This window comes from Chlamydotis macqueenii, chromosome 2 (genome assembly GCF_036417535.1).
Source record: "Chlamydotis macqueenii isolate bChlMac1 chromosome 2, bChlMac1.mat, whole genome shotgun sequence".
Lineage (NCBI taxonomy): Eukaryota > Metazoa > Chordata > Aves > Otidiformes > Otididae > Chlamydotis > Chlamydotis macqueenii.
Genome location: NC_141557.1, coordinates 50,085,431 through 50,157,445, shown reverse-complemented (window position 1 = coordinate 50,157,445; position 72,015 = coordinate 50,085,431). Strand labels below are relative to the sequence as shown.

The window sequence follows — 72,015 nt, the reverse complement described above, 5'->3', positions numbered from 1 at the left end:
AATTTTGGAAACAGTGAGGCATATGACTGAATTGAACTGTTTGTGACAGAGAAAATAGAAAGAAAAGTAGTCTTTATTGTTTAATATCCTCTGTTCCTTTCCGTTCCTAAGACGTAGGGTGGAGATGATCAGCAGTGAACACCATGTGGGATTTTATAGCAGCTTTTTAGTCAGCACCTAATAAAGTGTGCTGTAGAAGCCTCTTCTTACACAGAGTGTTAGCTAAGAAGCAATGTCATATTTCAAAATGAAGCACTTGGGCAGTGGGTGTGTGTGGAGGAGAGAGTGGGATCATGCTGTAAAAAGTGCTCACATTTTTAGCCAGACAGCACTTCTACAGCAAATAAAATCTCTCTCTCCAACAGATGGAGGAGAGGTGAGTGGGAGGGAAGTTTGGAAGCGCACTTTGTCATTTCTATTCGCTCACTGCTTCGGCTGCAAGGGAGGGTGCATGAAATAGCAGTCGATAAAAGGGTGGATTAAAAAGTGCAGCAGCATCAAGGAGGTAGAGGTAACTCTCCATAATTATGGAGCAGCTTCCATCTGGGACTGTCAAAATGCTTTACAAACATTAGGCAGCTGAGCTTTATGATATCCCAGTGGATATGTATCGATCATTCCTATTTACAGATGGAAAAATGTGAGCATAGAGCATATGTGACATGCTTTAGGTGCACAAGAACATTGATTTGTACGGTTGGACTTTGTGCTACTAGCATTTTCTGCTCCCAGTCCCTATATGTGTTGTTCAGACTCAAACTAGCTGCCTGGCACGAACATGGACAGTTCTGTATGTGCCTGACCAGCCTTTCCCTGGAATATAGTCATTTACTTTCCTTGATCAGGCTTAATTTACTTGTCACTTTCATTAGAGTTGATGACTTTAAAACTCTCCTGGAAAATGAATTTTCTCATTTGAGAACGGCAGAGAGCGAATCACTAAGTGAGAGTATCTGTACTGTTTCCATCTGCAAAATCTTACTTTTCCCCCCTCAACAGTTGTTTTAAATGGGGAAAAAAGCATTTCTGATAATTTGTTGCAATAGAAATTAATTAGCTCTTTCCAGATTTCCTCAAAAAAGGACTGTCATTTTAAAGCAAAGTCAAAATCATGGCTACATGAAGATAAGTATTTGGGTGAAAATGTTTAAACATGAGCTCAGAGAGATCTGTAAGTTCTGCCGCCCAAGCACTGGAAGTAACTGCAAGTATACTTGCACCCAGCATAAACCCTTCCAGACACATTTTAATCTCATACTTGTGGGAAAGTGGAGTAAACAGGTAAAAACCAGATTTATTTCACTGGTATAAAAGAAAAACAAGCCAAACCAGAGTCAGATTCCTCAAGTTTTACTGCAGGGCAGTCAGGTCTCAATGTACAAGCTGAGGTGGACTTTCTGAACCACTCTGACCTGTTCATCCAGACAGAAATCAGAAATGGATGTTCTCTTGGCAGTTTGACTAGAGGTCAATAGTTCTGAACCGCGGGTGAAGGCTTCAGGGCAATGAACCTCTTACTTTCTTTCTCAGGTTGTAGAAAGTGTTTATTTCTGTGGCTAGGAGACTGCCTCTGTGCATATGAAGATTTCTTACGCTAAGCTTCTGAAGCATTAGTCCTCTTGGCTGTTTTTCTTTGTGAGGTGATTCTACCTCTGTCACGCAAGGCCTGGTGTTCTGGCTGCTTGATTAGGTATCCAAAACATGGATACAGCTCCTGGGTTTATGCTTTTTAACTGTGATATCTCAGACCAATCAGTCCTGTTTGTTCCTGCCTTGCTAAACTGCCTAGCAAAATACATTCTGCAAATGTCTGGTGTTCATCATCTTCCTATTTTTATAATTGTAAACAGTTTGTGTCTTCGATGCTGACTCAAAAAGTAAGGTATTTCACTGAAGCTAAAAGGGAAATGACCCTGCATCTTTTCCAGCTTATTTGTCATCTCATTTTTTTTGGTCCCTGTTTGGGGATCTCTGTCCTACTTTCTGTCACACATATTAGTCTTGGCTGATTGATATGAAGAGATAAAGAGCCTTGAGCAAAAACAGTTTCATAAACAAAGACAGAGAATTCTTTTGCTTCATTTATAAGAAAAATATCTTAGGTAGAATAAAAGAGCATTAACTGACCCATTTCCAGACTAATTTAGGAGTAGATTAACAGAGAAACTAAAATATAAGGTTGAGGGTTTATTTTTCTGCCTTGGTGTGAAAAAGACATAATAAAACCATGGTGGCTTCAAAAGAAGACATGCAACTGGCCCATTGTCATGCATATTTTCTACTAAAATATATTTACAGCTTATGACCTGAATATGGCCACAAAAATGTACTGCAGATTAGATTTATTTATTAAATTATTGTAAATGACACCTATAGAAACATCAGTGGGTGATGTATTTGTTGTCAATCACAACATGAATGTGAAATAGGCTGAAATCACCTTTAGTGACATTGTGCATAGAATTTACAGAAGTAATAAATTGCAAGCAGATACTCTTACTTATTGCTGCATGAAAAACTAAATTCAATGCAAGGACGATTAGAACTTGACAAGTTGATTTGGAGTTGAAACTTGCTTAAGGAGAACTAACAACCTAATGACAAAACCTAGTAGAGGAGGAGTTAACCTTCATCTTGAAGGACAGATGGCCAAGAAGAATTCCTTATTTAAGTAGTTTTAATTTCAAATATAATTCAATAAATGTTTTATTATTGCTCATAGTATTTCTAATTATATTTAATTGATTAAAGCATATAAATTTTTCACCTTTTATATGTAAGTTAAATTTATATCCAGATTAGCTTAACCCAAATAATGAATAAGAAGGAATCCCCTTAGAACTAAGAAGCATTATCTGCTTTTTTCTAATATAACACAGTCTAAAAATTAAGTTACCTAATTATATATTCTTCTAGTTACCAAAATACTGGATTTAGTAAGAATACCTCACTTACTTGCAAAACAGCATGTCTTAATAATTGCTAAAAGTGAGAAGCAATCTTCAGAAAAATAACTAAGTATAACAAATACGAGATAAGAATAAAGGCACATTTTGAATCAGGATGTGTTCTTTGCTGAACTAAATAATGTTAAAATTAGCTTTTTCAGCCTTACCCATATGTTACCTTTCTATTTGAGCTCTTGTAGGCTTTGTGCGCACTTGATGATAGCTGTGTTTTTTAATTCTTTTTTTTTTTTAAGTTTTCTTTCTGCTATCAGCTGAGTAAAGAACAATTAGTATATGACCTCAAATGATGTGAAGACCTCAAACATGCATCTTTCTGTCTCCCTCTTTTCTCTTTCAAGGCCAGGTTGGACACGGCTCTGAGCAACCTGATCTAGTTGAAGATGTCCCTGCTCCTTGCAGGGGGTGTTGGACTAGATGACCTTTAAAGGTCCCTTCTACCCCAAATCGTTCTATGATTCTATGATTCTATTTAGTGAAAGCACACTGAAGCGCATATGTCCAGTGAATGTGTTAGGCACTCAAATACTAAGTGCTTGCTTCCACAATGAAATCTGAAATCCTCTGTTCAGAAATATATGCAGTTCATGTAAAGAATAAGACTCTTTAGGATGCAATCCAGTGCAGCCATTACACTGATTTGTGAGATCAGCTAAAACATACAGCTGCCTCAAGCTAGGCATGTGTCAATAATGGAGAGAAGGATGAAGCTCTGTCTGAGGTGCCCTGGTGTTTACCAGGGATCCATCTCTCTAAAGCATCCCCTGAAGCTCCATCCTGAAGACAACGCTGAAATGGTGCGAGCATTTGAAAACAAAATGGGAGCACAGTCAGCCTCTTCCTCACCCAGACTATTCAGACCAAGATCTCCTGCCTTGAGATCATGACACAAAGCCAAGCTGGAGGCAAGGTTCACTCTTGGACCTGGCCCTTTCATGTAAACAGTCATTAAGAGATCTGCTGGGTGAGAAAGGGAGGGGGAACAGGGACCAAGACTTTGCAGCCTAGTGCTGGGGTCACTTGGTGATGAAGCCTGCTCACCTCAATGGTTCTGCATTTCACAGCTTCTGGATAAAATGAATGTGCTGAGAGCATTTAGAGATGGGTAAGGGGAAGGGAAGATGCTCAAGAATGAACTTAAGTCTCAGTTCTGTGATTTTTACCTCTTTCTTAAATTTAGCTCTTGGTCACTCCTCTGAGAGTTTAGGAGTGAAAGAGACAGCACTGTTTTTTTTTCTCTCTGCACTAATACTAATTGTTTCCCTTTGGATTTATGCCATGTCATTTAAAAAATATGCAATGAACAAACAAAGCTGTAAGTCATGTGCAATCATCCCCAACCTACTGAAGTTATTAACAACACCCACTCATTGACTTTATAACAGAGATTCAGCTTTCCTCTAAATTCTCACCTGGAAAAATAGCCAGAAAAACCATCAGACTCAGGTAGACCCTATTCCTAAAGAATTCTTATTGCAAACTTTCAGTATTTGCCGCAGCACAATTCTCTCTAAACTGTCCTCCTTTGGAGCACTCACTGAACATTCAAAACTGATAAGCTGGTAATCTTGCCTCCAGGTATTTTCTGTGCCCTTGCAATATAGCTGCATGTATTACTGTAACACAGAAATTTGATTGAAACTTTTTTTCTACATGTCTAAAATAAACTAATTGCTATTCCTACCTTAAAAAAAAAAAGAAAAAAGTTTAAAACATAAAGCAAGAATTTGTTCACATGGTGCTGCTCTTTCCCTTATCTACTTGCTGGAGAGGCAATTTTTTCTTGCAGTCTTGATTTTAAAGTGCAGTTCACATTCGGTACAGGACATGAAGCACTGAGTAGACTGAAATAATGGGTGCAGCCCCCTTAAATCTCCCAGCAGAAAGGGCATGGGAACAGCTAGCCTGCACTCTTTTTAGAACATAATGTTAAAGACAGCTCTACACAGATTGAATTCATTTCCTCAGCTCTAATTCTTGGGAATTTGTCGCCCACACTGGACAGTATTGACGTATGACCAATGTGTGCATTGGCACATGTATGATGTTTGTATTTAATACATTCAGTATTTTAAAATAACTGAAACTCCAGGTAACCTTAGTCAATTACTTGAAGTAGGTAAAATTTATACAAGGAACGCCTGTTTTCTCTTTAAAGAGTAATGTCACTAGGTTTGTCCCTAAAATGAATAATATTATCCATAAAAGCATCTCATCTGCTTGGTTCCAGCAAACAGACTGGGAGCTTTTACATTTTTGGTTAAGGCTGACTTGTTCTTTTATTCATCTTTGATGGCAAAACTCTACAGATAATTCTAATTACTCCTTGATACAAAGATGGTGTTTTGAATCACACCTTCAGTTTCACACAAAGGCCCAAGATATGCCACTTTTCAACATCAGCTTCATGTAAGGGAAATGCATCCTTGGAGTGCATTTGACAGTCATGGTGATCTTCAGCACAGGTATGGGAGGATAAAGCACTGGCTAAGAAGTTTTCATTGGAAAATCCACTCATTTCTTTACAAAAACCATCAGACAGATACTGTATTTGTATCTTGTTAAGTAAATAAATGATGTAGCTGGTGAGATGCAGGGTTTTTCATTCAGGTTAGTTTGCAGATACTGTCCATGGGGCTTTACTGATGATGTGAGTAAGTTGCCCGGGTAGCAAAATATTGTCCCCAGGCTCCCAGGCTGTGAGCAAATACTCCACTGCAGGCCTGTTCCTAACAAGTGTAGAGGGAATAGAAACCGTTTGCTTACTTTGAATTGTTTCATTCCTGCTTCCTTACCTGAGAGAGATTTATGGATTATTTAAGGGAGGGAAAAGTGGTATTTGCAGGAGACATTTTTTGAAGCGAACTTAAATTTTGGGGTGACATAGCGTGTTTTCCAGGCAAACTACTGCTTGACTAGATGAAGTGACACAGGCAGCTACTTCTTTGTAGTGTCTTTATGTGAAATGAGGTGCCACATGGGTTTCTGTGAAGTGATCTGCAATGGATTTAAGAAGGCTTTGAAGAGACTGTCTGAATTTTCTCAGAGGAAGGAAATTGACACCTGTTCTTCTTTTCTCACCTTTCCACCATTGAAAAATCAATTCTAGTGTTCCTTGGTTTAGACAGAGACTGTGAGGAACACTGGCAAATGAGAAAAGTATAAATGAAAGATTGTAGCCGTAACAATAAATAGCATTGTCTGTAAACTCAGTACTTCATCCATGTCCTCTACCTGAGGAGACTGAAAAAGTGTTCACATCAATGTGCTAGTCCTTATTATTCAGCCTCTGTAGAAAAATGTCATCCCTTTCAGCAGGAGCAAAATTGGTGTAGTCTTAGGTCTCTTAATTCAAAGCAGTTTAAAAGCTTAGTCTAGCTGTTCAGGAACAAAATTTGAGTGGAGGTCTGGTAGAAAGGTGTTCGTCTTTTGCAGAAAGTCTAATTTAACCCAGTAACAGGTCATCTCTGCAATGGTGCACCTGCATTAACTATTTGCATTTGAACCTCCTGTGGAAACAGGACCTTACAAATAGCATTGAATAGAGAACTAGAGAACAGGCTGGAACCACAAATCTGTGCCAGGGAAGGAGGGACAGAATACTTCTTATCCAGAAGATCTTATGCCAAGTTCTCTTTGAACAAGATGTCTTTGAGATAGGGGCAGCTCTGATCTGACAGAGCTGGGATGGCGGACAAGGGATTGTGCCCAAACCATTTGATGTGTAACATATGTGGGTAGGACCAGGGAAAGGCAATTGTTTCCCTTTCCCTCTAAAGGAGCTTATTACCATGTCTGAAGGATACATGGCAGAAGAAAGGCACAGTCCTCTTGGCTGACTAGCCATGATTTGGGAGGCCCCTCAGCTTTTTCTCCACTTTCTTTGACTGCATCACAAGGGCAAAACCAGAAAAAAATTGGCTTGCTGCCATGTGGCTCTGCGCTAAAACACCATCTCCATCAAAATCCTGATAAAGCACTTAACTGCCTGCTCTTGCCTTTGACATCTTTCTCCTTTACTTGGGTATGGGTAGATTGGCAGCTATATAGAAGCACTTTCAGTACCTCAGCTTCTGCTGTGTTCTCTAGGGTAGAGCGAAGTTCATTAGGGCCAGTGGAAAACCACACACTTTCTCATGATTTTTCACCTTGTCCAGTTATGTGCATCTCTTGCACTCTTCTTTTGCAAGGCTAAGGCAGGAAAGCAATTAAATTTATGCATAAAGAGCCCAAAAGCTTGTAAATAATGTAAGACTGCATATTGGCAAGAATACAAAGGAAAGTGCCGTCAAAAAAGTTGGCAAGACTTTAAAGTGACTCTCTGAGGGGTCAAAATTAATGCCATGTGCTCACTTTACTGTGTTCTAAAAGGGACAGAGTGTCTCTGCTGTGGTGTAGCCCCTGTCCTAAAATCAGTGAGATTTAAGAAAGTTGTTCTATGAGCAGTGGGACTAAGCAATCCTGGTTTCCTATGAATTGTCCTTTGCCTCCAATCTTTTACCTCCTCCTTTATCCTTTCCTCCAATTTGAATAATGTCACCTCTCCACCATGTGCTGTTGATTCAGCAGCTGTCGATGCTTGCCCTGAAAAACAGGGCCAGGGCTAATGTGAAGCTATCCACGGATGATTACTCATGTTCAACTGCCAGTTGGTTGTCAGTAGTTGCACATGTGAAGAGCTGCTACATCCTAGTTGTTTAGTCCCCGTGAGAGAAAGCAATTTGGTTTGTTGTGTGCTAGCCAGCTTTCAATTTTAACAAAATGTATACAAGACAGTTATATTTCAAATGTCTACCCTCTTGTCAATTTTGGTAGAAATTAGACAGTGGTTTCAAAATTTTATTGGGCAAGGAGAGGGAAAGTGACAAATAAGAAATTGGAGAGAAAATCACAGCCTCAAATGTCTTTCTTCCTTGGGAAGTCAGGCTTGAAACAGTTAATGCCAGTATTGCGTATCTATCTGCTCCTTCTTCAACCTGTAAAGAGTATCTTGATATTTTCAAGACACTCTTTCTCAATCAGGAGAGCTAAGCATTTTTTTTTATGGTAATACAAATTCTCATATAACTGTAGCTGAGGCTTCAAAAATCATTGTTATGTTGTGAGATTAATTTAAAAAAAAAAACAGTTGCTAGAACAGGTTCTCCAGTTTTGGTTCTCTTGCTGATTTGGTGTCTCGTCCATCAAAGTCCAGTATAAATAGCTAATTCTAACCAGGGCTCCTAAAAGTTATGGAGTGGCACCAGTTATCCTAAGCATGCAGAAAAGAACAGCTGGTGACTGTTTTTACACACTATCTTCCTTTAAGTATTAGAGGGTGCTTTGCAATGTAATATTATTATTATTTATACTTCAGTAATACCAAGAGGTCCTAGCTGAAAGTGGAGCCTGAAGGTACTATTTTTTGTATCTACGTGCTGTAGGAGATAATCCTGTCCCCAGTTCCCCTCTGTGCCTTTCCCCCAAAATATCATAGCTAATTAGGCAAAGAGTGGAAAAGGAAAGACAGGCGCCACAAAGTGAGGTGACTTCTGCCTGGCTCCAGTGCAGATCAGTGTCTGAGCTGAGAATAGAGCTCAGTCTCCTGCCTCCCTATTGGAATGTCTTCCCTGGACTCCTCTGCTGCATCACAAGGTCCCAAATAAAATGTTGCATTTTTAGTATGGTGTTAGGAAACTCAAAGTTTTAAGAAAACATTATAAATACTTAATAAATATAGAAAACTGTGCAAAACACTTGAAATACACTGTGTCTTGGGATATGGTTGAGCAATATTAAGCCATTTTTATGTAAGATTATTAAAATCTTTGTTAAGACAAGGAAATAAAAGGGGAGAAAAAAGTAATTTATTTCAAGGATTCTGCTTCATCATATGCTTTTCAGATACTCATTAATTGTCATGCTGCTGTGACCTCTCATGAGAGTTGTATTCTCTTTGTGTTTACCCTGTCTTTAGCATAAATGGTGAACCATGCACAGGCTTGTCTTGTCTCTTGGCCTTGTCAAAGTGATACAATTTTTCCCCACCACATTATTTTCTTTAATACACTTTTCTCTCTTGTAGGATTTTTCTTTCTTTGTTACTGACTTGGATCACAAATGGTCTTTATTTCCCTATTCTTCTGAACTAAATAGCTTAAATGCAGGTTCCTGTGCATATTAAAGGGGTTATGAGTCACACAAACAAAAAACATGTTAACTTCTCCTTGTGTGGGTTGTAATCCATTAGAAACATTCTTATTCCATGTGGTTTAACCTTGTCCTTTTTACCTATTATAACTGATAAACCACAATTAATTAAAGTATAATTTTGGACCCAGTTCATCAGACTGTTAGACCTGTTGGTCGTAATGTATTTGCACAATTCCATGTGCAAAGTTACGCCACTTTACATCATCGCCTCTTAGTAGTACTGTACTGTGATGATAATGGATTGAATAATTGGGATTGCAAAACAATTTTTTGGGGGTTAAGGAAGTGCAAGAGAAGGCAAATTACATGTTCCGAATTCACCTCCCTATTGGTACAAAGCAACAGATCACTTCCTGTGTAGGGGCTTTATATGTCGCTATAGAAGTCTGGCTCTTCTCAGCTCTCATGAGGACACAGTAAGAGCAGGCTGGCCGCATGGCCATGGTTTGACCTTGTCTAACGTGATTGCTGAGGAGTCCCACTGAGGTCTGTGTCCATGAGACCACAGCCTGTGCAGGCTTACCCCATGAATTCTTCTTGGGGAAGGGTGGCGAAACACTGAATCCCTGTGTGCCTGAGTTCCCTCCATGTCATGCATGCTTCTTATGGAGAGACTGAGAAGGCCACCAGGAACTCCACTGTGGCTGGCCTTGCAAAAGCATGGGGAAGCAACAAATTCTGTCCTGGGGAAGAAAGGGAAAAGTGGCATTGCAAGCAAGCAGAAGGTAACAGTGATAGTACCCTGTTTGCTGTCTGAATTTTAACTGCAGTGGAATGTATTCAAGAGTCAGGAGGAAAATAGCGATTCCTTATCCATCTTTCCTAAGCATCGTAAGCACTATTATTTAGACTGGACATTGCGCAAGAGACAGTTTTCAAGTGTTCTTAATGAAGGCACAGAAGACAGGATGTTTCTTATAATGATGCAAAAGCCCACATTTTGTATTATTTTGGAGGTTTCTCAGGGTAAATCTGCAGTTTTCAAATTCTTGCTTTTCCCACCAACCATAGGCCAGGGCATTGTTTATGTGACAAGTCCTTATTTCAAAAGATAAGCTTTAATTTAAGTGAGAATTAATTTAAGAAAGATCTACAGCTGTATTACATAGAAGACTGATGACAGTGTCTCACTAAGTCCCTCCCTTTTGCACATATGAACACGACAGGCTGTGGCCACATTTCCCGAAGATGCATAGAGGTTGAGCAATTTGAATCCAGTCCACCTACACCTGGAAAAAGAAATACTTTCACTGTTCCAGCCTTTGCATTAAATACGGAAGTGAGGAATTGAATTTACTTATCAGGACCAGCTGATGAACATGGGGGGAGAAACATACATTGTCCATCAAATTACCTGAAGAAGTGCCCAGAAAATCAGTGATGCCTTTCTTGCCTTGTCAGAAGCAGCTGCTTTCCTCCGGTGGTACTCAGAAGTTAGACATGTTCATCAGTACTGACCTGTGTTAGATTAAATGACCTTGAGGTAAAAGATGGTGTCAGACTGGCACTGTTATTTCTGGTTTATTGATCTGTTTTTCCCATCCACCTTTATTTTTTTCTGTAAGTATTCCACTTCTACAATAAGAATATAGACATGATTAGTAAGTAGAAACTGGCTGCTTCCAAACACTATGAATCGTGTCATTTAAAAATATATCTGTACAAACACTGTCTCACGCTGTGTGCAGCTAAACTCTCTGTTGCCTGAGCCATTAGTGGCAACGAAAATTGTGTCTCACATAAGCTAAGCTTCCTCTTCACTTTACATGAGGGCATGAAATAAGCTGATATGTAACAGTAGAGATATTCACAGCAGGGAGAATGTTCAAAACTTCTGACCAAGGAAGGGAGCATATATTTAAAGCTATGTTGTCAACCATGGAATTTGACTTCTTAAATATCTGCAACGAGCTTTTATGTGTATGTAGGTGTCTAATACCAAGGGTACTTTCAAGAAATGCATCTAGCACCAAATATTGTAATAATAATGGTAAATATTGAGGCATAGAAAGTCAGGCAGTTTGGGTTCTGTTTCTATTTCTATTTCTATGACTTGCTATGTGTCCCTCATTGAGTTTCTTTGTGCCTAAATCTTCTCACTTCTAATATTCATTTAAGATAATAAAATAAAGTTTATGCACCTTACCTGTTTTTCTCTCTCTCTAGGTTTTGATCAAGTCACTTATTAATGATGTTCCTCCATGCCTTACATCATTGTGAGAGATTTCACTGAATGTTGATGAGCTTTGAGATACTTGAATGAAAGGCATTATTAGTATATAAAATGTCTCCCTTGAGAAGTGTCTTAATGATGAACGTGCCATTCTGTGACTCTTCCTAGAAGGCAAGAGTCATAATCCTGTATGTATTAGCTTAGCACAGGTAAAGCACAAATCCTGAGTGTCAGGGGATGTCAGGCGGTCACGATTTCTACTCATTTGATACCAATGAGTCCCTTTTAAAATAATACATTAACAGTTTCTAAAACAAGTCATTGAGAATTATCCCACATCATTAAAACGTTGCCATTTATAATACACCTATTATCAATGCCCTTTACCACTGCAGCTTCTAATTATCTGAATTTGACACTGATTAAGTATATTCACAGCTTAGAAACTGAAATAAGGCAGTATGTTAGAGGAAGATAACACAACTTACTTTGGTGAAACTACAGTGCTTTTTTTCTAAATATGCCCTTTAAAGAAAAAGTTAATTCTGGAAAGAAGTACAGAATTATGCTCATTATCATGGTTCTTGGTTAGATAATAAGAAGTTGCAAAGTCTGGTTTTTGCTCTGAGTATCTGCTGGTCTGCAGACTGAGGTTTGAGGAAGTTTTGGATCTTGATAGTTTTTCTTGATCTTGTGAATTTCTTCAGTGCTACTGTTTTGTAAATGAGTGTAATATCACTATTCTGGCAAAATGATACATTGTCTTGGTTCCAGTCAGGTATTAGGACTTGGTTTCTATTGGGAGCTATTTTCTTCATTACATTTAGCATACATCCAAGGACTAGCATGGATGCAAGTTCTTTGATTTTTACTCTTTTAAAATTTATTTTTGAGGATGGAGGGTAAAACTTGTATTGTTCGCATATAGTTTGGCATTTGGTTTTTTTGTGGTTTGAATAATGGTTGTCATTTTTGTAATTTTACTGGTGGCTTTTGATTTCTTATTGACAAGGTCTGAAATACTTGCTTCTGGAGTTCTAACAGCAGCTGACTGTTAGCTACTATCACCTTCACTAAGATTAATTCCTTCATCTTTGCCCCTTATATTTCATATACTCAAGCCATAGAACATTAGACAGAAATGTGGTTTGGAGAGAACTCAGTCTTATTTTTAGTCTTCTGTAAAGGTCAGGTTTTTTGTCTTTATTTTTATATTTAAATGCATTAGGTTTCTTTTTTTAAAGGAAGCCATACTAACTGCTGTCTTATTTACAACACAGATACTTCTGCAAATGCTAAATAATCTCTGTTAGTTCTGCCAGTAGCAGCCGTGTCAACATGCCTGTCACACATGTCTGTATTTCAAGCTCTGCGTCGGTGAGAGCTACTCTACGCCACATGATGTGACAAAGCAGCCCATCGGCTCCTGGGTGTCTGGAATATCCCAGTGCCATAGGGTGCTCAGATTCATCTGGAAAGGATACACACACTTTTCTTTATAGAGGAAGGGCAGATTATGTTCTAGCGCTGGGCTTCAAGACTTCAAACCTAATTTGCCTCCTCAAGGACTAAGAGCAAGCTGGAAAAACACTGTGTATGGATGACTTTCACATGCAAATGACAAGCTAACATTTTTATTATTGAAACCACATTATGAAACTGCTACTTTTATGCTGATTTCTTCAATATTCTAAATTAGATTTCTGGACATTAGGAAGACGGCTCTCATCAGACTTTGTGAATAAACTGATTAAGCTTAAAGTAGCTGTTTTTCACTTGTCAGTGGGTAATCGTAATGTCTTTTAACTTACATAAAACAGAGGCAAATAAATATATATAGTTCAGTTGTTCCTCTGCTCTTGCTACTTTTTCCTCATTTGATATGGTAAGTGTGTACCGGTGATTTATCATTTTCAAAACAATGTGTTGTGATAATCGGAAGGGATGATCATATCTGAGGTACAACTTAACAAATCCACCATGAAAATATGTGGATTTTATTTTAGTAATATTTTCCTAAGAACGTGATGAGAAACACACAAAATGTAGTCTCTGAGCATGATCACCTAGAAAGAATAATTCCTCAACAGCATCAGTAGGATCTTTTATTTTACAAACTTCCTTTAATTTAAGTACAACCCTTGAAACAGAAGAGATGCCAGCAGAATCCCGTGTCTCAAGGGAGGGGAAAAGGGAGGGAAAGAATAGGTGACTTCTAAGACAGAAGGTGGCCATTAAGTTTAGCACAAGGTCAAAAGAAAGCAGGATTTCTTCCCAAAAGAACATCAGTTGCCAAGGGTGTACTAACATACCTGTTGTCAGTCATAGGCATATGTAGATACCATGTATCATCTCAGTGAGCAACACATGGACACACGTATTTGACAGCTTTCTGTTAATTAGTCATTAGCCTGTAATTTCAGTCTGTGAAATCAAGCATTCTTACAGGTTAGAAGGCTATTGTTGAGACAAAAAAATTTGTGGTTCTTGTCTGTGCTTATGAAGAAATAGTAAGGAAGCTGCAGATGGTTTAGTGGAGGAATGGGATGGTTGAGATCACCGGCTGGTTAAAAAGTGGATTAAAGGGAAATCAGCTTCACTGGCTGTTGAAGAGAGAGGTGACAACTTTCCAGAGGCAAGTAGGAATGAGATGTCTTCAGAAGTCTGTATTCACTCTTCATCTGTTTTTCATTCTACAATAAGAGAAGTGAGTACTACTGATGACCGTTGACTTTTGAGTCATTCTTATTTCGGAAAACAACTGCAGGGAGTAATACCAGATAATTAGGATTGATACTTAGCTCTTCTAAGGATTTTGCATCCATAGACAGTAAATCCCTTTAACTGCTGTCATTATCCACATTTTACAGGTGTAAAAGGTCACACACAGAAATGTGGAATAACCTGAGAGAGGAGTCCCAGAGCCAGGAACTGAACACAGCCCCTGACTTCTTAAGACAGTGTTAAGTCATTGAGATGCCAAGAACTGCAAAAATTAGTTGTAGCATTGTTTAGAGAACCATGTGAAAGATAGTGAATAGCAGAAGACATATTCCATTGACTTCAGTGAAGCCAAGATTTCACATGGGCATTGAGTGTGATAAAAGAGGTAGCCTATTATACCATACAAGCTGCATGTGTGAGAAATCGTTGAAGAGAAATGCTTTAGTTATGCTCCTCCAGGCAGTTCTAATCTTGAAGAGTGTCGTAGTTCAGCCCTGATCGGGATCGGACTACGCAGTCTCTCTCTCATTCCACCCACCCTCCAAAAGAACAGGGGGACATAATATAAGAAAAACGGCTCGAGGGAGAAATCCTTAAAGTTACCGTTACGGGCAAAACAGACTCAACTCAGGGAAAACTATTCATTTATTACTAAAACTAACAGAATAATGAGACAGAGAACAAGATAACCTCCCCCCACCCCTCCCTCTTCCCAGGTTTAACATTATCTCTACCACCTTCCCCCCCCGAGTGGCACAGGGGGGAAGAGGGAATGGGGGTCACGATCAGTTCATCATGCATTGTTTTATGCCGCTGCTTTGTTGTCAGGGGAAGAACTCCTTGCATTCCTCCTCTGCTCCAGTGTGGGGTCCCTCCCACAGGCCACAGTCCTTCGTGAAACTGCTCCGGCGTGGGTCATCTCTTCCGCGGGGTGCAGTCCCTCCAGAACAGCTGCCCCAGTGGGCCCTCCATGGGCCACAGCCTCCTTCAGGCATCTGCCTGCCCCGTGGGGTCCTCCATGGGCTGCAGGTGAATCTCTGCCCCTCTGTGGACCTCCATGGGCTGCAGGGGGACAACCTGCTCCACCATGGTCATCACCACAGGCTGCAGGGGAATCTTGGCCAGGAGCTGCATTACTTCTCCTCCTCCTCCTTCTTCACTGACCTTGGTGTCTGCAGCCATTCCTCACAATAAAAGTTCTTCACAACAGGCTGGCAGATGCCTCTCAGGATCTTTTTTACATCTTATTCACTTCTCATCTCTTCTCCATTTCTTGCAGCTGGGCTGGGCCAAGTCTGGTCCAGTCAGCTTCCCGGCAGGAGGCCAGAGGGTGAGGCCTGCAAGGCCCACAAGGGTCACGCCTCCCCCTCTCTCCCCCCACTCAGCTGCTTCACATCATTTTTTTTTTTTTTTCTGTTTTCCCCTTCTTAAATACGTTATCGCAGAGGTGTTATCATGGAACATTCTGCTACCAATCAGCTCGGCCTTGGCCAGCAGCGGGTTCACCCTAGGCCCAGCTGAGTCCACTGAACAAAGGGGAGCGACTTCTAGCAGTTTCCTACAGAAGCTACCACCTTAGCCCCCCCCCCCCCGCCCCCCCAAACCAGAACAAAGACCTTCTATTTGAAAATAACTTAGATCCTCAGGGAAGCAGGTAATGATGACGGTAGGATTAACAAGCTCTAGACAATGGGGTAAGGCAAAAAAAAATTATGGAATTAGAGAGTATTTGAGATTTTAAACAAACTGGAAGATTTTGAACGGAAGTGAAATTACACTAAATTTTTTGATAGCAACTTGCTAACTTGTTATTACAATGCATTGCAGGTTTTGACAACCTGGGTTTTGACTAGTTTACATGACAGTTTTTCTCTATGCTTTTATTTACATGGCTTCATTCACCATTCATCTCTGTGTCAAAGAGCCAGAAAAGATACTTGAGCTTTTTGGCCATGTCAGCTCTTAAAAAGCACAGTGAAACACATTTCAGGATGAATATTGATCGGGATCTATATTTACAAAGGTGGTTGTGTCAGACTGTATTGCCTCAAAAATTATTAAATACTGCAGGGAGTAAAATCATAGAAGACAGGTTAGTTAAACAGGGCAGCAGGATAAAATTTTCAGTAAATGACAGAAACCAAAGCATAAAGTGTATGCATTTAACTTGTTCTGCTTTGTCAGGTTTGTACAATTTGAGGCCAGAATGATGGAGCGCTAAGTCTTTCAGTCTGACCTACTAGATAACCCTAGCCACTAAATTTTATCCAATTATATCCACGGTAAGTCCAACTACTTCTAGTGGGATACAGTATGTTTTCCACAGAGACATCCTGTTTCATTTGAAGATTTGTAGAGAAGAAGAAAACACAGCTTCCCTCTGTAATTTGTCCCAATGATTACTCAATCCCATTGACAAATTTTCTAATTTTAATTTGTCCAGCTTCAGCTTCCACATGTTGATTCTCTGCTCTTCTTTCCCTGTACAAGATTAAAAGGCCTTTTAACTACAAATATTTCCCCCTATGAAGGCATGTACACGCTGTTATCAAATTGCACCTCCTTAGCACGGTAAGCAGTCCGACTTCTTTTTACACAATCCTCAGATCATCTTTGCGGCTTGTCACTTCACCCTCACATATTTTTCGAGCGTGCCCGTACGAGGTGTGCCAGGCATGTAGCCAGCACCCCATGGGAGATGAAATTAACCTCTTCCTCCTCCTCACCTGCTCGTACTTTACGAAGACATTGGGCAACCAGTTGTTCACGTGCCCAACGTACGTGTTTATTTATACTGTCTAGCAATTCAGGTTTTTTTTTTTTAATCCAAGCCAAATTAAAAAATTTACCAAGTCACTGGGATGCATGAAGCCCTGCCACATGGCAAATTCGCCCGGTGGGCGTCCGGTTGAAGGGGATGAAACGGGGACTTCTCGACGGCTGGGGCCGAGCACGACGTCTCGGCTGGGAGCTGACAGGGGCGGGGAAAGGCGGGAAGCGGGAAGGCAGCGGGGCCCGGGGGCGGGCAGCAGCCGGAGGAGATGGCGTCCGGGGTGGGGTGCGGAGGTGTGACCGCTGGTGTGGCCGTTCCCCGGCACCGCCTCCCCGCCGGGTCCCCTCCCTCTCACTGCCCTCGCAGCCGGGAGGCGGTGCGGAGAGGCCGGGCGGTGCGGTGAGGAGCGGTGCGGGCAGTCCCCAGCCCGGACTGACCCCAGCCAAACCCACCCCGGCCGAGGCTCCCCGCCATGCCGGCCGCTGCGCCGCCCCCGCTCCACCCCGCGGCGGGGTCCTGCTGCCCCTACGGCCACTGCGCGGGTGAGTGCCCCTTTCCCTCGGCCCCCCCTTCACGGGGGGCAGCCCCGTCGCCGGCCCCCCTGCCCAGCAGGTTGCCGGTTGTGAGGGTGGGTGTGTGTCATTTTAGGAGGAGGGGGGAGAGCTGAGAGCTCCGGGGGCTTGAGGCGGCTCCGGCGGTAGCGAAACTTCCTCCCGGGTTCCTTGCGTGTCCGTGGGGTTGCGGTGAGCGGGGGGAGCTTTCGGTGGCGTTTGGGCTCGGCACGGGGGGGATTGAGAGGGACGGAGGAAGGGGTGATCCCCGCTCGGCGGTGGGACTGAAGGGAGAGCTTTGGGAGGGAAGACAGGCTTTTGAAAAAGGGGGTCCCCCAATGTGCGAAGTTGGGGTGGTTATTCCACCGTGCTCCTTCCATTACTTGTATTTTTGATTAAAGAGGAGCCCCACTCCACCCCCGCCTTCTGTCGTAGTGGGAACTACTGAAGCCGATTCGTTGCACAGCCTTTGGGAAGTGGAGCGAGATGCTGCTGCTACACGGAGAGCAAGTCTGGGGTGCTGGGCGGGGGCGGTCGGGTGGTCCGTGCTCCTTTTGCCAAGCTCAGAGACCACCTCAGCAACCGTGAGAGATACACCAGCAAGATTTGAAGTCCGAGTGTGAAGTCAGCGTTTAGTATTCCGAAAGGCACAAACGCTGTCATCTGTACTGCAATAAAAATCGACAATTAGAAGTAACTTGTGCTCTTAATAGTCGGTGTGAGTATAGTTCGCTCGGAATGAAGGCTCGTGAGCTGCTTGGAGAGCACCGATGCTCTGCAAAAGAGTAAATAGCATGTAAAGATTTTAAGCTGTTGCACAACTGTGTGTTAAAGCACACTTAAGGGTTGTGAATTTTCCCTCAGCTGGGAAATTACTACAGCTGGAGCTACATGGGTTACAGGCTCAAAGGGTGGGGAGGGCTGTTGTGTCAGATGGGGATGCTGTGACATATGGTGGCCAAAACTCTCTGGGGAAGAACGCTGGTTGCGCCCTTGCATCCTCTGACTTCTGTAGCTATATTGGTTATATTTGCTCCTATTTAATAACAGATATTTATAGGAAAGCTATTCCATAACTTTTCACTGTGCAGTGTTATTTTTTGCCATCCTCGGGACATTCAGTACACAGTGTCGGCAGTACCGGATGGGCCACTGGTTTGAGCTAATGGAACAGTTTTCAGGTTGTTAGCTGCTGTGTTTGAAAACAACCCTGTAAACTGAAACTTTTGCTACACTGTGTACTGAAAGGTTTCATTTTTAAAAACAAACAAACAAACCCTTTGCAACAGTGTAACAAAACTCTGGCTTCTTCATCTGTGCATTTAGGTTGCAACCTATATTGTGTGAGGAGTTAGTCTAAGAGTTTGTCACCAAATCTGATACTTCATGTGTCAAATACGTGTATATCATATTTCATGTATGCTTTTGCTACTAGCTTTATATTGGAAAGAAAATGTACGCATATGCATCTTTGCATGGAAGTTTGTCTTCCCACCTCCTTGTCTCCTTTTTCTTTAGCTGCCTCTCTTTCCTCTTGACAATTTTTGTGGTTTTTGTGTGGTCTAAATGCGGTTTTGATTCTTTGAAATGTTGAAAATCAGCAAAGTCCCAAAACAGTCAGCAAGTGAAACCAAGCTTACAGACATATTACAGCTACTTGATGTAGTAGAAGTGCAGTTATTATAGCAACTCTGTCATGCTCTTCTTAAGAGGTGGCTGCATTTTGTATCTCAGGAAGCTGTCCTGTGGCTCTCCAGATAAAACTGATCCTGCAGGGTTAGAATCTCTTGATTGTAGTCTAATGGGTGTGGATCTCCTGAAATGGCATGATTCTTTCAATTTTTTTTTTTTTTTTTTTTTGTATGATGTTAGGACACTTCAGCTGGAGAGCTAGCTTCTGGTAAATCTCCATCTGTGGTTCATTAACCCGAATTGGCTAATTGGACTTAAACTGTCAGCAATTAAGATAACTTGGGTTTAATTCAACATATTGGCAGCTGTTCAAGCCTCTGAATTTGAGCTGTGCTGAAGTTACCTTGTCTTTATTTTATTTATTTATTTTTTTTCAATACTCAAGTTAATTACCTTGGGCATGGTAACCTGAGTTTTGAATGTATCTTTATCTGGTAGTGTCACTATATGCTTTGTATCTGTCTGCACTGCTGCTTTTTCTAGTCATTCTCTGCAGAGCTTCACAATTTTAGCATCTGCGGGACTTTCAGCATGTGGTGACTAAGGGAAGTTGTGTGGGATTCATTTCCCCATTTCTAAGATTACTTACCTTAGTTTGTTTTCTGCAGAAACATCTACAGTTTTGTGGAAATCAGGGAAGCTGGTGGTCCTTCCTTCTTTTCCAACAGTTATAGGGTGAATTGAGTTGGTTTCTGTCACTGCTTTTTTTCTTGGACTTGATAATTCCTAAAGATTTAACAGCCTTTGAAATCAGAGTTATATAGTTTTTCTTGTAAATATAATTAGCATCAGAACATTATGGTGACTTTAGCAGCCTCAGTTAGATCTGATCCAGATCTCACCAATGGTAATGTGCATCTTTTAATTAGCTTCAGTGCAACTTGGATCAGAACTGAAAATGTAGTAGTTAAAGGAGGTGAATGTGACAATTAGCTTCTTAACAGTATGCTATTTCCCAGATTTCTCTCATTTTGGGGGTACAGGGTCTATCCTTTTGGAGTGTTCACCAGATACTGGAAACAATGAAAAAAGGAGAGGGAGCTACTGCCTCAATTAGTTCTAATGTAAATATGGAGTTTGGGTAATGTTTGCAAATTGTTCTTCTTGCTTAGCAGTATTTGCCTTCACTGCAAATGAAAGTCAGGCATGTTTAGAGTCTTCCCTCTGTTGCTAATATAGTTTACTCAGTCTAATTATTGTAAGAATGCAAACCCATTATTTATGTCATATATTCTTAGAAGAAGCTCTCGGTAATCATTCTGAAAACACCATCTCCCACTCAATCAGTATTGCTAGCTTGTGCATATACTCCAATGTTTTAGTTTTCTTGTCACCCCAAATAATGTAGTTAATGGAAATGCTGAGAAATGTCTGGTGGTGTGAAAATCCTGACCTTTCTGCTTGTCAACAAGCTCTTAATTCTAATTAGCAGTGGCTTAAAAGTCTTCCCTGAGAAACCTATTTTGTTTTATAAGTTCTGCAAAACAATTTATTTTGCAGTGTTAACTTTAATATTTGAGTCTCTTCTGAAAAAGTGCTTCTGTGATAATGAGGTTGGGAATTCTACATTATATGTGAGTTAACATCTCTTAAATGTGCCAAATTTCCAAAGAAAACTTTTGGGTCAATTGCCCCTTTTGCAAACCAGATGGAGAATCAGACTCTGTCTGGGTGTTTCCTTTAGTTAAGCAACAAGATCATTGGTAATGAAGGATCTGGAAGCCTAATTAAACCCTTAGTGACACCTCTGCAAGCTCTCTTATTTTCTCTGGGTTTGCTCAGTTGCAAACGATTAGTCATCAAGTTGAGATTTAGGAAGCAATGCAAATAAAATCTCCCACAAAAAGAAACAGAATCCTGCTCCTTTGACTGAGGCAATGTTGGCTAACAGGATTAAAAAGGCAGTGAAAGCTTACTTTGTGATGAAACATGAATAATTAATTTGAAATATATGGTAGTTCAGGAGTCAAGAACATCAATGTGAAAGTGAAACTCCCTGTACACTGAGCCTTGAGAAACACAGGGAAGGCTTTGCCAGATGGATCCTGGCAAATATCACAGTTGTGTAAGATGTTTTTGTTTCTTTCTGTCAGTTCTGTCCCTCTCCTGAAAGATTCTCGATGGAAGGTCCTCGACTGCAGAGCTCACTTCCCTGGTTATTGGGGCAGCCCCTAAAGCTGTCAAACTGCAGAAAGCAGCCATGGCTGTTCCCAATGAAATACACAGCCTGTCACCTTTGAAAGAAATGAAATAAATGAGCAGTTTCATAATATTCTTTTTTTGGGTTTATGCAGAGTAACAACTTAAACTGAGCCTCACACCTCCAAAGGCACTGATTCATTTCACGTGCAGTCTTAAATTTCACTTAGTCTTTACAGATTATGCATCTGTATACTTCTTTGAAGGTCTTTCTTTATGCTTGCTTTCTAATTTTCTGCCCTTAAAATGTCAGAAAGATAATGAAAGTGGGGTTCTGCTTTATTAAAATAAAAGTAAAAATGATGGCACTTCTGACTCATTATCAGACTACATGAAATCTTTACCTTCATCTGCTGCTCTGGGTGTGATTCAGCTCAGTTTAACACTAACACATGGCAATAGCCATCTGTGTTTGCTGTAAATATTTTATTTTTTAATTACAAATGGCTTGATTTAGAAAATCTTAAACTGTACAGTGGGGTGGCTGTGGGCCTGCGGGGAAAGGAGATGAGTGCCTGGGAAGGTAATTTTTATCCAACCACTGTTGCCAGGTGGGAAAAGGAAGTGTAACACTGAGAGAGTAAACCAGGCTGTCCTGCCTGAGTCTAGACTGTGCTGCTCCATTCCAGGGGGAGAGGCCAGGGCAGGCTGCAAAGGGGCTCTGAACATTTAGTGAAGGAGAAGGGGAGGGGAGGAGACAAGGAAAACCCTTAGTTTATCTTCTTTTGAGGAGAAAGAAGGAAAGGTGGTTGCTGAATGTCATTTATTCCTCGTGGCTTTCATACAGTAAATACGGTCACATGTTGCTGCATGCTGAGCCTCCTACGTACCTTTCATTGCAAGATGGTACCCACAGTGGGGCTGGGGGTGGCACTGAGGCACCATCCGTAGTCAGAATGGAAAAATCCAGAGCTAATGTAGCCACAGCAAGGCAGCCAGTGTGGGCATCCCTTAAACTCCCTCCCTTGACTGAAGTCCAGACAGCTGCAAGGTTTTCCGGCCAAGCTGCCCCTCCAGAAAGTCCTTCCCATCTTAGAAACTCCTTTGCTACAACATCTGCCTGCTTTTTAGCTGCTCTGGTATCTTCACCCTCTAGGATCTCCGCTAAACTCAGAGGTCTATGTCCCAAAACTGGCAGTGGAAAGGGAGTGAGAGAAATGGGGAGGGAGAGGTGATTAGAGTCCACTCTTCTTTCTTTCTAGAGGGAAAGACTGGGCGTTTCTGGGACTGAAAGATTTGGAGATCTCTAGTTTCTGGTTTGCATGACATAATGGATGTTTATTTTATTCTTAAAATAAAAAGTGGATATGTTGAAGATATGGTATATGATGCAAAGTTTTGAAGTCTTCTTGCCCCTTATAAGGGCAGGGAGTGGGTACACAGGTGTTGTATCTCCCATGCTCTTGCACTCCAGGAGTAGTCAGTCAGGACATTTTCTTTCCTTGCAGCTAACGTTTTGGCGCTCACTTAATGGGACCAGACATATTTGGCCGGGAGAACCTTTAGTTCTGTTGATGATGTATGGGACAGAAGGAATCCAACCTGACACACAGCTGAGTTTGCAGGGCTGGCAGTTAAAGGAAAAATAACAGTGCATGCAAATGTAAACATGCTTGATGTGAAATTGTGAAAGATAATAAACTTGGAATCCTGTCATACTAATTTTATAGGATCTTTTAGGGCTAGAACTATATTTATGAGACAGAGATATTATTGTGGTTTATTTTCCTTTTTGTAGATGAGCCCAAATGAGTTTTTCTTTGGTGAACTTACAATACTGCCTGAGCTGCTGAGTGATTTTAGTTTTCTACAAATTGGGTTAGACTGGGTTGGCGATTGATCTCCATTACACTAGTGCATATTGGACATGGATGTGCTGGCATGAGTATGACTGGAGATGTCCATTAAGGTAGCAGAAATTATGTTATAGAAATTAACTGAGTCTTTTTCCACCCCCCCCTTCATTCTCACAGTATTAAAACTGTTCTTGTAAGATTACAGCTGATAAATGGTATTTGTAATATTGACCAGTTTTGTTTTCCTTCTGCACCAGTAGCTAATGCAGATAAGAATTTATGCAAACACCATGATGAGTTATTTTTTATGTTAGATTGTGCTTATTTTATTTGGTTTAGTATGCCATGGTTATAATACCATATGATTTACAGCAATATTTTATTGCACGGTATATTTTATAACTGCCTTACCATCAAATGTATTCTGAACACATATGACTTGTTCAATGTATTAAAAAATGTATTTCTACAAGGCCAGGTACTTATAATCTAACATTATTTAGGTTACAAAGTCAAGCTTTTATGACTATTGATTAGCAGTGCTGTCCCCACAACCTGTGTTCCTGTGCATTAAACATTAATTACACTATCAGATGCTGCTTTTTTCCCCCAGGGTCTCTGGCTCCATCCAGTGCACGTGATGGACAAAGCTTACCTAATGAGCATCTACTTACTGTTTATGCTGCCTGTTTGTGCCTTTCGCTGCATGCTTTTTGAACTCTGCTGTTGATACAGGCTTATTAACTTGTGAGCTTTTCTGTCATGGTTATTGCTACAGCAACAAACATGGATTGGCAGCTCTGTGATACCTGTAAAGAGAGCGCATAAACTGCATTCAATGGGAGTCAGGGTGCAAAAAAATGAAGTCAAAAGTACTTTAATTTGGGGAAGAATGCCACTTCAGATGCCCAGGTCCTGGATTTTGGGATGCCTTAGCATTGTCTATGTGTTGTGTTATATTGCTTTGTGTCTGAAGTACGTCTTTCAGTATATTCTCTTGCAGCTGTGAGTGCTGAGCAGGTTTGCGGAATGGGTCTCAGGATATTGTTTTGGCCACTGGAATGTAATCCTCTCTGAGAAATCTGGACTAAGTCAATTGTTTTGAAACTGGATGGAATTGGTTGAGAGAAAATCCAGTTCTTCAGGGCTGTACTGCCTTATACAGAGAAAGTATTCTTCCTGTGTTGTTTCACGACACACTTTTCAACTCTTCTAATTACAGAGGTTAAGGTCTGTATGGACAACAGGTTTTTTTTTTAATAGCACAATCTTGATTCCAGTTTATCTGTAAATGAGAATCCACTGTACCCTGGAGCAGACATAGGAAAGATTGTATGCGTTTCTAAGCTATTTTGTATGCAAGCAGGAAGTAAATTCAAGTCATACTGACAACTTTAGCTTTGTCCTGCCTTAATGATGACTTTGGTAGTGTTCTCTGAATGTAGTCACCTGTTTGTGTACATGTAGTTTTCCCTATTCTTTAATCAAGGAGAACTAATATGGTAAGTGACAACAAAAGTGCGTAGATGTTCTTTATGAAGAACTGCAAAGGAGCAGACCATGTGGGGACGATTCTGTTGCTGGCTCCCAATCCTGTTGCTTTGCCTAAGTTCAGCATCCAACCTGACTTCTGACCCACTCTTATTATCACAGTCACATTTTACTGCTTATGTATTACAGACTCCATCTGCTTCCACTGTGTCAGCAAAGGTCATAGAAATTTCTATCAGCCAGTATCAAAGTTAATAGGAATTGCTGTCAGACAGTGTCTAACTATGGCTCTATTTGCTCAATTCACTGCAGTCTGTCCCAGTCCCTCTTATAACTTCTTTTCTCTTATCCTCCCAGACCAATTCTTCACTAGACTTCCTTTTTCAGTTTCAGTGTCTGGCCCTGCTACACACTGGCTGGCTCTGGACAGTGATACCAGAAGAGCAATGCCCCTTCCAGTTCCCTCTCCAGTTCCTAGCCCTCCTCTTCTCTCCCTGCAATTCCCAGCTCCTATTGGAGTCTCTCCTTGGCATTTCCCCAATCAACTTCCATGATTAATCCCTTTGCCATACCTTGTTTTATTAGAAATTTCTAATCCTGTCTCTTTTATTGTCCATAACACACGGGAGGACAGAGTGACCCCATTCTCCCTAGTCCTGTTCATCTGTGTCTATGCATGCTTGTCTATAGTCTTAGCTTCCTTTGGTAGCAAAATCCCCATGCTCCATGTTTTCTTCCAGTCTCCTCAGTTTCCCTTATTGACTCTCAGTCTCCATGTGAGAAGCTCAGCCACCTTTACTAATCCCAAACTTTTGATTCAACTGTTCAACTTTTGCTTTTTCTTATTAACATTCCTGTCTTGGCCTGATAGCTGATGGGGTTTTTGAAAGCAGCCAGACACTGACCTCCCACTGAAACGGTGTGCATAATACCTCTAAATGCCCCATTTTCACATGTTCCTTTCCTTCATGATCTGCTCTGTCTGCTTTTGTCTGAATTAAACAGCTTCTATGCAGAGGAGCACCACGGGATTGACAAGAGGATGGAGAGACAAACTGTCTTCTCAATTTTGGTGCTTGGTCCTCCTCTAGCAGTTACTAAAGTAGCTGTTAAAGAGGAAAAGACATTTTTGAAGCTTGGCTTGAAGCACGCTGGGGTCCTCAAGGTCCACCGTACATCTGAGATGTGTGAGCCTTTGGAGCTTGCTCAGGCTGGAACTAGCAGGGACTGTCCTGCTACATTTGACACTGTCTCAATCTGGACCTTGTGAAATTTTACTTTCTTTTTGTACTTGGGATTTTATCTGGTCAAAACTGACACAGTGTGACTGCCTTTCACTGTTGCTGAAATAACCACCGGTCCTGACTCAAACAAAATCTCTGCCCTAAAATGCTGTAAATCATGGCAAGGAGGCAAGGATGAGTGAGAGCAAAGGAAAGAGAGGGTGCTACAGCTGTTTAGAGAAAAAAATCACCAATAGCGTTTCCAACAGTAGGGCTGTAAGTAACGCGCATGTAAAATTCACTTGTAAAAGGATGCCTGCGATCGCATTTTATTTCTGTGTAACTAATTCAGTACACTGAGACTTGTCGTGCTACTCCTTAGACTTGTGCACTAACAGTGTGTGCACTAGCCCTGATAGTTGCCACATTTAATAATTTACAGCAAGGAGAGGAGATCAAGATGTCGTACTTCTAGAGGACTCAGATTGCATCGTGGAGCTGACTGCTGATGCACACTGGTAACCTGTGTGAACTACATGCTTGGCTGCTCTGAGTTAAAGGCCAGAGAAGTTCTTCAGCCTCAAGTACTTAAAGATACTTGTTGATACTTTGACATGAACTAAATGTTTTGGGTTCCAGTTAAGAGTAATTTTTTTCCCTATGGTCTTTGTTTTGTATGCCCTCAGCAGGAATTGCTGGAGCTAAAGGAAAAGACGGATGTTTTTAGTTCGATTATTTCTTTTCCTACTTGAAACAGTATTTTGTTTATGCTGTATCAGGACCAATATATCAAAACAATTCCCAGATACACAATTTCTGTCATGTGCAACTTGACTGCTAATGCTGGTAATGTTTTGAGGAGTTTTCATTGCTGCTTTTGTAAGTGGAGGCTTTCATATTGATCCAAGGCCCTCTAAAGAAATTGCAGGGCTTAAATAACACCATCTTATTCACAGAAAGCAATGCCATAATTAGATCCTATTTCCCTGTTGCCTTCTGTTTTAAACTGTGTTTTAATACTCCTTGTAAAAATTTAATTCCGCTGCAACCTGTGACTTGATAGCAGAATCAGCTGCTGGGTAAACCATTCAGTTGATTACTGAAACTGTGATCTCAAGCAGGAGAACCAAGAGGGAATGCGAGATGAGTGGAAATATTTTAATTAATGAACAAAATCTTATAGACTGGTCAAGAGAAAGGATAAGTTTTGAAGGACAAATTGCAGCAATACATTTTTAATTGCAAGAATAGGTGACCTTTGGCACACCTCATTACTCTGCTGTTGTAGGGGGTCTAGCTAGGCAATTCTTTAAGATGTAGATTGGTTGAAGCTCTGTATACAGAGCTTAAGTCTTCTGAATTCACTTTATTTTATTCCACGTCCAGAGTAGGAGCTAAAACCCTATAAGGTAAGGTCTTCTAGAGGAACTCTTGAGGTTTCCCCCTGTGCTTCTCCCCCCTCCCCAGTGGGATTGACCCTGACTGTTACAAATGATTTGTGAATTGCCTTTTAAAAATTAAACACTGAAGCTGTGCTCCTTGCAGCAACTATTTTCTCTCTGAGAAGCAGTTGTACTCTGGTCAGTAGGTGCTGAACATACTGTTCCTGCTGCCTGTTTGAGCCCCCAAATCCCTGTTGGTCCCATGCTCCCTGCTTCTCTAGGGACTTGGTGTGATCGTTTACCCTACAAGACCATCATGTCTTCATCATCTAGAGCTCTGTATTACTCTGCAAGTCCCAGTTTTCTTTTCTCTGTGCCCATGTGCACAGCTTAGGTGACATGCATGGTGCCCTTGACCAGCCATGCTGCCTTACCCCTGCCCTTCCGCAGCAGCAGTCCTCAGCAGCCTCCTCGCCCATGCTGCTCCCCTACAGGTTTCTGCCTCCTTAATCATTTGCATCATCCTATGTATTGATACTTGGTGATACACAAGCATATATAAATAGATGTGTGTATAGATAAAACAGACATGTGCATGCATCCATCCATATTAACATTTGTAAGAAACATGTATATTTGAGAACCATTAGCGCTTGGTAAATAATAAAAAACACATTTTATTCTCTGATGTATAATTTGCCAGTACTCAGATTCATTGAAGTGTGTTTCTGATCCCACCTCCATCTTCCTCCTTCTCCCACTTGTATATAAATATGGAAACAAGATTCTGAAGCAATGTAAACTGTAGCTATAGGATTTGTGTATGTGTGTGACCTTTGAAGGCTTTCTAGAAATGCTTTAAGTGTATGCAGTTTCCTGACAGATTGAGGCTTACTTCATGTGTATCAGTTAAAATAAATATAACATAACTGGAAAATAACAAATTACGACTGAAATAGTTGTAACAGGCGATTGACTTTTTTGTTTTATATAATATATAGTAATTGTGACCACCACTTTGACAAAATTTGACGCTTCCCCTTTTCTAAGAAAACATTAGGAAATTCCTTTATACATTGATTTAAGCATTCATGTAACTTCCTTTTCCATCTTAGAAAAATATGCAATATTATTCTTATTCCTAGATTGATTATATATTGTGGCTTCTATCAAACTGTTTTTGGCTAGAAATTAAGCCAGTTTAAAAAGCACAAAAACACATTCCTGGATTGTTCTTAATAATTACATAAAACTGCTCTTATTTCATTAGTTATAGAATTAAAAAATAAACTTGGTTTCTGTTTAAAGCTTAGCTGATTTAGTGAAGAAAAACGTTATTGATGTTTTGGTAATTGAAATAATCAACAGTGCAGCCAGGCACTTAAAATGAATGGTTTATAGAAGGGTGTGATAATAGCAGGGTAGCAGGGAGAAACATAATCTGTGGGAAAAGTAATTATTAGCGCAGCATTGTTTTTATGTTGTACCAGGATTATAAGCTGTAAAAATGTCACGTGCTGTTCCCATAAGCAAGGTAATGCTTTGATGTCAGTGGCTGTGCAAGAACCTGGAAATGTTGATTAAATTCAGAGCTTCAGTAGTTCCTGGTAGCCAACATGTTCTGGAGTTGATTTAGTTTTCAGAGAACAACTATTACATCTGATCCGCCCCACCACCCCCCCCCCTCCCCCCCATTCACAGTAAGCTTTATTCTGGGTGGAATGTAAATATCTGATTGCTGCAAAATCACTAGCACATATGTAGTCATATTTTGATAACAAGAGATCATCCTTAAAAAGCAGAATGAAGACAGAAATAACAAGCAACCACCAAGCATTAGTCACATCGTAGGTCTTATATAATGCTTACGTCTTCAATCAGCATGGTGGCAGCTGGGCTTCTTTGTAATATTTGTTTGGACAAATATCTATCTCGTTTGGCAGAGGAAGAAAATGAAGCCAAGAGTTAAGGGACCTGCTGTGGGGCACACAGCACTTCGCTGGTGAGAGTATTAGAACCAAGGAATGTCCATCATCATACATCCAACAAAGCCAACAGCAGAGTGGAGATATGTAGCAGTGTCTCCTCATGTGCTTTCCCTGCTCAACCTCTGGCCTTTTGGACCTGCTATTTTTGAGGCAGAGTGAATGCTACAGCACTTGTTGTAGTTTTCCTTTTTGTTTGTTATTCTAGGTGAGGAGGCATATTTCTTCTTCACTCTACTATGCCTTGATGAAAAGGACAAAAAAAAAATACATAGCTGGAAATATTGAAAATGACTTTTCAGCAGTTGAAAACCAAAATGTAGCACCAAGAGGAACACTCATATGCACAGATTTTCCTTTGTGGATTTGCACACTGCACTGGCTATGTAATCACAGTAGCATATGAAAATAGGTGGGATTATCTGGCAGATAAGCCATTTGTGTATGGGAATTTCCTTGTAATGGTTCTGTAATCATTTTGGCTACTTTCTTTTGCCTTGATGTTGTTAGTTCATACATAGTGAATGTCTGTTCCCAACTGAACTGCAAGACTATTAAGTGGAGTTGGAAGCACTCAGTGATCTTATTTTGAAAGTTTATTTCTTGAGACTGAAGAGACTTGCATTGTAATAAAATTTTGATCTTAAGTACAAGAAATCAGAGTACTTTAAGGCGACACTTTCATTCTTAGCTTATTATTGTGTTTATAGACAGTGAATTATGTTATAGGTTGGCTTGTCCATAACCGCTTATTATGTTTTCAGTTCTTGCTTTCCAGAATTATATGTAAAGGATGGTGTTGTTTTCTTGTTGACTGGTGTTCTAAGATGAAATAGCTGTCGTAGTTCAGCCCTGCTTGGGACCAGACCATGCAGTCTCTCTCTCACTCCTCCCACCCTCCGAGAGAACAGGGGGAGATGATATAAGAAAAACGGTTCGAGGTTTGAGATAAGGACGGGGAGAAATCCGTAAAGTTACTGTTACAGGCAAAACAGACTCGACTCGGGGAAAACTATTCATTTATTACTAAAACTAGCAGAATAATGAGACAGAGAACAAGATAACCTCCCCCCACCCCTCCCTCTTCCCAGGTTTAACATTATCTCTACCACCTTCCCCCCTCGAGCGGCACAGGGGGGAAGAGGGAATGGGGGTCACGATCAGTTCATCATGCATTGTTTTATGCCGCTGCTTTGTTGTCAGGGGAAGAACTCCTTGCATTCCTCCTCTGCTCCAGTGTGGGGTCCCTCCCACGGGCCACAGTCCTTCGTGAAACTGCTCCGGTGTGGGTCATCTCTTCCACGGGGTGCCGTCTCTCCAGAACAGCTGCCCCAGTGGGCCCTCCACGGGCCACAGCTGCCTTCAGGCATCCACCTTCCCTGGTGTGGGGTCCTTCATGGGCTCCAAGTGGATCTCTGCTCCTCCGTGGACCTCCATGGGCTGCAGGGGGACAACCTGCTCCACCATGGTCATCACCACAGGCTGCAGGGGAATCTTGGCCAGGAGCTGCATTACTCCTCCCCCTCCTTCTGAACTGACCTTGGCGTCTGCAGCTGTTTCTCTCACAATAAAAGTTCTTCACAACAGGCTGGCAGACTCTTCTTAGGTTCTCTTCGCATCATCCAGCTCCTCTCCTCTCCACTTCTTGCAGCCGGGCCGGGCCGAGTTGGGCCCAGTCGGCCGCCTGGCAAGAGGCCAGAGGGTGAGGCCTGCACCTCCCACTCTGCGCCTCTGCCCCAACTCAGCTTCTTCACTTCTTCTCTTCTCTTTTTATTTTTCTGTTTTCCCCTTCGTAAATACGTTATCGCAGAGGTGTTATCACGGGACATTCTGCTACCAATCAGCTCGGCCTTGGCCAGCAGCGGGTCCGCCCTAGGCCTGGCCGAGTCCACTGAACAAAGGGGAGCGACTTCTAGCAGTTTCCTACAGAAGCTACCACCTTAGGCCCCCCCTCACTAAACAAAACCACAACATAGTGGAGGGAAAGTTGTTAATGTCCCTAGAGGATATTCAAGACTTTGTGTGATTTTACATAAAATAAAAATGTCAAATCAAAATACCAGAAAACTGGAACTCCAATTATCAAACAGAAATAAGGTGGCCTTCCTTTAAGGGAAAAAATTAAATTACATTACTATTAAAGGTACTATAAAATTGCTGTAAAATTATAGCAAAAGTAATACTCTTAAAAAGAATCTAATTTTATTTATTTGTTATAGAAGTCTAGAAACTAAATGGACAATCCAGGGAAAGTGAAGAGGAGATAATTATTCGTAAGAATATAAGGTTGCACACATATATCCATCCGGTAGCAATTTTAAACCAGAAGTTATTAATTTCTTTTACTTCATGCAAAGCAATTGTGGAACTTGTTCCCACAGAGTTTACAGAGGCCAAAATTATAGTTGGGTTCAGAAAGGAATTTAGTGAGTTCATGGTAGGTGGTTTCATAAGAGGATGCTAAACAATCTGGATGCAGTCCTGGCACAAGTAACCCCATTTTTTTGAGGATTTCTGGAAGATGGGAGGATTTAGAAGAAGGATCTATTTGTTTCCAATATTATCATTTTTTAATAGCATTTCTCTGTCACAAGGTGCGTTTCCGTTTTTTCACAGACTTTAAAATGGTTGTAGTTGCATATATATGGAGTTACTCCTTAGTGGCAGTTGAAGTTTATAAGCATTGAATGCACCTACACTTACTCTCTGAGGTCACATACACTGATGTGTAGAAAATTGTTACTGAGATCTGATGATGCAAAATAAACAATATGCCTACTCTTTGTTTGCTTTAGGGTGCCGAGGCTTGTTGGACCATTCGTCACACAATGGAAGCTCAAAAGTAAAAGAAAGGAGACTACATGGGACTTGTCCTCCTGTTGGTCGTGGAAACTATGGAAAACCATGTTTGAGTGAAAGTAGTCATAGATCCCCATTTTTTAATCCCCGGAACGGTTTTCACACAATACATTCAGAACACAGTCCTGTAAAGCCGAGGATTATTACAGTGGTGAAACCTGGTGGACGCACACTCAGAAGGATAACCTTGCTTCTCAACAGGAGATCGGTCCAGACCTTTGAACAGCTGATGGCTGACATTTCAGAAGCTCTGGGATTTCCACGCTGGAAGAATGACCGTGTGAGAAAGCTTTACAATCTGAGAGGCAGAGAAATCCGAAGCGTTTCTGACTTCTTCAGGGAAGGTGATGCATTCATAGCTATGGGGAAGGAGCCTCTCACTTTGAAGAACCTGGAAGTGGTATTACAAGAACTTTATCCTGAAAATCCTTATGCTGCCAGTGCTGCCATTCAGGAGAATGAGGAGCAGTTCCAAAAACTGAAGAGCAGGCTGTATGACAAGGCTTCAAAAGTGGACAGTGGCTTTGATGAGACAGAAATTGCCAAGAACTGCAGTGATGGCATGTCACCCAAACCGGTAGCTGGACATGATGGAAAAAGTCAAGCCAAGACAAAGCAAGAGGAAAAAATGAGAACCAAAAAAAAGTGGACTAGAGAGAGCTGGGGTGGTGAACAAGGAGTAAAGCCTTCTAGAAAAACTCGAGAAAGCGAGAGGTACCTTAACCATGAGAGGAGTCCTGAGGAGGGATTAGAAGAGAGTTCAGAGGAGCTGGTGAGGTGTGAGAAGTGTGAACAGGAAAGGCAGGCCAGACAAAAGTTACAAAGGGTAAGGCGAGCTGAGGCCTCATTTGGGAGCAGAGACTTGAACACAGGTGCGTGTCAGAGGTACCATGTCGAGAGAAATGCAAAAATCGGGAATTGCCGAAAATCTTCAGAAACTTGTCTGGAAGGTGAAGAAATTGGTTGGAAAGATAATGGCTGTCGGAGGTCATGGAAGCCTCTACATAGGAATGTTAATGAAGGACTAGAGAAGCAAAAAAGGAGCATTGAGAAGGAAAGGGATGTGGAGAAACATGAAAACCATGGGAAGGAAGTAGTAAAAATGAAGAAGAATGCTGTAGAAGGGCTACAGCTAACTCATGAAGTGAAGGAAGAGAATGGAAGTAGCTGCATAATGAACCAAAGTGGTTGGCTAAAGAAAGACACTCTGAGGGATGCTGAGAAACCATCTAAAACATATAGGGAAGGCAGGGAGGGACAAAAAGCTAAAGAGGATGGTGCTAGAAGAGAGGGGAATATTATGCGTAGAGCAAGTGATGTGACACGACGAGAGAAAACAGCGGAGCGCAGAGTGAATAAAGAAGAAAACAAGGCTCAGGGATTGGAAAACACAAGCCGCAGGCATGCCATTAAAAACAGAACTGATGTGGAAAAACACTATGAGATTGGCAGAACTATTGGGGATGGGAACTTTGCAGTGGTGAAAGAATGTCGCCACTGTGACTCCAATCAGATTTATGCCATGAAAATTGTTGATAAATCCAAGCTGAAGGGGAAAGAGGACATGATGGAAAGTGAAATTCTGATCATTAGAAGTCTCTCTCATCCCAATATAGTAAGCTTAATTGAAGTGTATGAGACAGAAGCTGAGATCTACCTAATCCTGGAATATGTCCCAGGAGGGGACTTATTTGATGCAATCATAGAAAGTGTGAAGTTCACGGAGCATGATGCTGCTGTCATGATCACTGACTTGTGTGAAGCACTGGTTTATATTCACAGCAAGAACATTGTCCACAGGGACCTCAAACCAGAGAATCTTTTGGTAAGTATTGGCAAACATGTTGCATGTGTGCAGGAGCTGAATTTATTTTCCTTTTAGTTACAGGCTTTTGAATATTTTTAAGCAAATGCTTTGCAGATATAATGTGCTGTGGCAGGACTTTTTGGGAAAATGTGTACAATTTTGAAGTGAAATTACCATTACAGTTTACTGTACGTAGATCTGTGCACTGCAGATAGCAGTGCTTGCAGATCGAAATTCAGGTAAAAATTACCTGAATTTCAGAGATAGTCAGCATTTGTATTTTTCTGGAAATCAGGTCTGTTAGCATCTGACTTTTAGGTACACAAAGGTGATTTTTTTTTTTTTTTTTCAGGAAGCATGCACTGGATCATAAGGCATCTTCCTTGCAGACCAAGATTTATTAAAATTGCTAATTTAACTTATTTATTTGGTGGACTTTTTGTCCACTGCAGTCACACATCCTGCAGACTGCGGTGCTAGTCATCTACTGTAGTGATTTCTATCTTGTGACAATTTATTTTCTTAGAATAGAAGTACAGTGCAGTTGATTAAAATAATCTGACAGTAAAATGTGAGTGTTTTGGTGAAATACAGCACTAAAGTCAGCTCAAATACTAACTTCATGCCAAAGAGAAAAGTTATTTTTTTCAACACATTTCTCTGGCTACATTCTTTGCATCCAACACTGAAGTCAATAGAGTTACTCGCATGTGTGAATATGCGTAGAAGTGTTTGCTGTATTGACAAGCAGACAAGACACCCATTGTAGACCAGTAACAGTAAGAAACTCTCCCTTGCTAATTATGTTACCCTCTCATACTAGGGTTCCAAATTTCCTGATAGATACCAAATATTTGCCAGTGTCTAACAAATCGTCTTTGATCTGCTGGTGGAAGGTCATAGTTAGCCAGAAAAAAAAAGAGGTAATAGATTATTTAGTCTTATGTGTCATTCCATTCTTTAAGGGAATTAATTCTGGGAAGAAATAAGTGTGACTTTCTGGAGAAGACCAGTAACATAACCTGTATGACATGCAGAGGTTGAACAAGGCTGGGCCTGAAAAGTTTGCTCCCAAACATTTTGACTAACCAGTAGCGTTGATACTAGGTCCTGCTATGCATCCTGCTTAGTCTGATGAAAATCCTTGGCGTGTGGTCTGTGTGTAAATAAAAGACAATGAATGCAAGTGGCTCGTTTGCAGAAAGAAGTATGCATCTGGGCCCTACCTTCATGCCTCGTTTTGCCATTAGAACAAACTTCACTTAGAACTGCAGGGTTTTTTTCTAGAAGCTAATTTTCCATTATGAACCAGGCTCTGCTACTTCATATTTGCTGAAAATAAGCTAGTGCATGTGAAACACCTGAGACCAGATGCTTCATTTTCCTCTATAATATGTAATCATCACAGTGATGCAGGTAAGCAAAGAGAGGCAGGATACAGGTCCGTTCTGGTTGCTTTCACATTTAGTTCACAGTGCAGTAAAAGAGAGATTGCTGGGCAGTGGCAAAGTTGTGTAGCACTGAAATAATCATGTTGCCCATTCTGATGGTTAGGAAATATTTTTCAAGGATAGACTGGCCCCCAGCCTGTGTGTATTTTGTTATTTGAGAACAGTGTTACCCCAGCAGTATGGGAAAGAAAATTCTAGCTGTTCCAATTTCACCTTGCTGCTAATTGGCTGTGAACACCTGTATTAAGTATTATTTACATAAAGCATCCTTTTGAAAAGTTCAACAAGTCTGTTCAACAAGCCAAATGAGTTTGCAAGCTCTTGATAGTGTTGGATAGCTCACATGCCATCTAATAAGCATCCCTAGAAATACAGGCTATTTGAGCAAGTTTCTGGCTTTTCTGACTTTTTAACGTACTGCCTCTGACTCCTCAGAGTGACTGGAGCAGTAGCAGCATAGTAGGAAGGAGAGCTGCCACTAATCTTAACATCAGCTAGTGCTGAACAATAACAAACAGCATTGACACAAATTTTGTGGGTTCGTCTGCTGTTGGTGGGCCAGAGGCTGAGGGGCAGCTTTTTGGAGAGGAAGCACAGTGCTGGAAGTGCTGGCATCCTGCAGGGATGTCCTTGGTTGTGGGATACCTTTTGCTTCAGATTCCTACTCTGCGGATGTTTAAGTCTGAATTAATCTCCCTAGACTTTCTTTGCACACACAGAGCAGAAATAGGTATGTACTTTTAGGCTGTGTCGTTATTTGTCCTACTTCAGCATCTTCTTTTGTTCAGATGAGTCGTGTCCTTTCTTGTCAGCTGTTTTTCCATGCTTCCTAACCCTACAGCAAATGGGAATGGAAAAGATCCTTAGTCTGTTTTACTAAGGAAATATGTTTGTCTACTGTAAACTGGCTTTGTTTGAGAATCTAACCCTGTTCCTAGTGACTCTTGAACTTACTGGCTAATTTCCGTGAGAGCTGACAGAGAAGCAGCAAATTTGGGAAAAAAATATTTCCATAACTTTTGTGAAAATATACAGCTGGGGAAAGAAGGGAGACTGTTTCTGTCGCTACAGAGGAATAGGTGGAAACACGCTTTGATGTCTAGTGAATTGCAAAGTTACTGACACAGGAGAGAGTTGGAAACTTGGTTTAATTATTAGTTTGCTGCACTGCTGTTCCTCTTATGGAACTATCCTCTAGCTATAAACTTCTGTAACAGTCCCTCGTCTTGCTTTCCTGTTTTCCTGCTCCCTCTTTCACTACTGTCTGCCTTCAATGATCAAATTCCTTGCAGCATAGCTGGGAGGCAGAAGGGTGGTGACTTGTGCAACAAAAACAAAATCTGTTTGACAGCTGATGTGAAGACAGCTGCTCCAACTCCCTCCTGTCTGCTAACAGAATCACCTCATTCAGGACTAGGTGTTCAGCGAGAAAACCTTTGCCACCAAGGATGAATAATGTGGTGTACAATAGAAGCCAGTCACTTCTTTAATGCTACATGGAGGAGCAGAATTTGTTGGCAAGGATTTCAGCTAAGGGATTGTTTAATTCTACAGGTGCTGGTGTTTCTTAACTTGTGAGAGAGAAATTAATTTCAAAGTGTGGTGGTGTTTTTCCAGGCTATAGCTGTAAAAGACATAAAGTCACCTCCTTGGCCCCTTTTAGGGAGAAGGGGGAGGATTGTATTTGTGATTGTATACTTATCTCCTTGTACACTTTCCAAACATACTAATGTGGTAATTGTTTAACACTTAGCTTCATAAATAAGTGTTGCAGCTTTTTATGCATTTGAACTTTTTTCCTTCTGCTTCCCCCTTTTGTCTCTCGAGTTTTCTTACATGTATGAGAACTTCAAGTATAGCCTTTCTGTCCTTTAACTTTGCTTTTGTGACACCACTTACATATACACAAAGCACTCTCAGGGGTTTCTGAGTGCATTTGAGTTAAAATCCTGTTTAATCAGTTACCTGTCAAGACCTTTCAGTATGATAAACCTACATAGGGAATTTTTCTGTAAGATTTTTGAGATTCTTCTAGCTAGCAGTGATGGATGTCTGAAACTCAAATGTGTAAGCAGTGCTTTTTCTTTAGCTCTACCTATTTCTAATATACAAAACATCCCATGGGCTAGTTTGCTTTCATGATGTATGTAAGAAGAATCTGTGCTACCATATATATATGCATACAGAGAAATATTAATGCTATAAATCATAATCTCAAATGCCTTTATGGATTTCACAAGGTAGATACGAAAACAAACAAGAGTGTGAAAAACTGAGAGTCATCAACAAACAGAAGAAAAATAAAAGATCCATTTTTCACTTCTTTGAAGATGAACTTGGCTTTGTACCAGTGTATTATAATCCTCTGGATGTACGACTGGGATGCTAGAAATCCTCAGGCAATATTCAAATATCCTGCTATGGCATCTGTATTTGAGGGATAGTGAGTAGTTCTGACTGCCTTTAGTCCAAGACTACCAGCCACTGGCTTCTCTTGCAGTTAAGTAGTCGTATGTCCTAAATTGGCTGTCTATAGAAAGCGTATTGAATACTGGTCTTCCTTATCTCAGTTAACTCTACAGGGAGGTAAGGCAAGGCAACATGTTTAGATGGACTTTTGGAACCATTCTTTGTAGTCTTGAATGCAGAAGGAGCTGCCTTTTAGATGTTACAGTAAGGCTAGTATGTTCATTTAATGTTAACCATTTTTGCTTTGTTCTCACCATTTCACAGAGCATATACTGTAAATGTCAGGGGCTAGATTTCTCTTGAGCACGTTGTACATTTCTGTGATACTGATATGAGTAAGTAGTTTGGCCTCAGGAGGGAATAAGAGCAACCTGAGAAGCTTTTGTTTCTACAGTGAAGCGTATTTGCATGCTCAAGGTGATGCGACATGGACAGTGGGATAGAGCGCACGCTCAGCAAGTTTGCTGATGACACCAAGTTGTGTGGTGCCCTCGACACACTGGAAGGGAGGGATGCCATCCAGAGGGACCTTGACAGGCTGGAGAGGTGGGCCCGTGCCAGCCTCATGAAGTTCAACCAGGCCAAGTGCAAGGTCCTGCACCTGGGTCGTGGCAATCCCAGGCACAAATACAGGCTGGGCGGGGAATGGATTGAGAGCAGCCCCGAGGAGAAGGACTTGGGAGTGCTGGTGGATGAGAAGCCGGCAATGCGCCCTTGCGGCCCAGAAGGCCAACCGCATCCTGGGCTGCATCAAGAGGAGCATGGCCAGCAGGTCGAGGGAGGTGATTCTCCCCCTCTACTCTGCCCTGGTGAGACCCCACCTGGAGTACTGTGTCCAGTTCTGGAGCCCCCAACACAAGAAGGACATGGACCAGTTGGAGAAGGTTCAGAGGAGGGCCACGAAGATGATAAAAGGGCTGGAGCACCTCTCTTATGAGGACAGGCTGAGAGAGTTGGGGCTGTTCAGCCTGGAGAAGAGGAGGCTGCGGGGAGACCTGATAGCGGTCTTCTAGTACCTCAAGGGGGCCTACAAGAAAGATGGGGAGAGGCTGTTCAGTAGGGCCTGTTGCAATAGGACAAGGAGTAATGGTTTTAAAATAGTGGGGGGTAGATTTAGATTGGAAATTAGGAAAAAATTTTTTACAATGCGAGTTATAGAACACTGGAACAGGTTGCCCAGAAAGGTGGTGGAAGCCCCATCCCTGGAAACATTCAAGGCCAGGCTGGATGAGGCTCTGAGCAACCTGATCTGGTTGGGGATGTCCCTGCTCCTTGCAGGGGGGTTGGACTAGATGACCTTTGAAGGTCCCTTCCAACCCTAACCATTCTATGATTCTATGCCAGGTGATGGAAAGGTAGACTGGAGAGTAAAAAGTTGGGGATGAAGGGAATGCTCACTCTACCCAAACTAACTTTGAGTTATTTTGAGCATAACGTTAGTGAAGATGCTGAGGAGTTCTGGGCTGAGGTTTTCAGACGTGCTGACAGGTTACATGCTGTCTTTTGAAATTATTGTCGCAAAGCTGTGAAAATATACCTGCGATGCATGCTGTTCCTACGTGTTCAGTTGTTAAGTAAAATGAAAGCTCAGTGGTTTTGTCCTGGAAGAACAGATGGTACAGTGTTGCCACCTTGTGCTGTGATGAGAGATTAGGAGTCTGGCAACCTTATAAAAGAAAAAGTACAACGGTGTATTTTACAAAGCAAGACATTTTCTGTTGATTTGGGGACTGGGATTAAGACTAGTGTGTTCTCCGCCCTCCCCCACTCCCCTGCTGGTTTCTAAAAACTTATATAAACATTTCAGTCTTATTTATCTCAGCACAGTAGCATGCAGGGTATTAGTTGAAATTCCATGTGACATAATATTCTTACATAATATTAAAAACTTCATTTATACAATATGAAAATGTATTCATGCTCATGTTTTCATATACGTATAAAATTGAACATTTCAATTGTGTGATTTTGTAGCATTCTACCACTATTACCCCTATTGTTAGACTATAAATCCTGTGGATAGATGCTGCTCTAGAAAGTAACTGTTACCTTTGTAATTTGTTCTTCATTTTTGTCAGCTGTTGTGTCCACAGTGCATCATGGAAAAAAAATCATCATGAATTTGACTAATGTAATAGAGAAAATGGCTATGGCATTTTAGCTTTCTCCTGCAGAGGTTTTGACTGCATGGTTGTAGTATACTTTATTTTCTGTTTTGTACTGAAAAGTATTTTTTTATTAGAAAAACAAAAAAAAAAACCAAAAATATTTTGCTTAATCCAAACTAGAAAAGTGCTTGTATTTTCTTATAAAGAAGATAAGATAAAAGTTAATTAGTAGGCTGTAATGTATTATTTTTTTAATGAATATTTTTTTCTTAAAAAAAAAGAAACGAAATAACCGAAAATGTTTTGCTTAATCAAAATGGGATGAGTGCTTACAGTTTCTATAAAGATGATAAATAGGGATTAGTTAGCTATAAAGTAGGAGAACAAATTTTGTCCCATCTGTGACCTTAGTTGTCTTATAATAGAAACCATCTTGAATTTTTGGCTTTCTCAAGCATTGTCTGATGGCAGAGTGTGAGTTCTTAAAGCATGAAGTATACAGGTTGCATTATACTTCAGTTTGTCCATTCAAAACTGGAGTCCAGATTTCCTTGGCTTTCTTGTAGACATTTTATCTGCTGATCTGTTCCCCATAGTTCCAGAGGCAGACTGTTTTTAAAGTAAATTAATTACATTTTTTACCTCTGAAAGAACATTTTAATATCAGTTACCAATATTAAGAATATTGATGTATTTAACTATACTGCTACATTCTTCATGATTTGGCCTTTGAATATAGAATCCTAGAATAGCTGGGGTTGGAAGGGACCTTTAAAGGTCATCTAGTCCAACCCCCCTGCAAGGAGCAGGGACGTCTCCAACCAGATCAGGTTGCTCAGAGCCCCCTCCAGCCTGAATGTTTCCAGGGATGGGGCTTCCACCACCTCTCTGGGCAACCTCTTCCAGTGTTCCATCTCCCTTGCTGTAAAAAAATTTCTTCCTTACATCCAGTCTGAATCTACACTCTTTTAGTTTAAAATCATTACCTATCACAACAGACCCTACTAAAAAGTTTGTCCCCATCTTTCTTGTAAGCCTCCTTTAAGTACTGGAAGGCTGCAATAAGATGTCCTCAGAGCCTTCTCTTTTCCAGGCTGAAGAACCCCAGCTTTCTCAGCCTTTCCTCATAGGAGAGATGCTCCATCTCTCTGATGTGGCCCTCCTCTGGACCTGCTCTAACAGGTCCATATCTTTCCTGTGTTGAGAGCCTTGGAGCTGGACACAGTATTCCAGGTGGCTCTCACAAAAAAAGAGTAGAGGGGCAGAATCAGCTCCCTCGACCTGCTGATCACACTTCTTTTGATGCAGCCTACCATGCAGTTGGCTTTCTGGCCCGCAAGTGCATGTTGCCACCTCATGTCCACTTTTTCATCCACCAGTACCCCCAAGTCTTTTGTGGTAGGGCTGCTCTCAATCCCTTCATTGACACCAGAGGTTACCCTGACCCAGGTGCAGGATCTTGTACTTGGCCTTGTTGAACTTCATTACATCCCATCTCTCAGGTGTGTCAACTGCACCGCTCAGCCTGGTGTCATCTGCAAACTTGCTGAGGGTGTGCTCGATCCCACCATCTAGGTCATTGACCTGTTTTGTTTCTTAAAATAATGTTTCACTAACTGCATTACAAATTAATGCTAAAGACCCATGCATACAAAATTTGAATTATTGTTTTGTGGGAAGAAGTGTTTTGATTAATTTCCAGGTGGATGTAGGAGACGGGAACTGCTGAAAAGACCCATTTAGGAGGACATTCTGCATGGACATTTCTCCAGCTCTTACTATGTGATGACTGTGACTTATTTATTTAAAGCTTTTTGTTTGTTTGTTTTGGCGGTTTTTTTTTTTTTTTTTTTTGTTAGACCGCTATAATGGAGATAGACTTTTCAAGTGACACTGTAAAGTCAGTAGCTTACCTGGGAATATCACATTTCAGTATAAAGACACCCACAGCATTCTTTGCTTTCTTGGGGAAAAGAAAAGTTTACTTTCTCAAGAGGAAATAATAACATTTAATTTACTCTTGGCTATTTTTGGTCTTTCTCCTTGTCATTTCTTGGAAATTACAGTGTGACAGAGTTTGTAGAGCAAAGTTTTCTTTTTCTAGTATTGCTTGTCCTCTTAAATATATGCAGCCTTTAGGGAAAAAATGCTTTCTAAATACTGTTTATCGAAATACTGTTTCCATTTTACATTACTTTGCTTGAAGTCGCTATTATTAGAACTTCTTCCTGTTTATTATTAACTACTACCTTTATCTTTTACTGTCTTAAAATGCATATGGACTAAATATATGTATTTTTCATTGAGTGTAGGTTCAGCATAATTCAGATAAATCTACTACACTGAAACTAGCAGATTTCGGCCTTGCGAAGCAGGTTACAAAACCCATATTTACTGTGTGTGGAACACCAACGTATGTTGCCCCTGAAATACTTGCTGAGAAGGGTGAGTGTATATATTTATAATTTGTTTTATAATCATACAATTACTCTGAACTTTCTAATCATGGAAATATTCCAGAATGTTTCAGCCTACTGATATGTCTTTGCCAGGGCAGGAGGTTGACTAGCAGTGCAATCTGTGAAAGGAAACATTTTCACTTTTGACAAACGCACATCAGTCATGTTTGCATTATTAATGTCTATGGTAATATAATACTAATTTCCATGCCGTCAAGCCATAAAATATCATAGATGGCAATTGCTGAAGTGGGGAAACAAACAAGTTTGTGTTGTAACCTGAGATTAGTTGACCCTATTTCACGACTGTAACCCAAACAACTTTCCAAGCCCCCTAATCATGCAAAAACATTGTAAACATGTATGTTAAACTTAAGTAACAAGCCAAAGCATGTTTCACATCAGAAGAAATTTTAGAGATTTCATATCCAAGAAGATTCAGACCTGGAAAGGAATCAATTTTGTTGATGACTCAAGCAAAGCTATTTCTGGTTTTTGTTCTGTGGAGCTCAGTTGCACATCTCCAGTTATACTCAATTTCAATGGAAACTTGGCACTCTCTTAGTGCTTTTTCAAAGGGAATCTGAGGAGTACTATTTTAGAAATATATGCTGTGTTTTCTCAATTAGTCTCCAATTGACACTGGCCTTGTGAGACAGTGTTTGTGAAATGCGTTGAAGAAGAGAGGCGCTTTGTGAGAGCTGTAGTTATTAACAAGCAGAGCAGCTCAGCATGTAAGTGTGGTGTACCAACCACTTATTCTTCTACTGACCTCATCTTTTTGAAAAACTGATCAGAGCTTCTGTGTTGCTTGGAAAATAGAGTGAAAAAGAAACAGTTCCCTACCCGTTGTAAGTTTTCGTTCTGAAACGGGGCTTTTGGTTTCTCTTTTCTTCCTTAGGCTATGGACTTGAAGTAGATATGTGGGCAGCTGGTGTGATTCTATACATTCTGCTCTGCGGTTTTCCCCCTTTTCGCAGTCAGGAACGTGATCAAGAAGAGCTGTTTCAGATCATACAGCTGGGTCACTATGAGTTCCTTTCCCCATACTGGGACAATATTTCTGCAGGTAAGGTTCAGCATGTATAGCAGATCTGAGAAGTGGCAGACTTCTCTGGAGTGGGAGGAACTCCCTTTTGTTCAGGACAGTGAGTTCAGTGAGCTTGGGGGTGTCTTACAGGTCTTTTGTGTGATTCTGTTTGCTTTAAATGGGAGTTTATTCCTGTGGTACTATCAATGGTTGTGAATCTAAATATTAGATCTGATAGATTTAGTGGACAGTAATCCACTAAATCCCTCTCTTAGTAATCCACTAATCCTGCAAGAGCAAGGATTTTCCTCACCTTGCTTATACGAATTGTCTCTGTAGAAAAAGGTACCAAAATAATCTCCAGGGTTATGTTAGATTGTAAATATATATATAAAAATCTCAAAAGCTGAGAATGAAATTCTTGCTCTGCAGAATGCATTGGGGATTTTCTACTGAAATTAGTGGGGTCTGCACGTAGCAGTTTTTTTTTCTTGCAGGCTAGTATGGTGTCTTTTGTGCACTTTTCATACTCAGAAACCCTAACACCCCTCTCTCCTTATACAGTCTTTTAAATAATATGCTCAACAGTATTCTGTGACTTTTATGCTCCTCAAGGGATGAGATACCCAATGGTAATCCCTGTGAATCTGAGCACCTAGCCTGATGCCTTCAGTATGCTTTCAAGATTAAATTCCCTTCACTTTCTCCTCTCTTCTGAAGGGGAGAATGATATTAGTAAAAGAGACACTGGAGATTTAACATCTTCTGTTACTAGTTCTAAATCCAGTTGTTAGAATATATCCTGGGGACAGTCACAAAAGTCATTATGGTAAAACTATTAAAAAAAATAAGAAGGAGATTTTGTGTAGGTATAACTGTCAGCATCATCACTTCAATGTTCTTTTCCCCCTCTTTCCTTTTCTTTCTTTCATAATAGCAGCAAAAGACCTCATAACCAGGCTGTTAATAGTGGATCCACAGAAGCGCTACACAGCACGACAAGTACTTCAGCACCCTTGGATCAGAACAGCTGGAAAAACTAACAGCAGAAATTTGCAGAGGGAAGTGACAATAAATATTGAACGTCATTTCCGGGCCCAGCGCCGAAAGGAAGTTGTAGATGAGGACACATGAAATCTCTTCAAGCTTTTTTAGTTTTATTTTCGTTGATTAACAATTTTATTTTTCCTTTCTAAATGAATTGGGCCTTTAGTGTATAGCTGCTACTGGCCATCGCCATACCTTTTTTTTTGATTCTGAGATTCTGAAGAAGGACAGAGATCAAATTCGCATCCACCTTCCTCTGATGTTACTTGAGAGTCTCTCTGTTGACAGCAGTGGGGACTAGATATTTCCTTGAGTGTATCTATTAGTTTTCTTTAAATACTGATTTGGGCTTTTACGTTACAAAATAATCTCCTTTAGATGACAAATATTTGCTTCTGTGGCTGACACTAGTGATGACTGTGAAATGCTTTCTCTTGTCTCTTTTTATATGATACCTTCTAGGAGTTTTGTGTTTATAATGTTTTGTGTTTATAATGTTTTCAAGATAGATGTCTGCATACACATCCCGGACTGATTCTCTAAACTTCACCAGTTCTTGCTAGCAATGGAGAAGGTGAAGGAATACAAAAAGTAAATATATTCTTTAGCTGTAGAATACGTTAAATAAGCAGCAAGATACTATGGAGTTGTAAGGGAAGAAAAATCCTTATAGACTAAATCCGATATTTTATGGTATCTCCCTTGGCAACATCTTTCACTGGATGTTCTCCTGGACAGGGCAAGAGACTGTACAGTGTTTCTGTTAAACTATGGTAGTGCTGTGTGTAGTATAGTAGTTTCATTTGTTTATGAGAAGAAATGGAAAGGTATCATGGCTGATACCTTTTCAAGACTGTAATAATAACTTTCAAAGTCCTTTTCTTCCTGTGCTGGGAAGTAGGAAGTTAAGCAATTCCAAGGGAGCTTTGGTTCTTTTCCCAAAGATGTATTTATGGAATGATAACCTAAGTGTTTTTTTCCTACTGATTTTTTTTCTTAGGAGCCACCCACATGTACCTGTGACTCTTCCGTGCAGATGGAGAATAGAAAGCTGAGAAGCTGCTTTTGTGACTTAAGTTAACCCTTACCTTCATGTTTCCCCTTTCATCAACACACTTCACAGCTGAATTGCTTTTATACATTTCTTCAGTGTAGTTTAGCAATTGTTTGGGTTTTTCTGCCTGTTGTCGTTCCTGAGGACTTTTTCTCCTTGCTTCCATGAGAATGAGCAATGGGATCAAATTACATTAAAATTCAACTTAGGGAAAAACAACAACTTGTTGGCTGTGGAAAGGTCTCCCAGGGGAAGTGTCAGATGCTTTATTGCTTATGTTTTTTCTTAATTTGATTGGATGCAGTTTTAAAGAAATCCTGGGGGGAAAAAGTACAGTCCTGAGAAGGGCTGTGACCTAGAACAACTTTTGAATCTCAGAATTTTTGGTTAACTAATCAAATTAAAAAAGCGCTTGAGCTGTTTGTTTTATAATGCTTTGTCCACGAGTTCCATGTGCTAGCAAATAATGTTGATACTAACATATCAATGGTATTTGCATCGAATTCATAGCCTGTAGAAGTGAATGAAGGTATTTTACAGTTGCAGAGCTGCTGCTTTACCTGTGTATTTCATAATGAGAAATGTCTGAAGCATTTCAGAATCACTAGAACATTTTCATAACTATATGAACTAGAATATTATTTTTGATGAGTACTAATATTTTGTGTGAACTTTCTGAATTACCAAAAAGTGTGAGGTTCTGTCATTGTGTTTCCATTTCAGTTTGTGACAGTTTTGGTGCAAGAATGATGTATAAAAGTAGAGACAATTGGGCTCTTAAAGGAGAATTGCACTTTCAATTGAATTAGCTTATTTTTAATACATATTGGAATAAGACTTACTATGGAGTTCAAGAATTTGTGAAACAAACCAGTAAAACCTTTACTGTATGCACAAGTAGTGTTTGTATGATATGCTATTCCTCTGCTTTAGAGGTCCTGAGTCAGGAAGACTTTCCCTTTTCCTGGAAACAAAAATGGATTTAAGTGCTTTCCTAATTTAAGGCAATGTGTAACCTCATATTTTAAACATGATCTTTGAGTACTAGTAATAACTTCTCCTCTGTTAATTTAAGTCTGTTTTGGATAGGAAACTGTGGAAAAATAGCTTCATACTTGAAATATTATAGTTTGTAATTATATTATTTTTAATATAGTTGTTTAGGAATAAAGTTTAAAGTGACAAAAAGAATACTTTATCAGCAATGAATCTGACGGTTTGGAGATTGTGTTACGAGTTACATTTTTCACCTTTAAGAACCTGTCTACAAGATAGAGAGTTTGCTTGTAATGAATATAAAAGTAATTATTTTTTCAAAGATTTCCTTTTTCTCTCAAGTTCTCTGGGTCCCAGACAGACTAAACATGGACTGTGCTGTGTGCCATCACTGCATTGCATGTGTAAGTACAGGCACTGCTGTGGCAGCACTGAGGGACTGATTTCTTGTTGTTGCTAATAGACATGTGGCATTAGGCCCTCCTTATTCAGGGTGGAGGCTGAAAAAGCTTCCAGGTGCTTCTCAGGGTTTTTGCCTCTTTTTTTTTCTCTCTGCTACTTAGATATTTCTTCTTTCATTGCTTCCAGTGTTCTTGCTCTGCTGCTGTGCTGCTTCAAGGAGTCCAGGTCCCCAGTCATTATGGTTTAAGTTGCTTGAAGCAATGAGAACATGTATGATTTTGGTGAGCTCAGCCTCAATCTTTGCTTGCTGATATTGAAAATCAGATTAGAGAGGACTCCAACAGAAAAATGGTGAAAATCCCTTATTGGTCTCAAAGATCTCCAGTGCCCCCTCAATTGCTACCTTATGTCAAGCTTTTCTCCTCTCACTATTTGATATTCCAACACAGACCTAGTTGTTATGCCCTATAAGACAGTTTCTAATACATGAACCGAAGTCACACTCTAGGGGTAAGGATTTTTGCTGTTCTTACTTTCTTTGCTGAGATTTTTCCAATGATTACTGTCTCCTTGGGTTCTGGTGTTATCTTCCTCTTCTTATTTCTTGGTCTTTATGTACAGGAAGTCCGAGGAAACTCAAAGCTGGGGAAAATTAAAGACTCACAGAGAGCAAATTCTTGCTGATTTGTTAGGAAGAAATATCCCTCCTTGCCCTTCGTTAAATCTTTGTGATTTAGATTCTTATATGTCTTTTTGTTCCACTGAAAGTTATAATGTCCCTGGCTCTTTAGATACTAGCAATGAAGAAAGTCAGAATGTACCACCGAGAAAAACAAACAAAAAACACCAAAAAGCTAAGTGTGATCAATTCATATTGCGTGTATGAATTCGTATTGCAGATCTTAATAGAAAATATTTGCTTACAGAGGATTTGCTAGGTCTAAGGCAACAAAAGGGAAGAACCCATTTGTTTCCTGCAAGCTTTTGCAAATCAACTGAGTAGGAATCCTTTCATGCCTTTTAAAGATGTTGTTTGATTCCTGTCTCACAACCAGAGATCCTGACTGAGTTCTAGTTATTCCAGGGTTATTTCATTACTATCTGGTATTGACTATTCCAATTTTTTTCTCTCTTTAGAAACCAGAGATCCTGACTCTCATCTTTAACCATAGACTTGGCTATTCTCTAGTTGGTTGCAGTTCTTAAGCATGCTCTCATAATTTCATGCCCTAACCGTAAGATTTCTCAGACTTTTGAGGCACCAAGATCCAAACACGTAGAATTGGGTCATCAATATTTTGTTTCCTGGTGACACACGTGCCTCGTAGTCAGAGTTGCTTTTCCTCAAATTTGTTACTGGGTCAGCACCTAAAATCATAGTCAAGACTTCCAACTGCAGTAATGACAGAACTGGTCACTGCAGGATAGTTGGGGTCTACATAAGGATGTGCTACTGCCAGAGATCAGCTGAAGAGTCCTATGAAGCACTTTGAGCATCCTTGAAACCCAATGTTACTAGCTTTGTGCGTTATAAACTTTCCTTGACTGTGTTAGGAGTTTCTGAATGTTAAGTCCAGACTTTTAGTGAATGCTTCTGGCTGACAAACTAAGTAGTAACTCTCACCAGTGGTACACTTTCCACTGTCTAAAGATAAAGTGGTCCCTTGGGGTCCCTCTCCATTTGTCTGCCAAGGTCAACTTCTTCACTTTCCTGTATGCTATTACACTTAATTGATCCTAGGCCTTGCCTACCTATTTTTTATCACCTGTCATCTGCCTGCTGTCATCTACCTGCCTTCTCTCCTTGGATGATTCCCATTACAGACAGACGGTGAAATCTTCACATATTAATATATGTGAAGGACATGCTGGCCTTAGAAACAGGAAATAGGACTGGGGCCAGTGCGGGAAATGAGCAAAAATTTTTGGAAGTATTTAGGCATCTGAAAGTGTGCGAAAGATACATTTCACATTGCATAGTGCTTAACTGTCTTAATATGTACAATGGGAATTTAGTCCTTGCTTGTATCTTTAGTCATCTAATATTTAAAAATGTGTTCCCAAGAGACTTGTGATTGCGACTTGGCAGTACACCAGAGACTCTGTTTCCTCTGGGACACAGACACTCTAACTTCTTTGGTTCAGGGACCCCTAATCTAAGATTTGTTTAGCTATTCTGTGGAGTAGCTGAACTCAAAACCCGTTACATCTGCCGTTTCTGTTCTGACTGGTATTATAGGTGGATTTCCCATGTCTCTTTTACTGCAATTGTTGGCTGTAGGGTGAAAGGGGCATAGTGGGATTGCCCCACTGAGCTTGCGCCTTTTGGGTTATGGTCCTATTGTGAAAGTGAAATTTCTGGAGTTGACTGCTTTTCTGAAAGTATCCAGATTTGGGGCAGAATTCATTCTGCTTGAGAACATAGTAAATTTGCTGTGCTTATAAACTGGTCTTCCCAAAGATAAGTAAGCATCAGTCTGAAATCCTCTTCCTATAGTTTCTTCTGTCACTTATATTTCTCTTAATTTAAACAATGTATGGAAAATGCTTTTTATGGTCCTGGGCGTGCATTTTTCTATCCTCTCAAAATCCACCAGTACAATTCTTTACTGTTGACATTCTTGCTCCTGAAAGGAATATGGGCACTTTAACTGGGCAGATGGTGTATATTGGCACTGTTTGTTCTACAATATGGTTCATCTGCAACTAGGCTGAAGGTGTCCTTTTCTAAATTAAAATATATTATATACTTCAGCAGAAAAGTGGTTGGTTGTTCCCTCCCACATCTGGTAAAGGCAAACTATATAATGGATGCTGTCTTTCAATATTCTTTCCAATAAATTGGGAAATAATTGTGTGGCCAAGTAGTTTGAGATTTTTTTTTTTCTTCTGATGATTTATCTATTAGCGAAATGCTTGTTTTAAAAGGTTTGCAGTTTCATTAAGTATTGTGTGTACCTTCATTTACACTTAGAAGGACCCATTCTAATGCTGCAGTCCTTTGAATACTTACAGATGTGTTTTTCTTTGCTTCTGTATGTAATCTCATTAAAATCAAAACAATTCTTTCAAAACTGGAGCTGAGATTCTTTCTAACACCATTTTTGTTCCTGTACTGCATTAATCATGTCCACTATGATGTTAGAGCCATCATGACAAGCAGAGATAGTTTCATTGAAGTTTAATGTGCACAGGACTGAATTCTCCCATTGTTAATTCTTATTTGGTGACATTCAAGTTTGTTCAGAAAAAGATTTGATTTGTTTGTGGAGATAAGCATTCTACTTGAAATTGAGTTGATTGCAAAAGTGGCTTTTTCAAAGGATGCAGTTTCTTAGTAGCTTGTGTATATTTCAGTTCTGTTATTAAAAATGGTGTTTTCCTGCAGGCGTGCAGTATCCACTGAAGCAGTGGAAATAAAAATACATCTAATATATTGATGGTGTTTTCGAAGAAGCTGCCTTCTCTGGATGTGAGCATATGTGATAAAGTGGCTGCCAGTGAAAATCAGTATGGGGCTCTCATTTATTACACATTGGTATTTGAAGAGGCCACAGCCTCCCCACTAATCTTAGAATAACTCTCGATGGTTAGGAATGGCTGAGTTTTATGATAATCACCCAAAATTATTGCAGTGCATTTTAACAGTATTCATGGGCAGCTATTTAAAACTGATTTAATGCTTTGCTGTCAGGAGTGAGATTCAGCTGTGTTTCCTGTGTTACTAGTTGTTGAAGTCAGTACAAAATTATTATTATTTTTTAATAGTCCATTAAAGTTGTCACTGCTATATGTTATTTCTTCAAAAAAGAAAAGATGACCCCTTGTATCATCCAGTTTGCTGGCTCATTCTGTTGCCTTGAGTCATAAACAACGTATTCCTGCAAAATGGTATAATTTGAAATTAGAGCTGCTTTGATAATCTAGCAATTGGAAAAACAGAAGAAGTAAAACTAATAACCCTAAACTGTCACTGGGAAATATATTTTGTTTTCTGAATTCAGAAACTGAAACAAAGAGGTGGAACCATTTAAAAATTTAGAGAAATTAAAGATTATTCCTGTAGTAAGTGGGATCCTGCTAGGGATAAGCAGGTGCTACAACAGTCAAATTCTGAAAGTGTTTGAGATTGCTATACTGGATAAGGGGTGCAGGACTGAATAAGGGGTGCTCCTTCTAATCACCGGAAAAGTGTGATACATCATAAACAAAAGGTTACTTCTGCGTCATCATTGCTGTGTTGGTAAAGCTTTCTAGATTTCAGTGACAACCACTGTACTGTAAGAAGGCATTTTTCATGAAGAATTTAAGCGTAAAATGTTTTAGAGAATGTTTAATGACAAGGATTTCAGCAATGAAGACAATTTTTTTTTAGAAAATGGAAATGTATGACTGTTAACCGCTAAGATAAGTTGTCAAGCAAACCTTATTGCTGGATTTTCAAAAAGAGTGCAATTTTGTGATCTTAAGCATTTGCAAGTACCATCTTGCAATATTGAGAGTTTTAATGACATTGTAATGCTTCAGCGTGTAAGCTTATAATTTAACAGGCTCATAAGAAATCTGTGTGCCTAGTGTAAGGATGGAACTAAATGAGTGGAATACATTTTATTAATTTCAGCTTTGCTAGACACATACTGGCCAAAATAATATCCATGTGCTGACTGATGGGTGAAAGATGTTTTTCTGTGTGTCTGGAGACAGACGATCCAAGCAGATACTATAACAACTGCAAACATTATCCCACCTGTATCGTAATTCCCTAACAATGGGACAGAAGGGCAGTTCCTTAAAAGAAAGAAAAGCAAAACTACTCTACCATGTAAATAACTCTGAGCAATTATTCAGCCACACAAGAATTTCATGGAAGTTTATTTTTAAATGCTTTCATAACTCATGCAGTTAATGTTCAAGGGGCACATAGAGCTGGATGTTAGAATGTGACAGTAATAAACTTCTCCTGAACAGATGAAGCCTCACATAAATTAATCATAAATGACTGGTAGGATTGTAAAATCAGAATATTCCAAAACCTGTGTTTAGGTACACAGTTCACCTGGGGAAAGCTTGCAGGAAATACGAGGAAAACTTGAACAAAGATATGCAGATAAGACCCTTAATGGCCAGGAATATGAATCTGTTCCCTAATTGCCTAAACAGACTACTGAAGGTGATGGTCATTGAAAATGAAGCTGTATTTCTTTTATGATGGAATATTTCTTTTACATATTTTAAGCTCTGAGGGTGGGGGTTTTAAATTATCACTTTCTGTGAAATAATGGTACAGTTTATGCTTTTGCAGTAACTAGCTTTGAAAATCTCACCCTCCATTTAAAATATTTTCTGCTGGTTGTTGTTCTGGTTTTGGCTGGAGCAGAGTTAATTATCTTCATAGTAGTTAGCACGGGGCTATGATTTGGATTTGTGCTGAAAACAGTGTTGGTAACACAGGGATGTTTTAGTTACTGCTGAGCAGTGCTTACGCAGAGTCAAGGCTACTCAAGGCGAGTAGGCTGGGAGTACACAAGAAGCTGGAGGGGGACACAGCTGGAACAGCTGTCCCCCAACTGACCAAAGGGACGTTCCATACCATATGGTGTCATGCTCAGCATATAAAGCTGGGAGAAGAAGAAGGAAGCAGGGGGATGTTCAGAGTGATGGTGTTTGTCTTCCCAAATAACTGTTAGCGTGATGGAGCTCTGCCTTCCTGGAGTGGCTGAACACCTGCCTGCCAATGGGAAGTGGTGAATGAGTTCCTTGTTTTGCTTTGCTTGTGTGCACAGCTTTTGCTTTACTTATTAAACTATCTTTATCTCAGCCTAGGAGTTTTCTCACTTTCACTTTTCTGATTCTCTCCCCCATCCCACCAAGGGAGGGAGGGAGTGAGTGGCTGTGTGGTGCTTAGTTGCTGGCTGGTGTTAAACCATGACAGTTGTTAATTCAGATTTTGAGGAAAACAGAAACAGATTTCTATCACATTAAACTTGGCTCCTGTGTACTTGCCATCAGCAAAGATTCCTTCACCAATATCTTCCAAAATGTATATTTTGAAATTAAAAGATCTGCTGTTGTATTTCAATGAATTTAAGCTGGTGTAGATTTTTGCTCCTTAGTTGCACATAACTATTGCTTGAGGCTTTCCAGGTTAGCAGCTTCCATAGGGGCACATGTGTGTTTTAATCATACAAATGCAGTATCCCATGCTGGCTCTTCTGTAGTGTTGGTTCTTAGAGCTATCTGCTAATGTTAATACTTTTCCACGTAGCATAAAAAAAAAAATACATTATTCAAAACATGCTATCAAAAATAGTGTCATCACATCATTGTTTTAATGGATGGGTCATGAGACTGCTGTGAATTGTGCCAACAACTAAGCAGCCTTTACCAGGAGGATACTTTGGATGAAGTCTTGGACAGATCCTGTAAGAGGGATTCTGAGAAGACAACAGAGAGAGAATTCTGCATCTTCATTCCAGCAAGGTAAATCACGAGGAACCTGGATGTGCTGTTGTTCAATTTGTTTTCAGTGTCAAATGGACTGAGAGAGAAAGGGTAAGGATGGGACAGCTTTGTTTGCTAGGTGGAAGCCTCCTTATTGACAGGCTACAATGGTTTAGATTCTGGGTAATTTTTTTTTTGTGCCAGTCCAAACTATATTTTGTGAGTCCCAAACTAGAAACTTTTCAGTTCACATATGCATACACATTTGCAATTTTAATATGATAGTTCTGTGTGGGCTGAAAAAAGCATTCTTTATTTTAATTGGTGTATTAGATATTAGACATAGTTGTTTTACTGGTTTTCAGGTGTGGTATTTTTTGGTAAAAAATACAACTTGCAGCATAGTGTCTGTATTTAACCCCATATAAGCACTGATATTTAGGTTTTCAAGCTGATGCTTACTTTATATATGCTTCTTTAGAAAGAGATCCGTTGCATTGCTGAGGTGTGTGGACGTTTTTTGTTAACATGAAGCTTTCCTACATCTGTGTTAGCTAGTAATAATAAGAGTGATGCTTCTGGGGTTCCTTAGAAGCCTTAATGAACTTTAGCTCTGGTTTATTTTTTAGGTATTAGTGCCTTGATGCCTCAGTGAATGGCTTTGCAATGGGCCCTCTATAAAAGCACAACAACTTGAATTCCTTCCTGGGAGGAATGCTGGAGCACGGAGTGCAGGACAGCTGGGATCCAGCATTTACTCCTATCCTGCCTGCAGAGCTGATCCTGGGTTGGGTTCAGTGTGGGGAAAAAAGGGCTGGTGCGGAGGTCTGGAGGTCAGGGGCTGCTGCCATCCTGCTGAGGAACAAGAGAGGCTTCACGAGCGCAGAATGGCCGCGATGTTTAGTTAGAGGAAATCCCTGCCTGACATTGATCTGTCCTCTCGCTCCTACAGCTGTGGTCCCCAGCAGTCTTGGGTCAGGGTCACCTTCTGTGCTTGAAATCCTTCCACCTCACCTTTGCCATGTCCAACTTTGAAGCCTGCGCTACCAGGAATGGTGAGAATAGTGCTTAGTGCTTGTACAGCACTTAACATGTTCAAAGCTCTTCACAAACATTAACTAATTAACCCTCAGCAAGTCCTTATGAGGCAGATATTTATTCCAGCTGAGTGTTTGCATTCACAATTAAGAATATGCTAGACATAATCCTGCTGTCAATCAGTGTAATTGACTTAAATATCTAATTGGGTGATTCCCCTAAGTAAGTTCAGTTTAAAAAAGGTCAGCTTGGAGAGGGGAATTATACAATGGAGAAAAACAGAATGCAAGAGGAAATCCTCAGTCAGGGAAAGGCAAGGGTGGCTGTTAGTGGTGGTTTTAAAAGCAGCCAGGGAGACAGGAGCTGTTTTGTCATTGCTGCAAAGTATCTTCAGAGAGGCTTGAATTAACCCAGAATTAAAAAGTCAGTCTTCATAATAAGGTTTGTTTCAACAGGAGAAATGCAAAGAGAAAATCCCTAGTAGTAGCAAGGAGTGAAAGTTTCTCAAGGCAGACGTTAAAGTGTGGCTCAGCATAAGAAGTTTACAGAGCTGAGGCTTTAGCAGCTCTGGAGCAGAGATGTCTGAGGCTCCAACGAGGCAAAGCGGTGGATGTTTGTAAGCCTCTCTCAAGCAATTGCTGCCTCCAGACTGTCTGCATCAGTTCAGCAGTCCTCACTGAGCTTGTACTGCTCCACTTTTTGTGGCATTTCCTTTGTTTGCATTGAGCCCAGGGGAATCGAGTGGCTGGGAGAGCAGCTAGGGAGGGAGAGATGCTGCTCTTGCATAAAAGCAAAGGTTCAGACTCTCTCCTCTGGACTTGTGTTATGCTAGAGAATGACACCTTCCCTCCACATCTGGCAGGAGGCCAGTATGTAACCTGCTTGATGCTAACATGCACCAAAATAAATATTGCTTACTGAGCTGCCAAGTGGTCGTTAGTATCTAAAGTGCCAGTAGATGGTGCTCAAAAGATGAAATGTCTTCTGTCTGGGACACATGAGTTTGAGGGCAGTTGGAGATGAATGACAAGTGGCAATTTTTAGTTATAACCACATGTGTGAATGCACATTATAAGCATATGATGGATAGACTGAATTGATACGATTATTACTCACTTTTCTTAGCCAGACAGGTACAGTGGTGAGCTCAGGTCAGAAGACTACTGAGCAAATTCACCAGACTTTTTGTGAGTCTGGGACTCATGTACTCAACTCCCTCCTTTGCACTTCCTGCAGCCCAGGCTGTACCCTGCATGCTCATGTGATGCAGTGCCATGAGCGCAGGTCCAGGCTGTTGTCACGCTCTGATTTTGGGTGGGAGGAAGGCCCCCTTGCGTTCTAGCCGACCTCAGACGAGTCTGGGAGGCTAGGGGCGGCTAGACCAACCTCACACACACCAGAGCATGGTTTTGTTTGTATTTCTCGGGAACAGAATTAAGACTCAAAACGGAGTCAAGCGCCAGGTAACTTGTACTGTTCGCAAATGCAAGAGAAAGGAGAGAAAGAAAGGAAAGAGGGAAAAGAGTTTCAGTTGCAATAGCTACCACCACAGAGCTGCGGTGTCCCGACAGTCCAGTTGACTCGGTGGGGGAAACGTTCAGTCCGATGTTGGTCATTTCTGTCCTTTTATCGTTTGTCTTATCCACGTCACATATTCCAAGAGCGGGTTTGCTTGGCCGCACCCCTCACCTGGCATGCCCAATACCGTCTCTGGGCCCCTCTTTTTCTGGCCTGGGTCTGGGCGCATACGTAGGGGTAAGGCTAAATTTTGCAGAATCAGCTCTGCATTCAGGTTCGTGGGAAAATAGGAGGAAAAAACAGAAAACTTCCAGTCCTGTGGCTTGACTGGCTTGCAAGATAAGGGAATCATCCTGCAGGAAAACAGGAAGACTCCAGTCCTATGGTTTGACTGATGGACCATTGTTTAGGTGATGCTTTGATGCTTCAACAATGTTGAGACAAACGTTCGACACAGTCTCTCACAGCTGTCTGCTGCAGTTGTGTGGAAAAGAGGAAAAAAGTCACAAATGAGAGACCTGAGATGGCAAGTATTGTGAAGGGAAAACCTTAGGCTTAAGGGAGTACCTAAGAGCTTGCTTATCTGCCATAGCCTCCCTCAAACATTTTTGGTAGCTCTCCAGAGAACTAGAAGGCATTTCAGGAGGTCACTAATCCACCTTAGAATCATAGAATGAATCATAGAATGGTTTAGGTTGGAAGTGACCTTAAAGATAATCCAGTTCCAACCACCCGGCCATGGGCAGGGACACCTTCCACTAGAGCAGGTCGTTCAAAGCCCCATCCAACCTGTCCTTGAATGCTTCCGGGGACTGGGCATCCACAACTTCTCTGACCAACCTGTTCTAGGGTTTCACTGCTCTCATTGAAAAAAGAAGTCTTCCTTATATCTAATCTAAATCTATCCTCTTCCAGTTTAAAGCCATTACCCCTTATCCTATCACTACATGCCCTTGTCAAATGTCCCTTTCCAGCTTTCTTGTAGGTGCCCTTTAGGTACTGGAAGACCGCAATCAGGTCTCCCTGGAGCCTCCTCTTCTCCAGGCTGAACAGCCCCAACTCTCTCAGCCTGTCTTAATAGGAGAGGTGCTCCAGTCCTCTGATCATCTTTGTGGCCCTCCTCTGGACCCTCTCCAGCTGGTCCACATCCTTCTTGTGTTGGGGGTTCCAGAGCTGGCTGCAGTACTCCAGGTGGGATCTCACCAGAGCAGAGTAGAGGGGCAGAATCACCTCCCTTGACCTGCTGGCCACGTTGCTTTTGATGCAGCCCAGGATGCAGTTGGCTTTCTGGGCTGCAAGTGCACATTGCTGGCTCATGTTGAGCTTCTCATCCACCAACACCCCCTAGTCCTCCTCAGAGCTGCTCTCAGTCCATTCTCCAGCCTGTATTTGTGCTTGGGGTTGGCTTGACCCATGTGCAGGACCTTGCACTTGGCCTTGTTGAAATTCAAGGTGCAGGACCTTGCATTTGGCCTTGTTGAAATTCATGGCATGATATCGCCAGACACAGAGGTGAGACTGACTGGCCTGTAGTTCCCCAGGTCTTCCTTGTTTCCCTTTTAAAAAAATGGGGGTTATGTTTCCCCTTTTAAGTCAGTGGGAACCTCACTAGACTACCATGACTTCTGAAATATGATGGATAATGCCTTCAGCTAGAAAATATTAGGGGGATGGGTAAAAGTTTTTACATCATCAATCCTGTTCTCCAATAGGTTTACTATCCTTTTCCCAGGTATTAAAAATGACGTGAGCTGATTAAGCCTGCAGTGGGATCTATATCTGTGCTTAAGTGCATCTTCCACCTTACTTCACTGCTTACACCTCATTTTGGTGCTGTGTGTAAGGTACAAGCAGTCTCCAGTTTGGCTCTTGCCTCCTCCTTTGCACCAATCTCATTCCTTTACGTGTGGCTGCAGCACATACAAACCTTGTTACCTTGGGACATTGCTGCTGGAGAAATACTTTTAAGAACTGGTATTCAGTGGCACTTTATATTAAGATTTTAAGTACTTTACTTAGATCAGTACTATAAGCTTTAAGGAAAAGGAGGTCTACAAAGACCTCACTATCATTACTATTAAAAGTACCTACTGTGGGGCAGCATCCAGAGACCCTCTTGTTGTACTAGGGGATGTAAGGTGTAAACAGCAGCTTATAAACTAAAATACATCCAATGCCTTTCTTAAAAAATTAACTACTGAAAGCAATCCTTGTGGAAATTCCTAGTGACAGTGAGCAGCAAGTAGTATTTTTTGCAGGTGCTGGAGTGTCGTAGTTCAGCCCCGATCGGGACCAGACTATGCAGTCTCTCTGTCACTCCCCCCACCCTCCAGTGGGACAGAGAATTGGTAAACAAACAAACAAAAAAAACCCCAGCAAAAACAGGTGGGTTGAGATTGAACAAAAGGTAAATTTAACAGCAATAACAGAAGAAAACAAAACAGTGATGGAATACAAATACAGTATAATGGCTTACAACAAATCTCCACACGTAGTTGCTTCCAAGTAGCACAAGGCTCCCCTCAGCACCCTCCTCACTGATATACTGAGCATGATGTCAGATGGGATGGAACAGCCCTTTGGCTAACTTGGGTAAATTAACCCCAGCTGTTAGCCAATTAGTTAATTATCCCAGCTGGGTGCCCCAGCCATCGGGGCTACCAGCTCCAGTTCTCCACCCAGCTCAGGTGAATATTAACTCTATCCTAGCCAGAACCAGGACATGGAGAGAAACCATCTTCTTGTCCACATCCTTTGTGTGAATCTGGCCTTAAAAAGTAGACGTGGCTGTAGATTCAAGCTGACAAGTGTCACAGCATTACATGCATTTCAGAGGGGAAAAATTACAATATGAAAAAGTATGTTTAGGGAGTGATATGGCTTAGAAAATTGTATTAACCTGTTGAAAATGTTGCTTTACGTATTGTGACATCAAGAATGTTTATGTCAAGGTAAAATCTGATGTTACTGTCTTATAAAAGCAAATGTTGCTTTTGTCATCACCCGTTTCTTGTGAACAAAGGAATGGTGGTTTAAAACAAAACCATCTGAATAAATTTCCAAAAAGCTTTAAGCACGAAACAGATAATTTTGCGTTTTTCCTTATTTTTGTTTGTATTCTGATGAAATTTTTATGGTGATGCTCATCAAATGGCTGCTAACACCTGGAAAAAGCATGTACTTGAGTAGTATTACTCTAAGTTTCAAATTAGCGTGGGCTTGTCTTTTCAGTGTCTCTCTCTGAAATTGGGCTCTTGTAATTTTGGGAAACTAAAGCTTGACACTACATTTTGTTACACAATGTGTGCGTGCATGTGCATGTTGACTCTAATGGTTGTATGTGTTTGCACTTATCTCATTTTTTTCCCGGTGATGCTGACTTGTCCCAGAAACTGTACCGCTCACAGTACAAAACACTCAAGAGGATTTTTGTATTAACTGAAATGATAAAGGTTTAGAGTGCTGCAGCATGCTGAAGTGTCTCTTGAAGTTAAGAGCCTTTTAGGTAATTCTAGCTTTACTAAAACACTTTTTGGATATTTTGGAAAAAAAACCCCACTTCTCATGATGCGACTGTATTTAGGCAAAGTGACATCCAGAAGATAAACTGGACAAGTACATGCTGGATGTACTTCTCGCACATTTGTAGTATTTGTCACAGCTAGGGCTGTGTGACCTGCCAGCTGGTCTGTTTACAGACAATAGAAACCATTCTTTCTAAACTTATAAGGAAAATTAAAGTGGAAATGAAAGAGGAATGAAAGAGGAGAGAGAGGTGGAGGACTGCATAAGCTGACTGAATGCTATTGCCATGGTTCCCGTGACCTGGTGAGCTAAAGATGCGTTGTGTGACTCAAACTTGCACGTCAGCCGAGGCTGTGCTGCCGTGTTGTGCTCGTGGGTGTTTGGTGTAGGCAACTCGTGGCCAAATTAGCCCTTCCTGACCCTTTCCTCCTCCATGCTCATGCTGTTGTGAGGTCTTTTTATTTATTAGTACTTCAGGTACCTGCTGAGCTCACTTGCCTGCCTGACAAGGTCTCCTGTGCCAGGCAGTGTGGCTTTCTTGCATCTGTTTCAATTTTTCCTTGGATCTGTTCAGCTCTTATAAAAACTCTTCAGAGCAGTACATTAAAAGCACTGGAGCTTTCTCATCCTTTGCACATGAGCCTCGTGGCATAGCTACTGGGAATTATTTGTTAGATGGACACGCTCCTTTTTCATCTTAATAGAAGTGTTCATTTTCTTTTTCTTTCCGAAGATTTCCATTAACAGCCAATAACATTTGTTTAAATTATTTCCCACAGGGCTGCCTCCCTTGCTAGGATTGAATTATTTAATGTATTCCTGCTTCAGGCAGCTGGAGGATGCACGCAGAAGCCCCACAGGGCTCGGGACGGTCTTCTCTGGTGAGCGTACCCTGGGGAATCCAATGAGCGCACAACTCCAGCTGAAGCCTGGGAGCCTTCGGCTGGAGTTGGGAAAACCTGCTGATGAGCACGTCTTAAATGCATAGTTTTGGGCCTCAAGATCTTCAAAGCTTCAGAGAAGCATGCAGTAAGCCTGTGAAACACCCTGTGCAGAAATGAACTGATAGCGGAGGGAGGGTGAAAATAGGGAGGTGGGTGCCCACCGCTGCCCAGATCAGTGGTACCAGACCTGCCTTGGCTTGCTGATGGCCGGGGGAGCTGCACGTGGAGCAGGGTGTGTTGCTGGGTGATGCAGCCCCTTTAGGGGGTGATGGTCCTTGCCTCCCATGAGAAAAAGGGCTGCCCTCCTGGGAGGGGAGGAGCTGGAGGAGGAGGCAAGTACCTGACATGAGTGGGTCCAGAGCTCGCTCTCCCAAAGCCTCTGCAGCCCTGCACATTTGGTTGGTCCCAGCAAAAACCACCCTGTGTCTTCCACAAGACATTTAATAATCCAGGATTTTGTTCATTGCTTATTTACTGGCTGGGTTTCATACAATAAACACGCAGGGGTTTTCCCCAGCTTATTCATACAGCTCTTTGCACAAACCTAGGATTCTGATTTTTTCCTTCCCCATCAAATATTTCAGCTTTATGACGGTTTCTGAGGAAGAGAGCCGCGGCCCGGAAGGCCACCGGGTGGTGCTCTTGGCACAGAAATGGGGGGCACACGGGAGCTGCAGGACGCTGCTCCCTGCGGGGGAATCAGCTTCGTGTGAAGGTTTTGGTTTGGCTGCGGTATTAATTTGCAAATGAACTTCGACTCCAACAGCTGTTTCTCTTTAGGATGCGCCAAAGTCCCCTGACTTTGAAATGAGTCCAGAAAAAAAGCAGTTTAAATGCAGACATCTTCTTCCAGTGCCTCCAGAGGGGTAAAAACAAACAAACAAAACAAAACAAAAAAATTAAAATGAGGATCTTCTTGACACCCCCCCCCGGCAGGGAGTGTGGCCCAGAGGATGGCTCCGATGATGCCTCTGCCTCTGTGTGAGAAAGGACTGTGTGACTGGGTGTCCCGGCATAGCTTTCAGGACACGCACCACAGCTGAAAGTGGGCAGTGGGTGTGGAAATTCGGTATTTTTGTCCTGAATCTCCCTAGGGAAAAATGCTGAGGAGATATCTTCCCTCCGCCTGCTTCCCTCCACCTCCTGCATCTCTTGCATTGCTAGTCCCAAGGGGCTGGTCCCAGCGGGGATGTCCCAGTGCTCCCAGCAGCGTGTGTCAGCTCCCAGTTAGACCCTTTGGCTGCATCTGTGAGAACAGGGCTGACACTTTGAATGTGGTTGGAAAGTCAGTCTTCTCTCCTTCTCCCACTGACATGCCTCGAGGTTTCCCTGTTGGGAAACCCTACACTCCATTTTTTCCTGGCATGGTTTCACTGGTGCAAACTGTATCTGTAGCAAACACCCTTTGGCAGCAAACAAGACCTTGTGTTCTTCACAGTTTAAAGCCTTGGCCATTTTGGACACTGTTTTGCCCACACTTCCTTATCTGTTTTGGAGATAAACACTGAGATTTGTGCCCATCACTGAGATGAGCAGAAGAGTTGTCGGCAAGGTGCCATCTGGCACCATCAGACACCAAGGAGGATCCAGACAGAGGTGAACAGGGGACGGTCTTGTAAGTCATGACTCTGAGTGATGAATAGATTGAGGGTGGATGGAAATGCTGGAGATGAAACATGTTATTTTGTTCTGTATCTTACTAAGCTCTGTGGGCTGTTTTCTTTCCTCTGAGTCAGAGCCGAGGAGCTTTGTCCCTGTGCTGTGCTAAGGATGACCTGGAGCTAAGGATGAGCTGCTGGAGCTTGGAGACCTTGGTCCTGGACCAGTCTTTTCTGAGCAGATGAAGCTGCTGGGGTAGGCAGGAGGCAGCTGAAAGGGAGGTTTTATCCCCAGGCAGGATCTCAGAGAAGGACTTGAGATCACAGCAACCCTAGCCAGCCAGGGTATCCCCCTTCCCCCAGCCCTCAGCTCATTTTTCTTTTTGATGTCTTCCTTCCACTAGGAGCAAATGCTCGATTTTGATTGCACTCTGCCTCTTCAAGTTCCTGCACTCAGCTTGCCCCTGCAGCTTCCAGCACTGGCACGAGAAGGTGAGGGACCTGGCAAAGACCAGGTCATGGTGAGCAGTTCTCTCCCCTCTGCAGAAGACAGCAGCTCAGTACGTTGGCACAGTGCAGGTGCTGTGACGATGCTGGCCTTTCCAAATTACTGCCTGGGAGCAGAAAACATTGACCACTGGTGGTACTGTCATAGCAGGCTGTGTTAAAAATGAACAGACGTCAGATAGAAACACTGGAGTGGCTGTGAGCAGAGTCATCCTTTAATAGCTCATAATTCCTCTTAACCAACAAGCAGCCAGTGTCTGACAGCAAATTCTTATCTTATCTTCCCTTATTTTCAGGCTGTGCTTGGGGAGCGTCAGCTCATTATATTTCCCTTGTAATGGCTGGTAAAACAATTGCAGCCACTTCTGGTTCTTGGTTCTTTGGGCCATGCCAGGTATTCTGCCAGGGTTTTTTTAGCTCAAATTTTGAGACTTGATCTCTCAAGTCATGTATTTAACCTGTCCACGGCTGCAGCAAGGCAGCACTGAGACACTAACTGGAGGTCCCAAATCCCAAACTGCAGGAGGTGCACAGTCTGCGATTTGAGCCCTTGGAAGAAAGGGCCATCACCGAGCTCAGTGGAGTGCATTTATTTTGGAAGACTTGTTAAATTAGCCTTGCAACGCATAAAAAGCTTTCTTGTGAGTGAAGCTGTGATGACAACAAAGATGTTCTTAGAGTTTAGTCAGAGTACGTGAGCTCTTTAAGCACTGATACACAGACATCTCACCTGATGCTATCATAGCATCCTATTTACTAAGGGTGCGTGTACAGAGATTCCTCACGGAAGCTAGATTTACGGATGTACTTGCGCTCTGTGTCAACGACCATTACTGTTAATGTGTAATACACTCAGCTCTGCTACCAACCAAATGGAGCTGGAGCTCCATAAGATGCAGAAAGTCTTCTCGTTTTAGAGAAAATGAGTTTCCATGCATTGTCTTTGGCTTTTTTTGGTGTCTACTGCTTGTCACAATAGTTTTGTTTTCCTTCTCTGGCTCTGACTTGCTTGTATTTTTACACTCTTCATTCTTTAAGAGCCAAAAAATATAAAACATAAACTTTCAGGCACTTGTAAAACACTTCAAAAATGTTTATGGATCTGATTTCAAGTCTGTTGAAATAAATGGAAATTTTTGAGACAGATTAAAATTAATTTTCCTTCTTGGGTTAGACTGACCCTCCTCTAGGGCTGTCCTACTGAACGGGCAGGACAGGGAGGAGCAGGTCCTCTGAGGGTGTTTCTCTCTGTTATTTGAGCACAAAACATTGGTCAGGCCCAAACCCTTCTAGGTCTCCCAAAGATGCAGAGGGCCTGTGCATCCCCATCAGCTGCGACACCTGGATGTGTCCTTCCCACCACGATGCTAGTGGCTGAGATTAAATGGTTGGGGAAGAGGAAATGGGTATGTTCACTAAAGAGTCCATTAGTGCGGAAAGAGGGAAAAGACAAGGAAGGTACGAAGAAGGTGGTGTGATACGGGTGCTTGTAGTACATTGGTTTTTTCACAAGAGGTCTCTCTGTCTTCTTCCAAGGCCTGGGCGAGCTGAATTTGCTAATAAGAATTCCAGCTATGAGGGAGCCCCTCTGCAGATTTTTCTTCTTTTTTTTGTAAATATTTTGTATACTTAAAATGGTACCAGAGGGAGACGGGGTATGTTTTGTACATGTCTTTTGATCTTTTCTTCATAGACAATCCCTTTTAGCAACATACATTGTTGGAATATGTTAGGATAAGTTGGAACTAAAGCGATCATGCTTGGAAAGGAAATAGGTTATGGAATCTAGTAGACCCTCTCCTCCTTCTAGTAGATGAAGACCTTCTGGTCCTTGAAACTGAATGTACTGTTAGTTGCAACTGAAAAAATTAGTTTTAAATATTTGTCTTATTCTCAGAATGTTGAACTACCAAAATTACAGTGCTGCCGGCTCCACAGCAGCTGAAACTAATTTGGGTTGTAAGCAGTTCTGCGTATACTTCTTGCTCTTACCATGCCTTTCTGCCTCATGCTTTGCTACTAGTTGTAGCGTGTGCCCAAAAGCAGGATGCAAGATCCTGAACCATCAGCATTTCTGGGGGAGACCCTGCACGAGGCTGTTCCAGGAGTGATGAAGTCAGAGGCAGAGATTTGCGACCTGAGGTGGACCATGAGCCATAAGCCTTCATGAACTCCTCACAAACAGTCCTTGTGAAAATGCTTGTTGCAATAGTGAGAGGTAAGCAAGAGGAGACAAAATTCTATTAACACAATTTGAGAATAGAGGTTAATTTTTTTGAAATTTCTGATCTTGGCTGTAGGTGGAAGTTGGACCCCTCCTTGTGCTGGTAGTGCCTGAAAGACCAAGTCCTGCGGGCACTGGCCCTTGGGGGGACTTGCTTTCCCCAAAGAAGGTGGGCACTGAGCCCGTAGGAGGATTTGCTCTTGTCTAGCAACACTTTGTCCTCCCTGGTGTGAGTCCTACAGCATCTTGTCTGTTTTCTTGGTGCTGCTGGCTGTTTCTTGGTAAAAGGCACCAGATTTAGGTCTTGGGGTTTCTAAACAGGGGGTTGACTGAGAAATCCTTTGGTAGGCACTAAAAGGTGCCTCTGGGGTAGGAGAAAGCTACCTGCGTGCAGGTGAGGGATGATACATCACTGTAGCACTGACATAAGTAATGGGACATTCAGGTACTGGAAAGAATCATAATTGCATTGATTTGGTGGCCTGGAAACTAAATGGACTGATTTGAGTCATTAGTAAATAGTTTACTTTGAAAGAAATTTCGTGTCTAGAACATACTTTTAATGAGAAATGATGTTCTGCTGATGCTTTTGAAAGAGTTATGGGAGCTGTTCACATGCATAGCTTAAGGAAAAAAAAAGCTACAGATGAAATATAATTTGCTTTGCACGCCTTGAGGCAAAAGTGGCCAGAACTCTACGAAACCATGAAGAAAATATCTGTTTGTGCTACAGGCATTTACTACCTAATCTGACTGTTCAGGCCAAGAGAATGATGAGGGTGAGCTTCCTAGACCTGCTGTGCAGATTTTATTTAAAAGTAGGTCACTGCAGCACTCAAAAGTTCATTAGTAGCTGCCAGGTGTCAGGTACATCCCTGTGACAGGGCTGAGGTTGCAGTGACAAGGGGCAGGGTTTTAACTTCATGCAAAAAATGGGAATGTGTTGAGCATCTGTATGCATACATCATCTGTGAGCAGGTAGGTGGTCTGCTCCTTTTGTTGACCACTGAAAGGTAGATTTGGTGGCCACATACAGCACTGAGTTGCTTACAAGGAATACATTTTGGAGTGAAGCCTTTTAGAGAGACACTTTTTAACGCAAGTACATCCAAGACTGAGGAGCTTTAGAGATTATACAGTTTTCCTTTGTCTAATAAAGAATCTTGGGAATAAAGACATTTTGCTGTGGTCCATTACCCAGAGCACGGTTACATCCTTGGAGAACACAGAAAAGCTTCAGAAGACAAACCAGAGACAGCTCTGCTTCCTCAGCTTCTCTTCCTGTCCCTGTACTATAGGCACTGCTTTGAGCTAGGCTTCTCCTATGGTTTGTTTCCTACATAGAAAAAAAACTTACCAGCTCCTGTCATATTTCATATCTTGGTTGATACTCAGTTGATACACTGGCTTGTGTACAAATTTCTCTTTTCCTGGGTTTTTTTTTTTTTTTTTAAATGTTAGCTTTATAAGACCCCTGGAAAAAAACAGTGGGTGTAAGAAACTTACTGAAGGAAAAAAAAAAATCTCAACACCTAATTATGAGTGTTGAGATCAGCCATACTCACGAGTTCACAAGAATAAAAACTTCAGGATTTGGGTCCTTTAATCTGTATATATAAAGTTGTTGTGGTAAAAAAAAAAGACTGCCAAATAGTCTCTATTAGGGAATGAGCTGATGGCACAAGTTCAGAAAAGGCCTGGCTTATAGCAGTCTTTATTTTCCAGGCATATTTGGGTTTGGGACTGCATCTGTCTTGCCTTGAATGGAGCATAAATGGCAATACAGTTCTGCTTGAAGCTACAGAAACCCCTAAGGTTTATGCAGGCTTTGAATGTTGAGCTCTGAGTTTATCTGTTCCCATTTGATCAGGCGCCTGAGTTTAAATATCTAATCTGACTTCTTTCAGCTCTAAAAAAAAAATAATAAAACAAAATGGTTTTGAAAGGGAATTAAATACAACATTTAAAAAAAAATCCTCTGGGTGGCTTCTGGTTTTGCTCTGTCTGACTTGCTGGATAAGCACTTAAGCTCTGCTGGGATTGATTCATAAGATAAAGTTGTAATGTGTTATCCTGTATATATCTCTGATTATCCTTTATGAGATGGAATGTCACACTTGCCAAAGTGTTAAACATAAAATATTTTTATATGGCATCTTTTATCTCAAAGCACTCTGTGAAGCACTGAAATGGTGCTCTAAACTTCCAGATGATGGGGACTATTACTGCTGGGTGAGTCGTGTTTTCAGAGCTGAGTGAAGGATTTGAGATTTGGACCCATAGGCCTGATCCTACTCTTATGTTCTCCCCTGCAGTCAGGAAAATTTCTGGTGTGTCGCAGGGAAAATCTTCTTGACTTGCATGGTTTAAATCAAATCAGGATCAAAGCACTTTCTTCATTCATTATGGGCATCTAACAAACCGGCATAAACCATGGGACTAGATACTTCTAAGATGTTAATTAATGCCTATAAATGCTTAAACTCCCTCTTATAACTAACCCTCCTAACCTTCTGGCAGTACTGGACTGGGGTTTGCCTGCTGCTGTTACCACTTTTCTCTCCACTGCTGCAAATTTTCACGTGTCTTTCACTGTTGTTTCCAAGTGGATGCCTTTCCTCAAGTCTCTTGGTAATTCCCTACCTGTTTCTGTTTAATCCATCTGATCATTGTCTTAGGCAAACTTTGTCACTGTTGATTTCCTTCTGGCAATTTTAGGGCAGGCACCCTGTTAGCACAAGCGTCTCAGGTCTTTATTCACAAGCACTGTTGACTCCTGCATCCCTCCTGCATCATCCCTGTTACTCAGGTGCAGGTACTCACTTGTTGCAGTAATTTCTGTTTCTTCCTAGAAAGGAAGTAAAAAAATATCTGTTGATGGAGTATCTTGAAGCATCTGAGTGGTTTAGGCTTACCAAAGAGCATCACTTTTTGAAACTGGGACTCAAGTTCCCAAGGTGCTAGTGAACAAGATGCACTTTGTGATCCACTGTGATTTTTCTAAGGACCCTTGCAGCAAAGAGCATCTCAAGTAAGAAACGCTGTGAGAGCTTCAGTGTAGGCACAGAGTGTGCAGTTTCAGCTTTTATAGTCTCAGCTGGAGGACCGTCCCTCTGTCCATCCTGCACATGGGATCCTACAGCATCCCACAGCAGGGCGTAAAGAGATCTGTTCCCCTCTGAAGAGGAATGGCTCAGCCTGGTCAAGGTGCAGGCGCTGCTCTTGCTGCTGTTGCTGAGACCCCAAGCCCCTCGACCTGTCCTTTCCAGCAGTTAGTAATTTTCTCCTGTTGCCTGAATTTAGGGCACTTTTGCCGTAGGTGAGGCGTGTTGCCCCTGCTGCTGCGGGTTTGGGCTTAGCAGAGTGATGGGGAATCTGTGCATGTGGAGCTGGGAAAGGAGCTGCCTCACTGCAAGCTATGGCTTGTGGAAACCGCTCATGTTTCATGTGGCAGAACGACCACTTGTGGACACAGGGAGCCTTGGACCGTATCCCACCAGGGATCAATTCCTCCTGCTGGCACCCATTTAGCAAGTTAACTGTCCCTGCATCAATTTTGGTGCAGCTGAGGACTTGTGTGTTAGATGGCTTTCTTACAAAACTTCATGCTCAGGCATAAAGATGTTATTGAACCCTGAGGAGTGATCAAGTCCCCAGGCAGCAATGCTGTTCTCCTTACGACTTCTCTCTCCTCGTATATTTTCAAGAGAGAACTTGGTAACAAGTGCTTACAGATTGTTTGTGCAGGTGTCTGTGTGTTTGCATTTTCATTTTTAAACAGAGCGCAGGAGGCTTGCTCTGCTCTGTGGTGAGGAAATCCTGCCAGAGGAAGCACTGAGCTTTTCAACTTCTTGGGAATAGGGAAGCAGACAGAATGAGGAGCATAACCCCCAGATTTCCTTTTAAATTTGGATGGCAGGGAATGAGTACATCTGATCTGTGTTAGCTTGCCACACAGAATAGTTTTCTGAGAGTATCCATGGGTTCTTGCATATGGAAGTATAAAACTTCTGCTCTAGAGAACTCATAAAAGATACCCAATAAATAGACCTGGTATTCATAAAGCTCCTTAGACATCAGTTCAATAAACATCAGGCTGTTCTTAAGGGAATACAAGTTCTGTGAATAAATATGCCTCAAACTCTTTAATTCCTGTGGTACAGGTCATTCCTTCTAAGTTATCTATTTTCCTTGGAGCTGCTTAGATATTTGTGTGTGCTTGAGTGAATCTTTCATTGAATTCAGTGCCTGAGGCGATGATAAGCTTCCTTAATATCTTTACAAAGAAACCTAACTAAAATCATCCAGCTTCTGTGGTCCAGAGAGTGGTACACCAAGGATATATTTATCCTGCAATGAACTGTTCTGGCAGTACTCAGGGGTTATGTAGGTGTGATAAGGCCCTTCCTAACGATGGTTTCTCATAATGTCTATTCAGAGCTCAGAGGGAAGCTGCAGGGAATGAGAAACCTCCCCAGTCTCAACGTTTCATTATCCTGCCTTGGACCCATGGCCTCTCCTGTGACAGGAGCTCCTTGTGCTTTCTCCTCCACCAGTTTTTTCCATTGCAGAGGGAAATGCACATCTCTACTTCTTTCTTAGGTAAAATGACACCTGAGATCCTAGTGAATGGCAAAGGGGCTGTTTTCCTCCAGCTCTGGCATCACAGCAGTGCAGAGTCATCCTCCATTTCCTCCTCTCCCCCCATGTCTTGCTCTCCTTCCACTGTGAGGTTTGTGCTGTACGATCTGCTTGCATAGCCTTCCGAGGTGCATTTTAATCGCAGTGCTACAGGCAGGGGCAGGCAGGGGTGTCGCATACTGTTAATGATGTTGAAATATGAACAACTTACTGGCTAACTCTCTTTTCTAGTAAAATCTCATGAAAAGTGTACATGGATGTGAATAAAGAATACTGGTACACGTGAGATGGAGAACAAAGCCAAAAAGCAGACCCCAAACCTGAGCTGAGCCCAAACACAACGCTTGGCGGAGTGACTGAGCATTCAAGTATTTGCCAGCCTTTTTGCTGCTAAGTTGCTTCGCGACCCCTAGCCTAAGTTAATAGTAATTAAGGGCCTAATGTGAAAGCTGATGGAAATCAATGAACATTGTCTGTGACTAACAGAGAAGTCCTTCCAGAAGACTATATCCACTTTTTCACTTGTCAGTGGCTCAGGTGAAACAGAGTGTGTGTTTGCATGAACTGCTGCGGGATGGAGACTTCATCTCTGAGGTACCTGGTGTCTTCCCTGACCAAAACGAGAGCCATCTCTTCAACAGAGACAAGGGGTAATGGTTTCAAAATAGAAGGAGGTAGATTTAGATTAGACATAAGGAAAACATTTTTTACTATGATGGTGGTGGAACACTGACACAGGTTGCCCAGAGAACTGGTGGATGCCTCATGCCTGGAAACATTCAAGGCCAGGTTGGACAGGGCTCTGAGCAACCTGATCTGGTTGGAGGTGTCCTTGCAGGGGCTTGGACTAGATGACCTTTAAAGGTCCCTTGCAACCCAAACCATTCTATGATCCTATGATCTTTCTGCTTTCCGGACCTGAAGAAACTTTACCTTGTGACTTTGGCCCTTCAATGCAGACTGGGGCATTTCGTAGAGCGATGGTAACATGCTTTCCCTGCGGCTGAAGTCAGAATGTGCTGTCAGCCCAGACTCCTTATATACTTCTGGGGCTCTTAGAGGATTTTAAGCTGACCTGCCTAGAAAGGAAATGCTCTCATTATATCTGTGCTGTAAGGCTAAAAGTGGGTCTGAGAGCAAGCTGTAGAAGATTATTTGCTGGCTGTAGTTCCGCTTAAAAGTATGCACTCTGTGAGTAGAAAGAGTCAGACAAGGGGTTAGGTTACTTCTGTATCTGGTGAGGTTTAGTCACTTCTTTGACCAATTATTCCCCTCATCAGGACTGTTTTGCAGGTGGGTGAAAGCAGTACAATCTCCTTTTCTCACCAGGGCAGAGGTGAGCAGAGCCCAAAGTCCTTTGTAAAGGGAGTAGCAGAGCCAGAGATAAAAACTAGGAATTAGACGTGAGGAACAGATCAGCATCCCCACTGCGGGAGGCTTGCATAAATCTGTCCCATCTCTGTCCCCTAGGAAGTTCAGCCATCATTAACACATCATGAGAATTTCTGTCTGCACGGAGGCCAGCTTGCTGTCCATTGACAGAGCAATTCAACTATTAGGGAAATCCATGTTTGATGGGTAACCTATTTGATCTACCTAAATGAGTGCTTGCAGCACATACAATGGCTTGAATTTTGACCTTGCTATAAATTACAATTTATTACAATGCGTGTCATGCTTGAGAGTGTATCTGAACTGGGAATGCTCCCTCACGATCTCCCAGGATACAGGGATTTTCAACGTATTCTATTCATGGCAGTCGATACTCTATTAGGGTGATGACAAACCTTAGTGACTGTAATTTAGAACGGAGTCTGAAGTGAGGTAACCAATTTGCTTACCTAATGATATAATCGATAGGCACAGAAATGTTGCAAGGGCAAGTCTATGTTTTTCTGCTTGCTGCTGGCAAGAAAAGCAGCAATGTAGCTTAATGAATTACGCGAACTGCCTGTTGCGTGACTTGAGAGTCATTAAAGATTGAGAAAAATAAATCACATCTCTTTTGGGAAAGTTGTCAAAGTGGTTTGGAGGGCAGAGCAATGTCTCTAATCAATTGCCATTGGCAAAATACTGTGTTGCATGTCTTGTGATATTTCTGTAAGACAGACATACATATATATATATATAAAAATTCTATTTTTTTCCTACCAGTTTTGTTGTCAGTGAGAGACCTGCAGGAAACTCTTACCTGGTTTTCTCAATGTTGAGGATCTTCCCTATAGTAGCTAAGCCAACAATCAGGGCTTTTATTGCATCTCAGGGATGTTCCTGTTCGTTTGAAAGCATTAGAAACATTGTCCACAAGGAACTACAGAAAATATATAAAAAGTCTTTTAATCTCTTTCTCTGATAAATCAGCAGGAGCAAGCAATACTTTCTCCCTGTCCATACCAGACCAGTCATACCCATTATCATTTGGGAGGACCTTGGTCACCTCATTTGCAAGTGTTAGTACTGCCAGTGACATTTTTTAGTCCCATCATTTTACCAAACCAGTCTTGCCAATTAAGTAGTGCCTCCAGTCTCCCTTGGTGCCACGTCTATGCACAGGAAAGCGGGTGAGCTCAGAGTACCTGCAATTCCTACAATATTGCACCACGATAGCTGCAGTGCCTCTGACCCATGCAGAATAAAAGCCAGCCTTCTCTATTTGTCCTTATCCTAATTAAGTCAGTGGAGAGGCAGATGAGCTTTGAAGAATGCCAGCAAAAGCCCAGGCCTTTGACACCGAGTTCTTCTGTCCTCCC

The 72,015-nt window shown here is 41.5% G+C and overlaps 1 protein-coding gene across 2 annotated transcripts; it reads left to right on the top strand.

The window, feature by feature from the left end:
- Positions 1–17,243: 17,243 nt before the first annotated feature.
- Positions 17,244–49,693, top strand: DCLK3 (doublecortin like kinase 3). Of its 2 annotated transcripts, none has more exons than XM_086742933.1 (5): positions 17,244–17,370; positions 31,943–33,831; positions 42,154–42,286; positions 43,202–43,369; positions 44,271–49,693. In XM_086742933.1, the coding sequence occupies exons 1-5, from the start codon at positions 17,301–17,303 to the stop codon at positions 44,462–44,464; spliced, it is 2,454 nt and encodes an 817-aa protein (XP_086599059.1). In that variant the 5' UTR covers positions 17,244–17,300; the 3' UTR covers positions 44,465–49,693. The 2 variants fall into 2 exon arrangements, with proteins under 2 accessions (XP_086599059.1, XP_086599058.1); XM_086742932.1 differs by having other exon boundaries at positions 44,268–49,693.
- The last annotated feature ends 22,322 nt before the right edge of the window (positions 49,694–72,015 follow it).

Coding starts and splice junctions, on each gene's coding strand:
- DCLK3 (XM_086742932.1), top strand. CDS start 17,301: ATGCCGGCCGCTGCGCCGCCCCCGCTCCACCCCGCGGCGGGGTCCTGC. Junction 33,832..42,153: donor TCAAACCAGAGAATCTTTTG/GTAAGTATTGGC, acceptor CATTGAGTGTAG/GTTCAGCATAATTCAGATAA. Junction 43,370..44,267: donor CTGGGACAATATTTCTGCAG/GTAAGGTTCAGC, acceptor CTTTCATAATAG/CAGCAAAAGACCTCATAACC.